Here is a 72,089-nt window from a genome sequence, read left to right on the forward strand (position 1 = left end):
TATGTCATTTTCGGTGGGTTTTAGGATGTCGATATCGATCTTACGATCCTGATTTTGTAAAACCGAAAACGATCCTACGTATGATCATGATCTTCACAACCTTGGTTTCGTCATTAGAGGGAGTACCAAAGTACATAGCTGACTCTTTCACAGCAAGTTGACTAGTAGCAACATATGGTTTGACGACAACAAGTAGTGGAACACTTAACAATGAACTGCATACATATTTTCATATGGAAAGTCTAGAATAAAAACCTATGTGATTCGCTATTTAAATGAAACTTATATATAGAAACCAAATAGTCAAAAAATAGTAATAGGGGGTCGGATCGTATAAGTAAACCAAAAAGATTTAAAGTTCTTACGGTTATATCCGACCGAATACTAATATCATGAAATATTTTTACCATTGTATTATTACTAATACTATCTAAAACATTTTTCTTCAAGATATAACATTAAACTATCACTTAAAAATTAATCACTCATTTTTTTTTGTATATGACACAAATATATCACTTAAAAATTATATAAGATTATTTCTTAATCTGTAATTAGGTATTTCGGCTATAGAGATATAAAAGGTGGGCTTTAAAACTCTTGTATTTAACTTTTTTGTCAAACAAATTAAGATAGGTCACAAATAAATTTTATATATTGCTTGTAAAAGAATTATGTTGGTCAAGTGACCACGTTGACACTATATGTACATGCCGTTGTATGTTCACAAACAACGTAGTCAAGTGGGATATGTGTATGTATATTGGCATCCATATTTACAAGATATAAACTTTCTCCAACATATTTTTATATCCCTCCCGTTATAAGGGGGTACATATGGGTAACGCACACAGACATACACACTAAATAATTCAACGTCAAAAGTAGGAGGTTGATTTAGTTATGTTGAAGTAGTTGAATAACTAATAGGATTAAGTAGAAAAAGGTTGTTCCATTATATGACGAGTTTTAAAACGAGACAGAAAAAAGTAAAACCAAAGATCATAAATTCTTGACTTTTAAAACGGCAAAAAAAAAAAAAGCTCATGTCCTTAAAGGTTTTTACGTTGATCGATTGTTGTAAGCTTCAAAAACATAAAACCCCATTATCTAATGCAGATTATCTTTCGTTCCACCAACTATGGAAGAACTGATAAATTCAAAATGAATACTTGGAAACCGGAAGAATACAGAGGGAGAGAAGAGAGTAGAGAGAATTCTCAGCCTCTGGTGTGTGGAATACAGCTCCAAGAAACCATAATCTTAGCCGCAAAAACCCTAGAAGACACCCAAAATAACCGCAAGAGCCAGAGTACACTCGTCACGGTATGAAGTCACACGTTAATTGGATTGGTCCAACCCGATCCAACCAAAACCAAAACTTTGCTAAAATTAAAAGTTCCTCAACTCTCGGCGCCCAAAAATGCAAAGTAAATCACATCATTCCAAGAACCTCTCGTCCATTCACATTTGTGGGCTTGACCCATACCTTATCCTCCACTAAAACAAGATAAACCTATTGTAGGTTTTTCCCCCAACTACATGGGACTAGAGAAAATTGCATTTTGCATCTTGTAATTCAACTTTCTAAACCAATCACTATACTATCCATGTAGACTTCTTTACTTTTGTTATATCTATCTTTTATGGTATATCTTTAACCTTCAGAGATTGCACGTGTAACCATTGAATATAAATATTGATGATTTTGTACCGAAAAAAATTAGTGTCACAACTTAAAACTATCTAATATATTTTGATTATTGTGATCATCATAACAATTATCCATGATACTATATTAAAACATTGCCTATAATTAAACATCTTACTAAAAGTTACATTATTAATCAGACTTATAAGTTCTACAAAAGGATATTGCGTCATCTAATATGGACATTTTCAATGAAGTATGCAGGTTCTCATGATAATTCCTCTGAGGTTAGTTCGTCCTTATTTTTCTTACTTATATGGGCATTTTCATTAGCATTTTACAAAAAATATGATAATGTGGTAACTGACAAAAGATTGCAGCCTTTTTCCTATCTACAATGCACATTAAACAAAGTTTAACCACATATTGGTTACAGGTGAGATCTCTTTTTTCACAGTTGACAATGAGAAGAATGTTGGTATTGAACAATGTAAAAGAATTCAACATGTGTCAAACATATGCCTATGTCTAAAGCTGTTTAAAACACATCAGTTGACTAGATTAATAACCGATCTTTGAAAACGCTTGGTTTTTTTGTCTTATGGTCCTTAGACAATATTTTTTTTCTGAATTTGAAAGCTAGCAAGGCAATGCAATGCATAGGGATCCAAGGCCCAAAAAGCTTCCTTAAAATCTCAGGTTATATAACAGATCTGTAACATTTTCTTTCAGATACATTAATCTTTCTATATTATTTTTCTCAAATATCAATGGCACCAATTTTCAACCTCATAAAATTTACATCAATATTAAAAAGTATAATAATAAATATCGTTATGTACCATAAAGTGGAATATTTTATTGGTTACTTCGTTTTAACATATAGTTTGATTATTTGTAAAATAACTAAGATAAACTAATTTTTGGATAAATCAATGGCATCAATATTCTATACCACATAGATTCATTGTTTTTATATTTTTTTATTTAGATGAAAATGGTTTAATGCAAGGATTAACAATTTACTTTACTTGGTTTGTTTTCTATAACGTCCAACTGTCATTTTATTTTTTTATTCGCAGTTATAAATGTGTGACTGTATCACCCTTTGAGTGTGTGTATGATGAAATGTAATTGATAAACAAGTTAAATGTATGCATAAACAGTTAAATATTAATTGGAGAGATAAAGTGTGATGCATATTTAAAAAAAAAAAAATAGAAGTTCAATGCTAAAGTTGGGTAGATTTTTCAAAGTAATAGATTCCTGGTTCTCTTTTTCTCCACATTCAAGGCCTAGCATACGATTCTATCAATTAAATTTAGAATTTAATTTTATAGGTTCTTGCCCTAAGATGGAAATGGATGTCATAATTGTTATTTTGTACATGAGAGGTTGTTTTGACGCTGATTTACCATGTTTTTTTTTGCCTAGGTTTTTATAGGAGTTTCTTTGTCTTTTTTATTAATAAAGAGCTCTTTGTAGTTATATTGATATGTGTTACTACTTTTAGTAAAACATGGGTAATAGATAGGTATGATGAGGTTTCTTATATAGTCAGAAATAACAAGAAATAACAACGCACTACATTTCTATTTGATTTTTTAGTTTTCATTAAATCATGCATTCAAAATTAGACAAATGAAATTATGTTGCTATTTCTTTAATTTTTATTTCTAAAATCTAGGTTATGTTAATTTATCACCTGTGTAGCACACGAGTTTTAACCTAGTTTTATGAATATGAATTCATTAAAAGAGCTCTTGAAAGAAAATGATATCAATCGTAACAAAAGTATATCGATAATAAAAACAACACGTGTCCCAAAACTAATAACAAACAACAATAGTTCGCGAGCTAAAATTGCATTATAAGCACCTTCGTATACTACACAAGAACTTAGCGATCCTATTTTTTAATTTTAAAAAGTAGACACCGGCAATATTTCATAAAACATAACTTAAAGTCTAACAAGAAGTTCAAGATTATATTTTATCCAAGGTTGTCAAGATCCCGATTCTGATTATAGGATTATAAGATTTTAAGATCCTACCTATAAAATTCACGTGGGATCATAATACGATCACTTTATATGTAAGATCGCATATGGATCGTAGGAACGGGATCCGATCCAATCCTATCACTCTATGAAAATTGACAAATTTTAATCTGAATTCTCATTTCTTTACCCATTTACTAATTAATCCAATCACCTTACCCACATGTCAATCAATAATAACCTTATTCAATACCTATTTTCTGAACCGTAAACCGATTGATATTGCTTCTTACCCTTATTGATTATGCTTCTTATCAAGAGCGGTATACTGTAAATTGGTTGATGAATGTGAATTTTGCGTGATTTAAACTTATAATTATGTCATTTTCGGTGGGTTTTAGGATCTCGATATCGATCTTACGATCCTGATTTTGTAAAACCGAAAAAGATCCTACGTATGATCATGATCTTCACAACCTTGGTTTCGTCATTAGAGGGAGTACCAAAGTACATAGCTGACTCTTTCACAGCAAGTTGACTAGTAGCAACATATGGTTTGACGGCAACAAGTAGTGGAACACTTAACAATGAACTGCATACATATTTTCATATGGAAAGTCTAGAATAAAAACCTATGTGATTCGCTATTTAAATGAAACTTATATATAGAAACCAAATAGTCAAAAAATAGTAATAGGGGGTCGGATTGTATAAGTAAACCAAAAAGATTTAAAGTTCTTACGGTTATATCCGACCGAATACTAATATCATGAAATATTTTTACTATTGTATTATTACTAATACTATCTAAAACATTTTTCTTCAAGATATAACATTAAACTATCACTTAAAAATTAATCACTCATTTTTTTTTATATATGACACAAATATATCACTTAAAAATTATATAAGATTATTTCTTAATCCGTAATTAGGTATTTCGGCTATAGAGATATAAAAGGTGGGCTTTAAAACTCTTGTATTTAACTTTTTTGTCAAACAAATTAAGATAGGTCACAAATAAATTTTATATATTGCTTGTAAAAGAATTATGTTGGTCAAGTGACCACGTTGACACTATATGTACACGCCGTTGTATGTTCACAAACAACGTAGTCAAGTGGGATATGTGTATGTATATTGGCATCCATATTTACAAGATATAAACTTTCTCCAACATATTTTTATATCCCTCCCGTTATAAGGGGGTACATATGGGTAACGCACACAGACATACACACTAAATAATTCAACGTCAAAAGTAGGAGGTTGATTTAGTTATGTTGAAGTAGTTGAATAACTAATAGGATTAAGTAGAAAAAGGTTGTTCCATTATATGACGAGTTTTAAAAGGAGACAGAAAAAAGTAAAACCAAAGATCATAAATTCTTGACTTTTAAAACGGCAAAAAAAAAAAAGCACATGTCCTTAAAGGTTTTTACGTTGATCGATTGTTGTAAGCTTCAAAAACATAAAACCCCATTATCTAATGCAGATTATCGTTCGTTCCACCAACTATGGAAGAACTGATAAATTCAAAATGAATACTTGGAAACCGGAAGAATACAGAGGGAGAGAAGAGAGTAGAGAGAATTCTCAGCCTCTGGTGTGTGGAATACAGCTCCAAGAAACCATAATCTTAGCCGCAAAAACCCTAGAAGACACCCAAAATAACCGCAAGAGCCAGAGTACGCTCGTCACAGTATGAAGTCACACGTTAATTGGATTGGTCCAACCCGATCCAACCAAAACCAAAACTTTGCTAAAATTAAAAGTTCCTCAACTCTCAGCGCCCAAAAATGCAAAGTAAATCACATCATTCCAAGAACCTCTCGTCCATTCACATTTGTGGGCTTGACCCATACCTTATCCTCCACTAAAACAAGATAAACCTAAGATAAACCTATCGTAGGTTTTTCCCCCAACTACATGGGACTAGAGAAAATTGCATTTTGCATCTTGTAATTCAACTTTCTAAACCAATCACTATACTATCCATGTAGACTTCTTTACTTTTGTTATATCTATCTTTTATGGTATATCTTTAACCTTCAGAGATTGCACGTGTAACCCTTGAATATAAATATTGATGATTTTGTACCGAAAAAAATTAGTGTCACAACTTAAAACTATCTAATATATTTTGATTATTGTGATCATCATAACAATTATCCATGATACTGTATTAAAACATTGCCTATAATTAAACATCTTACTAAAAGTTACATTATTAATCAGACTTATAAGTTCTACAAAAGGATATTGCGTCATCTAACTAGTAATCATCAGAGACAAACAATATACAAAAATACTGCATGCATGATGCCAACTTAATATTCAATCCAAGAAAATAAGAAAAGTTTATTTTGTAATTATAAATCCCAAGTTTAATAAAATGTTACACTTGTTATGCACAAATTCCTAGTATATCTGTAATTTGATTTCTAAATATATTAGGCTCAAACCAAACCACATAAACCGCACAAAAAGGAAAACCAAACATCATAACCTTTATAATATACAAACTTGTAAAAGAAACCTTTTGCTTTGCATACATTCCTAACCTAAAAACATTATGTAATGAACCTCACAGAATAGAATATACAAATCACCATCAATCCAAAAAGAAAAGCTCCAGTTTATGGTAAGTTTGATGATATGAGAGAATGAATTTTATTGATGAGAAAATTGAATCAAATTTTAAAATGATGAAGAAGATACGAGTCACCTCCAAACAGTCTCATTTGCATCAGTGAAAATGGCATTGTGATGTTCTATCAGACACTGTAAAACCTCTATGCCACTGAAGTCGATTCGCACCCCATCATCCAATGGAATTGCTGAGGAAACATCTGAATCTTCACTCTCATCTGGATGGAATTTTTTACACCAATAAAAAAAAAAGTTAAAATTAATTCCCAGATTCTAGGCTAAATGCAAGACATAATACTATATGTTATAGCATCATTACAAGTAAGATGTACAGTTTACAGCTTAAAAGTCGAATATGGTTTAATAAACAAATGAAGAAAAGCATATTGTTATTAAGGGCAATAGAGAACACAAACCTGCAAGCATATCCCATTCGTTATAGTTTTGCACAGAATCAAGATTTGCATTGGATTGAGTCTTTGAGGGCTGATTCCAGAACTGTTTATAAGTTTCTGGTGGTTGTCCCTTCTGCCACATAATGATAGGAGCCATCTCCATAGCAAGGCTTCCAGCATCCATCTAAAAAAAATTTATGATTACTACAACGCCTAATCATTTATTTATTTGTAAAAGAAAAAAAGATAGAGAGAGAGGACCTTGTTGAGAAGCGACTTCTTGCTAACACGTAGCAATAAAGCAGTAATGAGTTCAAGTGTCATGTAATTGACTGTGGGAAGCTTTTTCAATATGCTTCTCATTAGTGGGATGCTGGAACGGGCCCCACGCACTTCATTGTGGAGGTCTGGAGTGATTAATGGCTGAGGAAGGCTTGCAAGGTAGCACTTCACAAGGGCAGCAACGTCAATTGGGTTCACATTTTCAGGTAGTGGTGCATTCAAGTCTGTTGTAATTAGTTAATTACATTTACATTTCACAAATCACAAATCACAACGAATTATTACAAAAAGATAGATGAAATTTGGACTAGAGCTGGTACCCTTACCCTGGTTGTATAATGAAACCAACTGCTGAATGGCTTTCTTGTTTCCTTCAGACTTGAATAAATCAGGTGAGTTTAATCCTGATAATACAAGATAATCTGCAGATTTTATTAACAGAAAAGGAACAGGCTTGCTGGATTCTTGCCTCTGTACTGTAACCTCTATTGGAACACCAAACACTGAACAAAACAATTTCATGTCAATTTAAAAGACTTTTCTTTGACTATTTATGTAAAAAAAATAATAATAATAATAATAATAAAAGCTAACCATCAGTGCTTGCAACACCCTTTTGCCATCTTTCAATATCAGTCAACAGAGTTTTGCTCTTTTGGGCAGTCTTCTTTGCCACCTGGAGAAAAGTCAATGATAAAATTAAACCATAAATAATTAAAAGGTGGATTAGTATTTAGTAGTTAGTAGTTACCTCTTCTACTTTAGTTTTCCCTACAACAACTTTCTCTTTTGTCTCTGAAACACCTTTTCTTAGAAAGAAGCTTGTAGTGGCAGCAGCATTGACAAGTTTTTCCTGCATTGCTTGCCTTGTTGATGGCTGTTGAAAGAGAGACCATCTGTTTTTCACCACAGAGCCAAATTTTCCTGCAGCTTCTGAAACATTGCCTTTTGCATCTTTAGCAACTTCACCAACAAATGTTCCTGCAGACTGTCCAGCTTCTTTCAGTTTTGACCCTGCATCATTTGTTTATTTTATAAAGAAAAACTCAGAATTGTCAAGTGAAAGAGGACATTAGTTAAGTTAGGTTAAGTTACCTGAAGATGAGAAGAAACCACTGGCCTTCTCTTGCCATTGAGGCGAAACGACTGAAGGCATTAAGCTGATTTCTTTTACACCAATGTAAAAGAAAGATAATCAATCAGTGAATAGAATAAGTAATTAGAAAGGTTAATCTTTTGTGACTATATGTCGACAAGAGTTTTTATCACTAAGGATAGGATCAAAGTTCCAGACGATGTATATTTATTAACTTTCATATGTTTCAGGCAAAGCCATGTAATTTCTTGATCACTAGACAAACAATCTAGAAAGAAGAGCAGTTTTTTTACAATTTGAGGCTCTCTAACTTGAAAAAGAAAGTAACATGATCATTGGGTTGTTATGATTGCTTTCAGAATATCCACACAGCGTACGTAAGTACTCTTGGAACAAACTAACTAAATCAATTTCAATTTTTCAATATCAAACGGAAATAATCACATCAATGATCGCCGGAAAACTTCGAATTCCACAGGGAAAAAAAAGAGTCAAGAAACTGAAGAACCGATTAGTCACACCACTTGTATTCTTATTCAATGATGAAATATGTGTTTGTAAACAAACTGAAAGCAAGCGATCAATCTTCAAACGTATATATAGAAACGCATATATATGTATAACAACAGATATCATTAAACAGTAAGGATCAAAAACTTACGAAGAACGAAACCCTAGAGAGTTGCGAAAACAGAATAAATGAATTGAGGGTTTACCTTCCGATTTGCGGTTAATCGATACTAAGATTTCTCGCAGCGAATCTTGAGGAACAGCTAAAATCAAAAGCTTTTACGCCTTGTTCCCGAGTTTCACTTAAAGGAGAGAAATGGGAGGACACGGAGAGAAAGTGAAAAATCATGTTCCCGAGTTTCATTAATGGAAGGAAAGTGAGGGGAGGGGAAGGATTTTGGAGTCATATTTTCCTTCCAAATTTATTTGGGACGGATTTGGGAAGAAAGTAGGGGGAAGGAAAATTTAGTTTTATTTTCTTTTTCCTCCTAACTCGGAACACAAAAACTTAAAATTTTCCTTTCATTTCCTTCGAACTCGGGAACACGGAATAATGAATATTTTCCTTCACCTCCCTTTCTTTCCGTCAAAATTTTCCTTCACTTTCCCTTGATGAATTTACAAAAAAACTCGGGAACAAGGCGTTCGAGAGAGAAAGAGAGAAAGACGTGATCATTCGAGTTCTTTTGTGGGGGAAAGTGACAGTAGGCAAGAAAATAGACCATTGACTAAAGTAGGATGACGAGTCAGCAGAACCAACGCCAATAAGGCTGCTGGTGTAGGAGTTTTTGGTGGACTAGAGAATATGGTAACGTAGCTCTATTTCTGGATTTTTCCAACAGATTAACGGTAGAGAAATTATTAAATAATTTTTAATTTCTTGTTTAGTTTTTGTTTTGAAACTTGGTATCATAAAAGAAAATGTTTCGAAAGGGCTTTCCTACTCATAATGATACCACCATAATTTAATCAAAATTTACAAATCAATAGTATCAACTAAAGCAATTAAGCAAATATCTACTCTCTGGATTTAAGTTCATAAAATTCACACATGTATTAGGGTTTGAAATTCTCTTTATTCGTAAAAATGTGAATGCTTTTTATACTTGTACAACTCTTAGAGATTTGGTTGATATCCAAACATCATTAAACTAAGTAATTATCTAATTAAGATAATTGTCTTCATATAATTATCTTCGGAATTTAAAGCTTTTGGCTTATTACAAAATAAGTTCATCTCTATTGGTTTCTAATTAAACCATCAAGTATTGATAAATAATTAAACCCTAGTAGCAGTCAGACTAAAATTCGAATGGTTGTATTTGTTTTTAAGATATACAATTTTTCCCGCCAAATAACTGAAAAGTGTATATATATGTGCGGGGTTCGGTTTGCAAAGAACTTTTACATATACATTACATTTTTTTTGTTGCAACTTGTTTGTCTCGCCATAAAACAATGTATTTTTTGTGTTTGTATATCTAAGTGATGAAGTTGTTTGGAATTAGGATATAGTTTTCCAAGATTATCCTAAATTTGATTTCATGATACCCGATGCAATACGGTCAAAATACAGATTTTAAAATTTTTACAAACAATTCTTGAAATTATCCAAGTTACTTATTGATATTTCTTCCCCTGCTTCTCTAACAATGAGATCAAAGCAAAGCATCCAACTTTTTTAATCTTCAAATGTGCCAATGCTAACAACTATTCTTTCAACATTCAAAACATCATTACTTCAATACCTAACTTATATAAATTTAATCGTATTTCTAGTTACAGTTAGCTGATTTTAAGCTTTGTTAGCTCAATTCAATTTACAACAAATCCTCCAAATAACACAAGTCTTCTTTTTATCCATACCAAAGATTACAAAAATGTAAGTTTTTGTTAAATGGTTGTGTTTTCCCTTATATTTGCATCTACTCCATGGATGTAGGCATCGTGTTCCATTGATGCTCTCACAAGATTCTTCTGAGATATGACCATATAAATCATCTCTATCAAATCCCAACTATTTCAAGAAACCAATCCTCTTATGTATCATGGAACACCAATATGTTGAATATTCAAATTGTCAGGATCCTAGGATATTTCAAACATGATCATGATAGTCCCAATTGCTGTCAAATTTCTTCAAGTTTCTTACAGATTTGCTTTATATCAGGCCTGAGAGAAGGCGATGGAAAACAACAATCCATTGCCATCCTGAACAATCCAAGAACACGTTCTTCATTCATCAAACTTCCATCACCATTATCTTCATCAACCAGAATATCAGGATGATACAAATCTGATATCCGGTTATCCAAGATTGCAATCCTCAACGAGGTTGCCAAATAAGAATCTTGATTAGGGTTTCCTTTCTTGTTTACTGCTTCCTTTCCCGTAAGTAATTCTAGTAAAATCACTCCAAAATTGTAAATATCAGTCGCCTCATTCGTTTCTTCCATTTGCATCAATTCAGGTGCTTTATACCCTTCAATATCAGCTTCTTCGAGCATTTCTTGAGCTGCATCTGGTTTAAAGAAAGTGTGTAGACCAAAATCCGACACAAATGGTTGGTGATTTTGACCCAAGAGTATGTTCTTTGACTTGAGATTTCCATGGATTATCGGTTTTTGAAATCCCGTATGTAGATAATCTAATCCTCTAGCAATCCCCATCGATATCCTACAAATGACTGTCCATTTATGACATTCGTCTTCTTCATCTGCCAAAAATTTTGAAAAAAATTAGCATCTCAAAAAAGAAAAAACAGAAGGGTAGAAAATAAAAAAGATTACCTTTGATGAATTGAGCCAAATTTCCCATCTCATAAAAGGGATGAACAAGAAGCTTTTCACCTCTACGCCCATAATAGAACCCACAAAGAGGAACTAAATTAGGATGCTGAATTGAGCCAATAAGTTGTACCATAGGCATCAAATCTTGTACCTTTTCTGTACAAGTTGGTCTCAGGAACCTCAAACATACGATTGAATTATTCGTTGCCAAATTAGCTTTGTACAAAGTCCCGTATTTTGATTTCCCAATAACTTCACCAGGGGCATCGAGTATATCAGCACAAGTCAGATCTTCACCACCATTAAACCTTATTAAATTCCCATTTATTTCCATTTCTTTACTACTTTCAAAGCTTGATTCTGTGTCCCGAGATTCATCATTTCTGGACCCTTTTCTTCTACAGACACAAATCAAACCCAGGAAAATGAATACAACCAACGAAATTGATGAAGTCGCAATAAGAATAAGCTTGTGGCCCTTCTCCATGTGGGTATACGATCAAAAGCTCAAAGAATCAAGAACATTCAAACCCATAAAAAAGGGTAAAATGGCAAGCGGTATGGTGTCTAAGATGCTAGTTCGACATGGATATATAATCAAAAGCTCAAAGAATAAAAAACAATCATATACCCATGTTCAGAAAGATCGAAACTTTTCAAGAAAAATATTATCTTTTTAGGATTCTTGATGAAGGTGAGAAATGCAGGTGCAATGAACAAGAGACATTTAGGTTATTCAAACAAGAAACAAGGATTGAGTGTCAGTTTATGGATATTCTCTATGTGGTTATATGATCAAAAGCTCGAAAATATTCAAGAAAAGTTGGAACTTGTTTAGGTGTCGTTGGAAGAAGGTGAAATTCGTTCACGGGTTTAAGTATTCTCACCCACTTTGGCTGATTTGAACAGATAAGAAATGTGGATTTTTTGGTGTCATGACAGAAATAGAAAGTGCTAATAATTCTGTTTGGAAGATGGACTTTCAGAAAAGAGTTTTCTGAAGAAAGAGGAAAGAGACAAGAGGAGGGATTCTTGACTAAAGAAGGAGATTGGAATGTCTAGTTTGAGAATAAGGTTAAGGAATCGGATTCAGTTTCAAGTTTCAAGTTATCCAAAAGCCATAACATATAACTTAATTTGGTTTAGAGTCTCCATCTTTGAATTAATGATATCTTTAACTATATGTGCGATTTCAATCCACGTCTATTGACGTCGAAATTAAATGGTAAAAGTAAAACAAAGTACTTATTCATAATTCTATTGATTGAACTATTAATTGTTTTCTTTTCCATTAAGTTTTTCTTCTCTTTAAAATCGTTATTTTTATTATTATATAAATTTCACAATGTTCAAAACAATTTCAAAGACGTTATTGATTTTTGATGTTACAAAGTTTTTAAGCTATGACTACTTTTGTTTAACAGCATATTTTAGAAACGTATGTCGTTTTTATGGTAATAACTTTTTAAACACGAGTTTCATAACATAAAACTTATTCATATTTTATATTTATTCTCAAAAAAGTAGTCACCATCTTAGAAAGTTTTTTCATCTCAAAGCCCTTAGTTAATATATGATACGTGGCTTCACAAAAGTCAATCATTTATTATAGCTATAAAAATAGTTTGCATTGTTGGGAAAATATTTCGAAATTTGTATGTGATATATTATGGCCATAAATAACAATTAACCATTTTCTTCTATATCCGGTTTTTAAAATATAAAGATAATAAAAATAAAACGTGTGATTCATAAAACCAAATTAACATTACAGAAAAAAAAACAATAATAAAGAAACATTAGTTCGAAGGGGATTGGGGAAAACAAAATTAATGACAAACTAATAAATAAGGCAATAGTTTCATTGGGAAATGGTAGTAAAAAGGTATTATAACACATTAACTTTCACTAAATATTAATTTATCCTTAATTCAAAAACTTATATCTTTATTAAAAAACACCTACAATTTGGAATTGGAATAATTTATAAAATAAAAATCTTAGTCAATTTGTTTAGTGGAGATTTGGATAGTATGAGGGTAGTTGGAGGCATGTACTTTAGGATGTTGGTTGGACAATATTCCGTTCAATAATCAATATGATTGTTGAAATGATCCCAATATATATTTCTTTTTATCATTTTCAAGTTATATATATATATATATATATATATATATATATATATATATATATATATATATATATATATATGGACTTAGGGAATATGTGGCTGTCATGTACCTAAGCTTATATATAGAACCCTCTAAATAATATAGTTTTGATCAATTTATATCCAAACAAATTATGATATCTCTTTTACTATTCTTCTTTAATCATGTGACTTACTAAATCGATCAAATTTATGTTATTTTTCTTCATTGTGTCTAAGAACTTAAAACATTAAAATTTGTGACCATTTAATCAACCCTACTAAATTCTAAATGAAAACTAATAGAATAAAAGATAAAAGAACATGTCATAACTCAATCAAGCTTTTTACAAAATCATTGGATATAATTTTTCAATTGAAAGACAAAACGCTTGAGTTATATTCGTTAAAAAATATTGATTTTTTATTTTCTCTATAAACTTCAATAATTATTTGCAGTAAAAATATATATATAATTGATCTTTTTCATTCCATAATTGAACTTAATTCAATGATATTTTATTAAAACAAAGCTAGGAGAAAATAAAATTGGATTTATTTTGTTTAAAACTACATCATTTAAAAGGTTCTATACCTAAGTTTAGGTACATAACAGCCACATATTCACTTTTCCCTATATATATATATATATATATATATATATATAGAGAGAGAGAGAGAGAGAGAGAGACACGAGGGTTCAATTGAGAAAAAAAATGTTGAGAATTGGGAAATCATTCTCAGTCAATCATTTATTTTTGCCGCAAAAAGTTCCAACGTACCGGCGGAAATGGGAAAGGAATGCACATGTGTTTTCCAACAAAACATGTTTCCTTAAACTATGCTAAACATTACCTTAATATATACAAAAACATAGTTTTTTTTAAGAAACTATTTTTATCGAAAAATGATTTTAAATATACCGAAATTCATGATTTTTTATTCTCTATAAATAGACATCCATATTGATATAGTTTTAAGATAAAATAAAAAAATTATTTTTTTTATATTTTCAGCTATCGTTATTCATAAGTGAATAAAAATGAATCTGATTTTTTAATACAGTACATTCGTTATTCATTTATGAATAAAAACTATGATTAATTTTTTTTACAATTTAAATATCATTCATATATGAATATAGCATATACTAAAAATATTATATTTATATTTAAATATTAGACGATGCATTCAATTGTGAATATTACATAGTATATTCACTTGTGAATGTTAGATGATATATTTACTTATAAATATTATATGATATTTTCATATGTGAATATTATATAGTATTACATGGTAAATCACATGAGAATAATACATAGTATATTCACTTGTGAATATTAGATCGTATATTCACTTATAAATAATAGTTGGTATATTCATATATGAATATTACAATGTGTTTTCAGAAATATATATAATTTTTATATGTTATTCACATATGAATAACATACAGACTTACATATTTGTTTTGTGTTTTAATAATCACATATTGATTTAGGTGAGAAAACATATTCATATGTGAATATAACGTGGTAATTTAGTTTATGCATTTCATCAAACAGTTGGAGTGCATACAAGTTAACTTTTTTAAAAATGTGATAAATATGATACTTTGACTACTTAAATCTTACAAAATATTAGATTGGTAGAGAAATATATGAAAATTTCAAACAAAAAATGATTTGATCTTTTTCTAACCTTAATTTCGATGTTTTATTTGATGAACGATGTTGAATGAATAATACAAATTGAATTTTTTGTTGATTATCGATGATGTTGTTCTAATAATGGTGGGAGTATAATTAATCGTAGATGTTGAAGATATGTTTGTATTCAAACAGAATTGAAGGTTTGATTGAAAGAACAAAAAACGAATGAATTTCAACTGTTCGTATTTGTGATTGAATGCTATTATATCATATTTACAAGTTTGTCATCGTGTTCTTTATGTTTAGAGGCTAATTAAATGAGTGGCTGAGAATGATTCCCCCATTCTCAACCTTTTTATTTTCTCAATTGAACCCACCTCTCTCTCTCTCTCTCTCTCTCTCTCTCTAGTAGATTACCCGCGCGATGCGGAGGCGCCAGATAATTCCTTTCGACAGATTGTTTCTATGTAATAATAAGTTTCATTTTCGTGTCAGATAGTTCGCTTTCAGTCTTGTAGCAGATTGTTTTGTGTCAGATAGTTTCATTCGACAAATGACTTGTACCTAGGTACATGGATGTGGAGGCAAAATAGTTTCTTATCTATTACCATTTATTGGTCTGGTTTTTATTTTATGATTATTTGTTAAGGTTGTGCATAAAGTGAAAAGGAAAAAAAATTCGAAAATAGATATGTTTTGGAAAACGAACAATGATGGATTTCTTTTCAGGAATATTGTTTCGAGTCATGTATTTTTTTAACGGTGCCAAGTATTTTTACATCAAATGTTAAACATTATAATATACACGAGCAATTATCTTTTATTGAACCCATTACTCATTGTTTTGATGTGGAAAGGAAATAATAAATTATTAGGGTTAATATACATAAATATTTATTTATGTATAAAAACATTTAAATTTTCATATAAAATATGATTTTACTACCTATTAAAATATTTACATCTTTTATATTATTATAATTTATTTATTATATTTAATAAATCTTGTAGTATTTAACGGTTTAAATGTCGTGGTCTAACTTTCTTATATATTAACACATTTTAGTAGTATTTAAACGTTTAAATTTAATTCAACAATAGTTTTTTTATGACCTTTATTTTTTTAATATGATAATATTAGTTCAATTATCTATTAAAAACTCTTGTAATTCAACATTTTAAAATTTTAAATTACAAGTCAAATATATTTATACTGTACTATTTAATAAAATCCTAACAAACAAAAAATATAGTAATTATTAAATTCACATTTGGATATCTGGAATTTTATAAACCAAAAGTACAATAAATACATCAGAGACTAAATATTTTCGATCTTAAAGCTAACAAACAAAAATTAAACCAAATAACAAATATTATGTATTGCTATGTTTAAAATATTCTAACCACCTCTGTGATGTATATTACCATATCTGAAATACGAAAATCAAAAATTAAATGATACCATATTTATATATCTGAAATAAACTTAAAATCAAGATAAGCCTTCTACTTTACATTTCCAAATGTGCAAGCCACACAATGATATATACATAGCATTTAAACTAATAAAAAGTAACCAAAGTGGCTTATAAACCAAAACATTGCATTCTAATGTACCCCAAAGGAGAAAACAAAAGCCACAACTCTAATCTTCTCATTTTTGTTTATATACAAGTGTTAATTGAGATGTTAAATTCTTCAGTTTATGTCTCCTCTGTCAAATATATACACAGGTGATCTATTATGAGGGCCAACTATGCATCACTTGTTAGACCATATATCGCCTTCCTTTACTTTGAGCATTAACAATTGCCAACTGCATCAACAATATAAAAACCACTCAAATGAATAAGTATAGAGACACAAATATATATTTGGGTTATTTGTGAATACAACAGTTTAAAAAACAGCTAAATGTATAGATTCAAATTCAATCACTAAAGTTATAAGAGTAATATACATGATACAGATTTCAACAAAAACGGACAATTGACATTGACATCAGTATGCGTAACCTGCTAAAATTAAGATAAATGAAGTGGGGTATATGTATATCAATAAAGAGACATAATTTATGAAAATTGTAAATGAAGTATTTTTATAAAAATAGAGACGTCTAACCAAAAGATCCAAAAATACCAGGTCTAAAAATAAGATATTAACAAAAAGACCCATTTGAACTTATAACTAATATTAAAGAGAATGGTTTAACTCATCTGGTAGAAGAACCAATCCTTCTTTCTTGCAAAACTCCACAATTGTCGCCTTCCTGAGATATCCCTACAAGAATACCCATCATTAGTTCTCTTTCCCCTTATAGCTATATTTAAGTTTCAAATGACAAGGTCAAAGCTAGTAAAGCTATTAATTAAAGCAAGAAATTTTAATTAGTACCATATCTAAAATCATGCACGTTAAACCTCTCTTTCACTTGAAGTTCAGCAGCCTCCACGAAGAGCAACAAACATCCACATCCATTCACACACACATAAATAACCATTCGCACACACACCCATTCAGCCACATAGACACAATTACACACACATAAATTCAAATAAGCACATACACACAAATCCAAATAGATAAACACATACATATAAAGAAAAATATGATTTCAGATCATTAGACTTACAGATCATAAAAACCATTAGCTCATTCTTCCCATGTTTCAAGAAAAAAACCAATTAAAAAGCCTCAAAAACCACCTAAAAATTTCAAGAAAACAACCGGGCTTGCTTCCAATCGGGCATATATTAAAAAATGCTTATCTTGGACACCCCAACAGTAGCAACCATGGAACATTGCAACATAAGAACAAAATATAGAGGATGAACGGGCTAGAATTTGTTGATTCTTACGCATATTTGAGATGATAAAGAGAAAAGACTGATATCTCACCTGAAAATGATAATTAGAGAAAAAATATGAGAGCTCACACAAACACACCTACACTTTCAATAAACACATACACACAAATATACATGAATTTGTTAAACAAAATCATATAGCTTAAAACTCGTAATAAAAAAAATAGGAGAGTCTTACCTCCTTATGGACCTGTATTTGAAAACTTAAAAACCAAAAGAAAATAACCCAAAATGGGATGGTGTTAAAAACTCTTCTTATTTGGGGATGTGGGATAGAAGCCAAAATATGGGGAAAAACAACTAAAATGAGTAAAAACCCAAAGATTTGTATAATATAGTATAGATATAAAAGAAGGAGATGAGATTCCTATAGTTAGATTCACTCCCGTGAATCACATATAAGATCTGAGCTCGTCATTGCCCTGGGATGGTAGAAACCCTAGGACTGGTTACTAAGATAAAATACATTAAAAGACATCTTAAAATTTTCGATCTTTCAGTTTAAACAAAATAAAAGGAAGCATAAATCTCCACATAATCATGATAGAGATAAAGAAAAAAAAGAGAATGAGTTTCATGAAGATGATTTTTACCAACATCCCAAGAACGCTACATGGCCTATAGATAACATATATGCGATAGGAAGCAAGAGGAGAAACACTATGAGCATGGTAAATTAGGTCTGATTATAAGCAATAAAAGTCCCAGAACTGAAACATCATTACCTTTCTCAAATAAGCCCTAAATCAACGCTCATCACTGGGTTGAAGGAACAAAACATCGACATTTTTAGATGGCTTCATCTCCCTCGATCTGTTACCAAGAAATTGTGTGCGTATGACGGTTCTATACAGAAAGTGGTGAGGGGTCGAAGGGTTTCAAATAGAGAAGAAGCGTTGGTGCAACGGTGCTCCGGCGGTGGTGATTGGTATGACACCATGCCGGTGGTACTGGGTTTACCAGACGATCGGTAGAAGAAGGAGGTCGGTTTAGAAACAACGCAAGAGTGGTGGTTGGTGATGGCTGTCGAATTTGGAAGTTGGGGTTTCCAGGAAACAAATTTGGGTGGGAGACATGCGAATATTGTGATAGTGTAGGGTTTTTGTAGCGGCGACTGATGAATTCAAATGAGAAAGCCAGGTCAAAAAGCCGATATATTTTCCAGAAAAAGTGCACACGGTTGGGTATTAAACGGAGCTTTCTTGACTTTTTGACCGGATATGATCTATCTTATATGCAATGCATAAAGTCATTGTAAATATTGCATTAAAATTTGTACGACTTAATTTTAAGCGTTTGACCAAAGATTCTTTATAAGGTAATATATATATATATATATATATATATATATATATATATATATATATATATATATATATATATATAGTGTTAGGTTCAAGTGAGACGGCCTAATTTGGTGAGACCGTGAGACACAATCCTAGTCACTCATTTATTATATAAAACAAAAACATTTTTAAAATGCAAAAGAATTGAAAATTTTCGGAAAAAAAAAATATTTCCAATATTATTTTCGGAATATATATTTTCCAAAAAAATACCAAAAAAAATAAAAATACAAAATACAAAAAAAAAAATACATTTTTTACATATTTTAGTAGAATATTTAGAATATTCTACATATCTGACAAATCTAGTAGAATATTCTAAATATTCTAAAAATCATATTAGAATATGTACAGTGTAATATTTTATTAGAATATTTCATGTATATTTCAAAAAAACCGCAATTTTTTTTAGTTAAATTCCGAAAACAATAAGTAAATTTTTTTTTTTGGATTTTTCCTTTTATTTTGCATTTTAAAATTATTTTTAGATTTGGTCTCACGGTCTCACAAAATTAGCGTGATCTCAAATGAACCTGAACATATATATATATATATATATATATATATATATATATATATATATATATATATATATATATATATATAGGGAAGGGTTATTTGGAAAACCCTAAAAATCATAAAAATGCATAAAAAAATACCAAGACATCACAAAACTTTTTTTTTTGAATTTTTTTATCGAAAAATCGTAGCATTTTTTACAATTTCGCTGAAAAAAATCATTTTTTTTTGTAAAAAAAATATTCAAATTTTTTTTCATCGATTTACCTAAAAATTGCGCTTTTTTGATAAAAAAATTCAAAAAAAAAGTTTTATGATCTCTAAGTATTTTTTTTATGCATTTTAATGATTTTTAGGGTTTTTTTTATTTTCCATAGAACCTATATATATATATATATATATATATATATATATATATATATATATATATATATATATATATATATATATATATATATTAAAAAAAGTCTAAAGTTAGGAACAGTAAAATTGATGGTGTTTTGGCAGTAATGGTCCTCCATTTATAGCGGTCTCTCATATTTTGGCTTTATTGATGTATATTCTTTTTCTGGACAATTTTTGTCATTTTCTGCAAACATTATCGAGACGTGTTTCTCACTTATTTTTTTCACCGATTTCCTAGCCAATCACAATTCGATTGTTGTTCCAACTCCACCGCTTTGAATCATCAATGTACAGGCAATCTTTCACCGCCACCAGCTTTAATCCTTACTTCCACCGCATTAATCTACCGCTTACTATATCCTCTCTCAAAATCGCTCCTCTAAACCTCTCTCAAAGTGTGAATCTCGGTCACCCATCAATGCTTCCTCGACCGCTCACTTTAGAATTTGTCAAATCCACTCTCCTACCTCCACCGCCGATGGTCGATGTTGTTATTCACCATCGATGATGGCGATGCAGCAATATATCCACCGCCTTAGTTTAACCCCCCCCCCCCACCGCCTATATCTCTTCTATGTACCTTCTCAGATGAAAAAAATCCAATATGTACTGTCTCACTCCTCCGACTTCCAACTGCAGCGACCCTCAACACCTTCGTTGTTGTTGAATCCAGCCACGACACCATTCACATTGTTTGATTCCCTCCACCGTCTCCCTTTTTTTGCAAACATTTTTTTTCTATTTCTCCACAATTTCCTTTCTGTGTCGGTTATTCTGGTTCCAATTTTGGATGCGTAAATATTCTCCCAAAGCTCATTCCTAATTTCCATTGCAATAGAATAAGTTTTCTTTCATATATCTCAATTTCGACGTCCGTGTTAATGATGCAGATGAAGATATATTGAGCCCTATTTTCATTTCTGTTTATGATTTTGTAGTCTACAGATGATGCCCACCGTTTCTCTCTCTGATCGTCAAGCGTCTACCTTATTTCCTTCGATTCAACCTATTCGTCGTGATTATAAACATGTGTTCTCTCCAACTCCTACACCCAAAAAAAAAACCTCTTTGTTTCGGGGGTTTTTCAATTGTTGACCATTTGTTCTCTATGCAACATGTCCACCACTTCGCACAATCTTACAAGAACTTCAATTGCTGACCATCTGTTATGTATCTCTGTGCGTAGGTGTGTGGATCTATGTGTTCGTCTCTTATATGTAGGTATCCCAACGTTGGAGATGAAGCTGACGATCGCCCCACCCCCACGAGTGTAAGGAGCTAGATCCATAGTTTTACATACCATCTCCGGGTTCTGGTGCCGTGTTCTTCCTCAAAATACTATTGATACCCATTCCACCGTTTAGATTTCTTCTTTAGGTTTCGCCTGTTGTTGTGGGCGTGACCGCTAACAGAGAAAAGAATGGTGGGCAAAGAGAAAAGGCATCAGATGATGCAAAATTTGTTCGATGATCAATCTGAAGAACAAGAGGAAGAAGAGGTTGAATTGTATTTGTTATTCATCTATCTCTTCATGTAGTTGTTCCCCTCTAAAACAATTAACCATTATTTCATATTTGTATTTTGCGATATGGGTTTGTAGGTGTCATCGATTTCTACCACCTCCGCCACAACCTTCGAGGTTCAGTCTGCCTTTTTTTGTATACATATACTAAATTTCTGATTTATGTTCAAACCAATTTATTTATATTGTTGGTGTAAATAGGTTGAAATTGGTTTTAGGTAATGTGGAGCAATTGCTGTAAGATTGGATTGCAAGCTTTTTCAACAGATATCAATTTTTTCACATATCAAGATCGTTTTAACGCCCTTCTCCTTCAATAAGGTACTGTTCCGTTTTGTGTGTTTTTTATTACTTTCATCTATTCTTCTTCTTCCTTTTCCCTCTTTTCATCGCATTATGACAATTCTTCATGATGTTCTTCACATTTTCTAATTTGTGTAGAGATTTATGATGATAGTTGAAACCTAAATGGCAAATTATCTTCAAATTTGCATATGATCTGATAGTATTTACCTTTTAGATTCTTTAGCAACTGTTGTTACTTAAAAAATCTAGCAATTTACTTCATGGATCTATCTTTCAGTTTCTTCATAACTGCTCTTTCAAGCTCACGAACTTTTAATTAGAAAGTAAATATAATTTCATTTACACAAACCCTTCTCAAATCCAATCTTAGAGTATAGAAATTTCGATGCACAATATACAAGTGTTTAATCTGATTACTGTTACTATTACGGCTTCAATTTGCAGGATACTCTTACAATCAAACCTCCCAAAAAAGCTTCATTGGTGTTAAGATTAACGATGTCAGCATTTGCACTGTTGTGTAGTATTTATATATGTTTCATTTGTTTAAAACAAATGCACCCTAAAAAAAAGAACAAATTTTTATTCTTTGATCAATTTGAGAGGCTGTCTTCTGATACAATCGTTGATCATTCCCAAATCCCTTTCTTGCATTACCCCCAACTGAAAACTTTCAATAGGTAAATCTTTTCTTTTTTAATATTTTTTATAAAGATTTGTTGGATTCCGAGATAAAATATGGTGAAATTTCAGGTCAGAATGTGCCTGAAAAATTAGGCAAAAGGTGATGGTAAGGTGTCATCACAATGGAAGGTGGTGTAAAGTATGTTAATTGATCAATCAACACGTAATGAGTTAGCTCTGGAATATAGCAATCACCATTCACCAAACAACATAAAGAAATATTTATAAATTCTTGAATACATATGTGACATCCCCATTTTCACGGCGAGAAAAGACCGATTTTTTTTATGCTTTATAAAAACCAGAGTACCTCTTTTAATAAAAATCTTGCGGAATTTGTTCCCAGTAATACATGATAAATACGTTATCAAAGCATTTCCGAAGAAAAGTAGTTTTATTCATTTTAAAACATTTGGGATGTCATCGTTAATACAGAAACATAAGCATAAACAGAACTTACATTCTTTATCACTAGTGATTTGTATCTCCTTAATCTCTCAGTGTAATGTGACTTCATATCAACACCTGTGATATAAATAAACTGAGTGAGTCAGGCTGGGAAACCTAGTGAGTAAATAGGTTTTTCAACCCAAAATAATATAATTATTATGTTTAAACATCAAACAATCAACCCAATTACCCATCCCCATTATCTTCTTTACTCTTAAGGATCTACCCTAAGAATCAGCTATTCCTCGTTTATTCATTCCTAAGGAATTGGCACGAAGTCCATCGTCGTCAATGACACAGCTGTCAAGCACAGCTGCTAGTTCTATCACTTAGGCGCAACTGCCAGAATTGTGACATTTTCTATGAGGCGCAGTTGTCGGTATTGTCCTTCGGGCACAACTGCTAAGGTTATTTCATTTATTAACAGTATCGTTTTCGAGAGTCCACTTGCAATAAATGTCAATGGGTTTTTAGAGTACTCCGGTGAACACATCGTTCACAACGCCTACAGGTTGCGAGCCTGCTAGTGTTCCATTAGACTGTCTAGAATAGTCTGTGGTTGTCATCCATACTCTACTAGATGACGGGGCCAACATTTGGGAACAAGGCTTCTCACATCGTCCACCTCTCACCCTTATCTCATGGTCTATATCACCTCTCAACTCATCATCCAACTCATATTTCATCTACCCATGTTTTACCCGACATATTATGTAGATATAAATACATATACAGTTTAAATCATATGAATCTTGTATAAAATCGTTCATCCAGCACAGATAGATAACATACAAATAATATGCTCACATAGCACGTATTTTATATAAAATACTTCATATCTATGTGTAAGATGAAAGAGACCATGCACTCACTTGTTAAGGTGGTGATTCCGAACTCAGACAGCGCTTCGTTACTCTTAACACAATTTTTCTTTGACAAAACCTAGTATCATTACCACTAGAGTTTAGCCTATTATTTACCGAGACTAATTAATAGTCTAGCTATTATTACTATTATATAAGCGTTAAAAAAAATACTTATATAACTCATAATAATAGCCCAAGTATTTATTATAAGGTCCTAATAACATTACTATACTGGATCATAAGCTATACTAAAGATAGGTTAGGCGTAGCTCACTTACAACGGTTTTCTCAAAACTGGGCTCCATCGGAGCAGCGTTCCTGAGCTGAAAGGCTCTTCTTCTTGGAGCCGTCGGGCACTCCGGGGCTTCGGCCTCGTGCTAGAGAGGTTTCCTAGGCTTTTCGGGGGGGGGGGGGGTTTGGGGCTTGAGAGAAGTTCTAGAGAGAGAGAGGGAAGTGATGGGAGGTGTGAGGAATGAAGAGGGCTTCACCTATTATTTATAGGGGGCTGGAGGGTCACTCACGTCTTGAGTTTTATGATGCTCATGTCGTGAGACAGCTGAAGACACCCAGGCATAGCCTGGTGCTGACACGTGGCATCGCACACAGGGTGGAAATCAGCCGATTTTCAAAAATTCATAACTTTCGCATACGAGATCCGTTTTTGACGTTCTTTACATCCACGCGTAGGTAAAAACAAGATCTACAACTTTCATTTAGACTCCGTCGGCTAATTCTCAACCAATATTAAATTTAGCAATAGGAGGAGAATATACTGTTAAATGTCCGCGTAAAATTCATAACTTCTACATATGGACTCCGTTTCCGTCTTTCTTTTTATTGTAGAGTTCCTATTAATGAGATCTTAAACTCGCATTTAGGTCGCGTAGGCTAACAACCGCTCGATCTAAAATTCAAGTTTCAGGTCGTGCACTGCTATGTCAAATCTTAGAAAATTAATAACTTCCTCATACGAAGTCAGATTTGGCGTTCTTTTTTGTATGTTCTCGGTTTAACATATACTACAACTTTTGTTTAGATTTATAAGGCTAAAAAGTCATCCATCGTAAATTCACTATTTACATCTCCCGGTGCCGTGCCAGTTTTGCCAAAAAACTTCGATGGGCCATAACTTCTTCGTTATAACTCAGGGTTCGGCGTTCTTTATATGTACGGAACCCTTGAGACATATTCTACAACTTGTTTAAGCTTATTTATTCTAAATAATCTTTTTTTCGAAAATTCATTTTTGATCCCTATTATCTCTAAATTGACTAGCCCGGATCTACCGGCGTTACAATTATCTCTCTCTTAGGATTATTACATCCTAGAATCATCAACGAAATAGGGCTCACATGATGACTCCATACGTTATCTATTCATCCTAAGTAATCACCGTAACTTTGATGTTTCTTTGAATGAGTATCTAACTCTAAGACTTCCTGACTGCAGGCGGTGCTCGATCTTGCTCGTGCTCCATATCTAACGTTAGACTCCAAATTATGACCCTTCAAGTCACATCTCGATCCTCACTGGATACGAACTTAAGATAAGTTCTTTTATTACTACAATGGAACGATGTGTCATATTCTAATGACATATCATCGTATGTTGCAATGCTTAGACTCAGGTCTCTTAGAGTCTGTAGAACAGACTATACTTTCCTTTATGTTCTAATCTCATCTTAAAAGGTAGTATTTCTAGCTACAAGCAACCGTCGCATACTCGCCGTAGTCGGACTCAATTTGGTATGACCACTAGGGTCGGAATAACAATCATCTTCTTAGTCATTACCGAAATGATGGTAACGACATATTTGAATAAACGGTATCAATTACTAGCTTCTTGGTAACCTTGTGACTTTACCTGATCCAAGTGTGAGTCATGTGTTTCCGGTAGTATAGGCCTCTACTACCATTCACACATACTCATACTTGTCCCAAGTATTATCTCGCAGTTCTCCAAGTCATTATCACATAAACAATTTTAACACATACAAATGTGTCCAAACAATCATATAATTTTCCTTAGACTCTACAAGGACTTCTTCCATGCATATCTTCAATCATCAATTTTGCTTCACTCGGTTGGCGATGGAAACGTCAGACGATGGGCTAACTTCATGGATTATACCAAAAATCTTTCTTTCTGCTAATCGAACATGTACTTCTCTCGTACTAGACGTATTATTTATTAGACGCATTCTAAAGGTATGATATCACTCTTACGATATCTTCCGATAGGTACCATTTAGTATCATAAGCCTTCTCATTTCCTCCATTCACTCAATTCACTAAGAGTCTTCACCATGATGTTCTGCACACCAAAGCAGGCGTTCGGTGTATCGAGACGAGAATATAGATAGAGGAAGATTTAGATGCGTATTCCTACTTATTACTCCGAAAAGTTACATGTCATTTCTAATACCGTAATTAAACGTTTAGAAATCTGAACACATAAAGTTTCCAGATCCAGTCAGCAATAGACCATAGATCTGATCATACATTTCGCATCATAAAGCATCATAAATCATTTAGCACATAAAAGCGTGTTAGGCATTTTCCTTAAATAAGCTAGTGCTTGTGTCTATTCAGGTGTATTACCTAAGACACAATCCTCACAATCATCGCTTAACATTCTAAGTTTAAGTCTACAAATAAATCCATATTCCTAGTTCGCTTAAACTAATGCTCTGATACCAACTGTGACATCCCCATTTTCACAGCCAGAAAAGACCGATTTTGTTTATGCTTTATAAAAATCAGAGTACCTCTTTTAATAAAAAAGTTGCGGAATTTGTTCCCAGTAAAACAAGATAAATACGTTATCAAAGCATTTCTGAAGAAAAGTATTTTTATTCATTTTAAAACATTTTGGGATGTCATCGTCAATACAAAAACATAAGTATAAACATAACTTACATTCTTTATCACTAGTGATTTATATCTCATTAATCTCTCAGTGTAATGTGACTTCATATCAACACCTGTGATATAAATAAACTGAGTGGGTCAGGTTGGAAAACCTAGTGAGTACATAGGGTTTTCAACCCATAATAATATAATTATTATGTTTAAACATCAAACAATCAACCCAATTTCTCATCCTCATTATCTTCTTTACTCTTAAGGATCTACCCTAAGAATCAGCTATTCATCTTTCATTCATTCCTAAGGAATTGGTACGAAGTCCATCGTCGTCAATGACACAGCTGTCAAGCACAACTCCTAGAATTGTGACATTTCCTATGAGGCGTAGCTGCCGGTATTGTCCTTCGGGTACAACTGCTAAGGTTATTTCGTTTATTGAAAGTATCGTTTTCGAGAGTCCACTCGCAATACATGTGTCACACCCCGAAACTGATGGCGGAAACGTTCCGGGGCGGAGGACGTCATGTAAAGTATCACAACCAATGTACATAGTAAGCATAGTAAACACAAAACATTACATTACATAGAATAATTACATTTGTTTGAAAGTAAGGTAATACATGTTTTATAGATACATTAGTTTGAACAAAAGTAAAGATGTGACTTCCATATGCTCCATCTTCTGCAAAAGAATGTGGGATACCTGTAATGTTGACCCGAGAATACAAGCAGTTTTAAAAATATCAGCATAAAGCTGGTGAGTTCATAAACGGTTTGTTTCTGTAAAAGAACAAGTTTTCTTTGGTTTTCTGAAAACGTTGATATCTAAGAAAATCCCATATTTTCTTATAAGTAAAGTTTAGTTATCCATTTGTTACACAGTTTGGTTAAGAACAGTTTGTTATCCGGTTATTACACAATCTGCTTAAGAACAAGTTCAGTTATCCCAGGAAAAACCCTTATTTTCCTTAAAAGTTTGTGGTTGGTTATCGAATCTGAATGAAATGTACATGAATCTACCATACTTGTAGTGTTTGTGTGAAGTTTCCTGAAAGCCTGGTTATCCTTGAAAAGTACGTTAGTTTTAACATGTATATAAAACTATCAAAATAGTAAACTAATTTCTAAGGTTATTAATTTACTAAGTTCTTTATTACTTAAAGGTAAATCTCCGTTATCTAAGTTTGCGAGTTCTATAACCATACGATAAACTAGATATGGAAAAGGAAGGCCAGTATCATTTATAACTTTTGTCACCCGTAGACCTGTCGGTCCCACTGTAGCTAGCAGCAAGGTACGGGGTAGTCAGGCCCGTATAGATCTATACACTCAAGTCACGCTCTCCTACTAATAGATTCTGGTTACGGGGGCGGTCCTCCACTCGCGTATCTCTGTGGAGTGTTACAGAGGACGTGTCTCCAACCCTAAGAATAACGAATTTACAAGTAATAATGCGGAAAATCCTGTTTTAAGTTCTAGTTACAAAGGTGGTCCTCTACTCGCGTATCTCTGTGGAGTGTTACAGAGGACATATAAAGTTCTAAGATTAATGATTTTCAATAGTAATGAAGTGGAAAATCATTTTGTGAAATGTACAATATAACATTATATAATAATATTTGCAATTAGTTTGAAAACTAACTCTGCAAGTCAAATGGTTGGTTAATACGGTTTTGATTGTTAAAAGCATACGGAATATGAAACATTTCAAATGAAATAATAAGTTTGAGTACAAGATATCCTTGTACTTTTTCTTGTATTCCCCATGAAAACATTGAAAAACACGGAAAAAGGTGTAGGGGTATGAACTCACCAGTCGAGAAATGTGCCGGTTAGGATGCTAAGTGTCAGTTCGGGGCTTGAATACACGCGAGGTTCCTATGTAATATGAAGACATACATAATTGTATCTAATTAGACTTTGATCTACTAATTAAATAAGAATATACACTCCGAGGTGTGAAAACACTTCATTTCAAGTGTTATGAGTGATCCGGTTTGCATCTAAGGGGGTGTAAGGCCTAGATAAGGAGTTTACTCTTCAAGATTAAGCCCTTAGGGGTGTTTACGGTCCAAAGACCATATCCCCATGAGTTTACGGCCATAAACTCATGGGTGGTGTGTTTTTGGGTGTCTAATGGTCTTATTATGCACAAGGGAAGGTTCTAGGGTTGATTCAAGGGCTATGGAAGTGACCGGGACTTGAATTGACCTTGGAAAAGGGGTTTACGGTTCTTGAAGGACACTTGGGGAGTTTACTACCTTAAAAAATGAGTTTACGGCCTTAAACTCATGTTTGTCCATGAATCATGTGCTTTGGTGGTTGTAGGTTAAGCATACAAAGTTCTAGACCCAATTCTAAGCCATACAAGGTGTTAAGTGCACTTAAACACCCTTTGGAGGTGTTTACGATTTTAGGAGACCTTCCAAAACCGTAAACTCATGTTTAGCTCATTTGTGTATGGTTTGGTGCGTCATATGAAGGAGTACAAGGTTTTAGGCACTCATGGAAGCCTTTGGAGGTGTTTAAGGGGCAATTTAACACCTTAAAAGGTGTTTATGGTCCTTGAAGGTGTGTTTACGGTCCAAGAATGTTCCTGGGCCATAAACTCATGTTTACCACCCAAATTATATGATTTTGGTGTTCAAATCTCGTTCATGCAAGTCCATAAGTCATATCTAAGCACTAGAAGGGACTTGGAAGGGTTTTGGGGCTTCAAAAACCCCTTTAAGGGAGTTTACGGTTTTGGGAGGTGTTCCCAAACCGTAAACACAAGTTCTTGATGGTTTTAGATGGTTTAAACACAGATTTACATGCTTAACAAGTTAAACAACAAGGTAGGGTAGATTACTTACGATTTTGGGAGCTTGAAGAGGCGTTTTTGGACCAAACTCGAGTTTTAGAGAGAGAGTAGAGAGAGAAAGTTATGAGGGTGGGTAAAAAGCTTAAATGAATGTCACTCATCCTTTATATAAGGCTTGAGTTTGTGGTCCGGTGGAAATCTACCCGATACTGACGTTAAACGAGGCTTATGGCCGTACCCGATTTAATTGTCGTAACCCGACGTAGTTATAATTAAAAATTTTCCAAATAAATAACGAGGGTATTTCCACGCATTTCTAATGGGTTTGGACACTCATGAGGTCAAAACAAAAGTCTTAATTTAAATGACTTAATCCAAAATGTTAACGGAAAAATTGAAATACAAACGGTTTTACTGACGGAAATGGGTTACCGTGACGGAGAAATCTTTGGATTGTCATATTATGCCCCCGTTAGAGGAAATTCCGTCCCAAAATTTAGAATTAAGATACAAATCGTATAATTGGAAAGAGATGCGGATATTTTTATTTCATCGAGTCTTTGTGCTCCCAAGTGAACTCAGGTCCTCGCATGACATTCCAGCGAACCTTCACTATCGGGATACGGTTTTGTTTCGTACGTTTAATCTCTCGATCCATGATTTCGATTGGTTCTTCCATGAAGTTCAGACTTTCATTGATCTCGGTCTCATCAAAGGGATTACTAGGGTTTCATCAGCTAGGCACTTCTTAATATTTGAGACGTGGAATAGAGGATGGATGTTGCTAAGTTCTGAAGGTAGTCGGAGTTTGTAGGCTACGGGATCGATCCTAGCGAGGATCTCGAAAGGTCCTATGTACCTCGGGTTAAGTTTTCCGTGCTTTCCAAAGCGTATCATACCTTTCCAGGGCGAGACCTTCAACAGGACACAATCTCCAACCTGGAATTCTAAGGGTTTCCGTCATTTATCAACGTAACTCTTCTGTCCGTCTCGTGAAGTTTTCAATCGTTCTTGGATCTGGATGATCTTCTCGGTGGTTTCGCGGATGATTTCAGGACCAGTGAGAGCACTGTCGGGGATTCGACTCTTGGCTAGCTGCTTATCCCCTACCTAGGTCTAGCACAGAGGGGATCTGCACTTGCAACCGTAGAGGGATTCGAACGGGGCAGCCTTGTTACTAGTGTGGTAGCTGTTGTTATACGAGAACTCGATCAAAGGTAAATGGGTGTCCCACGACTTTCCGAAATCAAGGACACATGATTTAGGCATGTCTTCCAGGGTCTGGGTAGTTCTCTCACTCTGTCCGTGTGTTTGAGGATGATAAGTTGTACTCATATCTAGCTTAGTTCCAGGAGCTTTCTGAAGGGACTGTCAAAACCTTGAGGTAAACTTGCTATCTCGATCGGAGATAATAGACACAGGCACACCGTGCAGTCGGACTATCTCTTGGATGTAGATTCGCGTGAGTCTTTCCATCTTGAATGATTCTCTAATCGGAAGGAAGTGAACGAATTTTGTCAAACGATCGACAATTACCCAAATGGTATCGTACCCACTCGGAGATCTGGGTAACTTGGTGATGAAATACATGGTAATCATCTCCCATTTCCACTCAAGTATCTCGGGCTGCTGGATTAGACCCGAGGGCTTCTGATACTCGACCTTTACCTTGGCGCAAGTCAAACACTTGCTCACGATGGTAGCGATTTCGGCTTTCATGTTTGACCATCAGTATTGTTTCTTGAGATTTAGGTACATCTTATCTGAACCTGGGTGAACAGAGTATCTGGTCTTGTGAGCTTCGTTCATAACAACTTCTCTGAAACCTCCGAACTTTGGGGTCCAGATTTGATCCATGAAACAGTAGACTCCGTCACCTCTGATCTCAAGTTTCTTCTCCATTCCTCTCAAGGCTTTGTTCAACACATTCTATGGTTTTAGGGATTCCAACTGGGCTTCTCGAGTCTGTGCGGACAAATGGGAATGGATGGTCATCGTCAATGTCTTCGCCTTGTTGCTTAAGCTTTCCTTTCGGCTAAGGGCATCTGCTACCGCATTGGCCTTGCCGGGATGGTAGCGGATTTCGCACTCGTAGTCACTGAGCAGTTCTACCCATCGCCGTTGTCTCATGTTTAAGTCTTTCTGATTGAAGATGTGCTGCAGGCTTTTATGGTCAGTGAAGATTATACACTTGGTTCCATAGAGATAATGTCTCCAAATCTTCAGTGCGAAGACCACTGCTCCTAACTCCAGGTCGTGAATTGTGTAGTTAACTTCGTGTGCCCTCAGCTGTTTCGAGGCATAAGCGATAACTTTTCCTCTCTGCATAAGTACACAGCTTAAATCCTGAATGGACGCATCACAATAGACAATGAAATCCTATGTTCCTTCGGGCAGGGACAGGATAGGTGCGCTATACAAGGCTTGCTTCAACGTTTGGGATGCGGTTTCTTACTTTTCACTCCAACAAAAGGGTACACCTTTCTGTGTCAGAGTGGTTAGGGGTTTGGCGATTCTAGAAAATTTTTGAATGAATCTACGATAGTAGCCGGCGAGACCCAAGACTTGACGAATTTCTGTGGGTGACTTCGATGCCGACTAATTCTCTATCACCTTGATTTTGGAAGGGTCCACGTGTATGCCTTCCTTGCTTACCACGTGACCTAGGAAAGTGGTTAGACCGAAGAGCATCACTACGAACTCGTAGTGACCATATCGAGTCCTGAATGTTGTCTTGGAAAAATCATTCTCGTGAACTCGAAGCTGATGGTACCCTGATCTAAGGTCTATCTTCGAGAAGTAACTGGCTCCCTGAAGTTGATCGAAAAGGTCGTCTACTCGAGGAAGAGGATAACGTTTTTTTACGGTCAATTTGTTCAACTCGCGGTAGTCTATACACATCCGAAAGGATCCATCTTTCTTCTTCACAAATAATATCGGGGCTCCCCAGGGTGAGGAACTCGGTCTGATGAACCCTTTGTCGAGCAGCTCATTGAGCTGACTGGATAACTCCTGCATTTCTGCCGGAGCTAAGCGATATGGAGACTTGGCTACAGGATTTGCTCCAGGAATTAGGTCGATGCGAAACTCGATTAGACGCTCAGGAGGAATTCCCGGGAGCTCTTCGGGAAAGACATAAGGAAATTTGCAGACTTCGGGGATGCTCTCGAGGTCTTTAACCTCCTGTTTTTCGTTAATTACATGAGCTAGGAATGCATGAAACTCATTTTGCAGAAGCTTTTGAGCTTTGATGTATGAAATGATGCGAAGATTGGAACTGAGTTTATCGCCGTAGATCATGAGAGTCTGGTCAGGGGGAGGTTGAGACGGATGGCCTTTTCGTAACAAAGGATATCAGTATGATTGGGAGTCAACCAATCCATGCCAATGATGACATCAAAGCTCTTTATGGAAACTGGCATTAGGTCAATGGGAAAAGAATGATCGTTCAGGGTAAGGGTACAGCCTATGAATATATCGTCAGCGTTCTCTTTCTCACCGTTAGCCATCTCGTCGGTAAATGTTTCAGTTACTAGATGAGGACTATGTTTAAGAAGATGTTTGAATGAATGGCTAACAAAACTTCTTTAGTACTAGAATCAAAAAGGATGCGAGCATAAGAATTGTTGAGAAGAAACATACCCGCGACGACGGTGGGATCGGCGACTGCCTCCTCCTGATTTATAGCTAGAACTATCCCGATGTTGTCAGCTGTTGTTGCCTTGGGGCAGTTTCTCTTGAAATATCCGACTTCACCACAACCGTAATAGGCCTGATCGGCATTCGCTCCGGAAGCTTGATTGGTTGGTTGAGCTGGTGCTTGGCAGTTTCGCGCAAGGTGACCCTTCTTGCCACAGCTGATGCAGATCATCTCACGGCATGGGCCAGGGATACGATGGTGGTAATTGCACCTGTTGCACCAAGGGAGGTTACCAGCATACCTATTGGTAGGTGCTTGAGCTGTAGACGCAGCGACAGGAGTAGTAGCAACGTGGACTGCCACAATTTTGTGTTTTTTGGAGGGTTCTTGTGAACTCTGACCCTTTCGCTTTTTCCAGAAAATCTTCTTACTTTCACTACATTCATTCCGTTGCCCTTGATCACCTTCATGATTTTGGGAATGGGTGTTACTTCCTGGTCCATTGGACCTGCCGGGGTTCAAGTGCGCCATTGCAGCCGTCACTGCGGCAGTAACAGCTGTCTGAAATATAACAGGGTCGAATTGAGAAGGATGCGGTGGCGGAGGGTTGTTGTTCCTTGAGTTGGGTCCTTTCTTTGGAGGCATATTGATCTAAAATGGTCAGGAAAGAGAGGATCATAAGTCCTCTGAATTGAATCGAGAGATATGGAACAAGAGATATCTCATTATGACAGATATAGAGTTCTATTAAGCGACATTATATAGGAAAATTACTAAAACAAGGGAATTTATCGCTTAGGAAATAATGAGTAGCAACACTTGGAACAAATTTCTACAACGTATTCGGTTTTGTCTAAATACTCCTATAGTATTTTATGGTTTGTGGCAACGACGGCTCATTGTTTGGATATTTGGTAAGTTTTAGGCATGTTGCACACCACAGTCACTCCTAAGCACATGTCGGCCATGTCTCGAATGAATATAGTTGATCAGGCTATATTGACCCTAGACACGACTACATAACTGCCCAGGTTTAACCGCAGTGCATAACACCAAATTACTTATGTTTTGTTCTACTCGAGGTTACGGTTTCTGGCGTTTAGGTATTATTGTATACTTTTGAAAAATACTTGTATTTTAAGGTATATTTTTAGTTCGAGCACTTCGGCCCCTTTATGTTTATAGTTATATACCATGTAAGGTTCGGTATACTTAGTTCACTATAAACAAGGGCTCTGATACCAATCTGTCACACCCCGAAACCGATGGTGGAAACGTTTCGGGGCGGAGGACGTCATGTAAAGTATCACAACCAATGTACATAGTAAGCATAGTAAACACAAAACATTACATTACATAGAATAATTACATTTGTTTGAAAGTAAGGTAATACATGTTTTATAGATACATTGGTTTGAACAAAAGTAAAGACGTGACTTCCATATGCTTCGTCTTCTGCAAAAGAACGTGGGATACCTGTCTAATGTTGACCTGAGAATACAAGTAGTTTTAAAAATATCAGCATAAAGCTGGTGAGTTCATAAGCGGTTTGTTTCTGTAAAAGAACAAGTTTTATTTGGTTTTCTGAAAACGTTGATATCCAAGAAAATCCCATATTTTCTTATAAGTAAAGTTTAGTTATCCATTTATTACACAGTTTGGTTAAGAACAGTTTGTTATCCGGTTATTACACAATCTGGTTAAGAACAAGTTCAGTTATCCCAGGAAAAACCCTTATTTTCCTTAAAATTTTGTGGTTGGTTATCGAATCTGAATGAAATGTACATGAATCTACCATACTTGTAGTGTTTGTGTGAAGTTTCCTGAAAGCCTGGTTATCCTTGAAAAGTACGTTAGTTTTAACACGTATATAAAACTATCAAAATAGTAAACTAATTTCTAAGGTTATTAATTTACTAAGTTCTTTATTACTTAAAGGTAAATCTCCGTTATCTAAGTTTGCGAGTTCTATAACCATACGATAAACTAGATATGGCAAAGGAAGGCCAGTATCATTTATGACTTTTGTCACCCGTAGAACTGCTGGTCCCACTGTAGCTAGCAGCAAGGTGCGGGGTAGTCAGCCCCGTATAGATCTATACACTCAAGTCACACTCTTCTACTAAGAGATTCTGGTTACAGGGGCGGTCCTCCACTCGCGTATCTCTGTGGAGTGTTACAGAGGACGTGTCTCCAACCCTAAGAATAACGAATTTACAAGTAATAATGCGGAAAATCTTGTTTTAAGTTCTAGTTACAAAGGTGGTCCTCCACTCGCGTATCTTTGTGGAGTGTTACAGAGGACATCTAAAGTTCTAAGATTAATGATTTTTAACAGTAATGAAGTGGAAAATCATTTTGTGAAATGTACAATATAACACTATATAATAAGATTTGCAATCAGTTTGAAAACTAACTGTGCAAGTGAAACGGTTGGTTAATACGGTTTTGATTGTTAAAAGCATACAGAATATGAAACATTTCAAATGAAATAATAAGTTTGAGTACAAGATATCCTTGTACTTTTGCTTGTATTCCCCCTGAAAACATTGAAAAACACGGAAAAAAGGTGTAGGGGTATGAACTCACCAGTCAAGAAATGTGCCGGTTAGGATGCTAAGTGTCAGCTCGGGGCTTGAATACACGCGAGGTTCCTATGTAATATGAAGAGATACATAATTGTATCTAATTAGACTTTGATCTACTAATTAAATAAGAATATACACTCTGAGGCGCAAAAACACTTCATTTCAAGTGTTATGAGTGATCCGGATTGCATTTAAGGGGGTGTAAGGCCTAGATAAGGAGTTTACTCTTCAAGAGTAAGCCCTTAGGGGTGTTTACGGTCCAAGGACAATATCCCCATGAGTTTACGGCCGTAAACTCATGGGTGGTGTGTTTTTGGGTGTCTAATGGTCTTATTATGCACAAGGGAAGGTTCTAGGGTTGATTCAAGGGCTATGGAAGTGACCGGGACTTGAATTGACCTTGGAAAAGGGATTTACGGTTCTTGAAGGACACTTGGGGAGTTTACTACCTTAAACACATGAGTTTACGGCCTTAAAATCATGTTTGTCCATGAATCATGTGTTTTGGTGGTTGTAGGTTAAGCATACAAAGTTTTAGACCCAATTCTAAGCCATACAAGGTGTTAAGGGCACTTAAACACCCTTTGGAGGTGTTTACAGTTTTGGGAGACCTTCCCAAACTGTAAACTCATGTTTAGCTCATTTTTGTATGGTTTGGTGCATCATATGAAGGAGTACAAGGTTCTATGCACTCATGGAAGCCTTTGGAGGTGTTTAAGGGGCAATTTAACACCTTAAAAGGTGTTTATGGTCCTTGAAGGTGTGTTTACGGTCCAAGAATGTTCTTGGGCTGTAAACTCATGTTTACCACCCAAATGATATGATTTTGGTGTTCAAATCTCGTTCATGCAAGTCCATAAGTCATATCTAAGCACTAGAAGGGACTTGGAAGGGTTTTGGGGCTTCAAAAACCCCTTTAAGGGAGTTTACGGTTTTGGGAGGTGTTCCCAAACCGTAAACACAAGTTCTTGATGATTTTAGATGGGTTAAACACAGATTTACATGCTTAACAAGTTAAACAACAAGGTAGGGTAGATTACTTACGATTTTGGAAGCATGAATAGGCGTTTTTGGACCAAACTCGAGTTTTAGAGAGAGAGTAAAGAGAGAAAGTTATGAGGGTGGGTAAAAAGCTTAAATGAATGTCACTCATCCTTTATATAAGGCTTGAGTTAGTGGCCCGGTGGAAATCTACCCGATACTAACGTTAAACGAGGCTTATGGCCGTACCCGATTTAATTGTCGTAACCCGACGTAGTTATAATTAAAAAAATTTCAAATAAATAAAGAAGGTATTTTCACACATTTCTAATGGGTTTGGACACTCATGAGGTCAAAATAAAAGTCTTAATTTAAATGACTTAATCCAAAATGTTAACAAAAAAATTGAAATACAAACGGTTTTACTGACGGAAATGGGTTACCATGACGGAGAAAATTTTGGATTGTCACAACATGTCAATGGGTTTTTAGAGTACTCCGGTGAACACATTGTTCACATCACCTACAGGTTATGAGCCTGCTAGTGTTCCACTGGACTATCTAGAACAGTCTGTGGTTGTTATCCATACTCTGCTAGATGACGGGGCCAACATTTGGGAACAAGGCTTCTCACATCATCCACCTCTCACCCTTATCTCATGGTTTATATTGTAACGCCTGCGTTTCTAGGCTAGGCATTATCATTGATGTAATAGTCTAGGTTAACCCTTGTAACTCTTTTTGGAGTATTAATGATGAAATATTTGAGTATTATGTGAATTATGTGTTTACTCTCTTAATTATTATAATTTAATGAATTAAGAATAAAATAATCATCAAATTTAAAGTGTGAGATAAGCCCTTTATCTTTGCATAAAGATGTAGTGGTCGAAACAAGGATTCCGAAGATATAAAGAATGCCGAAATCCGAGTTATAACGAAGAAGTTATGACCTGTCGAAGTTTCGCGACAGAACCGGCAACGCTGAATGAAGTAAAAAGTGAAATTTACGTTACAACGACATTTAGCCTTAGTAATCTAAACGAAAACCGTAGAGTTCGTTAAACCGAGAGCGTGCATAAAAAGAACGCCCAAATCCGACTTCGTATGATGAAGTTATGATTTTTTCTAAGTTTCGACTTAACAGTATGCAGCCCGAATACTCGATTCGAGACCGAGCGGTTATTAGCCAAAACAATCTAAACAAGAATCGAATACCTCGTTAATTGTAGTGAAACGATAAAAAGATAGGTGAAAACAGACGTCGGATGAAGAAGTTATGAATTTATAACGGAGTTTTCATGTCCCGGCCTACTAAAAATAAATAATAAATATAAACACAAAATTAGCCGACGAAGTCTAAACGAAAGTTGTAGAGCGTAGTCTCACCTGCGCGAAGATATAAAGAACGTCGAAAACGGAGTTCGTATGAGGAAGATATGATTTTTTGAAGTTTATTAAATATTTTCGATATTTAATTTAAATATAAAATACCGATATTATCCGAAGGGGGGGGGGAGTCAACGATCCTATCCTCATTACGCCCAGCGTAATTTCATATTACGCCCAGCATAAATCGAAGTTCCAGCCCCCTATAGAAGGATGTCGAGGGCAGTCGAGTTCTTTGCTCATTTCTTCCCTTTCTCTCGCGTTTTTGCATCGTTTTTCGTGCAAGAATTATCCCGAAGCCTCGGTATCATTCCCGAGACCCGAAGCAAGTCCCGAAGCCCCGAAGATCCCGAGAAGTGCAATTCCCGAGCCGAAGCTCTGCCCGCAAGGAGCCCGGTTTTTGTGAAGATCTTCCAGATCTGCCGAAGAATACTACTTCTATAAGCCGTAGTGCTGTCCGATCATCTTCTGATCAAGTGAGTGTGTAGTCACTTTCTGCTAATGCATAATTATGAAGTATTTTATATAAAATATGTGTTACGTGTATATTTTGTTGTTATATGTGTGAATGTATATTCACTTTCTTCTATCTCATAGATCTGATTTATTGTCTATGAAATACGTGTTATGTGTGTGTGCCTCATCTGTTATGTGGAATATGTATTGATTGAACATGCTATACTGGTTTTAAACTATGTATAAAAATATATATTTTTATCTACTAATATGTTGGGTAGAACATGGGTAGATAGTTGACGTGTGATAAACAGATGAGAGGCCTCGATGTTGTTTTTGATTCCGTCATCTAGCGGAGTTTAGATGACGACCACAGACTTTTCTAGACAGTCTTGTGGAACGCTTGTAGGTTCGCCACCTGTAGGTGTTAATGAACTTGGGTGTTCATTCGCTGTACTCTATCCCCCTCATGGTTTCCTTATTTGACATATATTGCTGGGAAACCCCCGAATGCATGTATTGTCGCCCCGATGAAATATTCTAAGACTAGGTCCCTTGTGTTAGTTGTTTTAGCGACGTAAAGTGAGAATAACGGGAATGGGTAATTGGGTTATTGTTGATTGGAGGAATTAAATATAATTATTTGTTGTGGGTTGAAAACCATATATGCTCATCATGCTCCCAAGTCTGACCCACTCAGTTTATTTGTATTACAGGAAGTGGCGCAAGGGCATAAGATGGATGAATCATCAAGTTGTTTTGTTTACAAGTCTGTATATGTATATATTTGTTGAACGACTTGTAATGTTATCGTTTATGCTTTATGGTATGTATCGGAACATGACATCCCGAGTTTTGGTTATATAATGAAAATACATTTCTTTATGAAATGCTTTGGTAAATACTATTTTATCATACTTTGTTTTTTGGAACAAATTCCTCAACTCTTTCAAATCAAAAGGATTTACTTTGAAATTATTTTAAAAGCATAAATGAAAATCGGTCTTTTCTGGCCGAGATTTTGGGGATGTCACAGTTGGTATCAGAGCATTAGTTTAAGCGAACTAAGAATTTGTAGGATTTCTAGATTTAAACTTAAAATGCTAAGTGAAATTTTGAGATGTGTGCCTGTTATATTTTAGACATGGGCACTAGTTTATTTTAGGAAAATTGCCTAAAATGCTTTTATGTGCTAAATGTTATATGTTTGCCATATATGATATTATTTGTTTGGATCTATGGTCTGTTGCCGACCGGATCTGGAAACCTTATGTGTGTAGGATCCTAAGCGTACGTCTACGATATTAGAACTAGCATGTAAACGTTTCGGAGTGATAAGGATGATTTGAATATCTATCGTGAATAAGGATCTAATTTCACCTTCTTTGGTGTGTAGATCAAAATGGTGAGAACAAGAAGTGGAGTTGGAAATGCTGATGAAAACAGGAATCAACCACCAGTGATTGAGCAAATACCTGTTGTAGCAGCAGCACCTTAGCCGATAACAATGGCTGGTGTACAATTGATGATTCAGACGATGTTGGATCGTCAGATGGATGAAACGACACGTCTGCTTCAACAGAATCGTGAAGAACTGTTAATTCAAGTGGAAGAGCCCGAAGTGAATGAAGGGCACTCGGAAGGTGGAAACTTCAGTGGATCTGTTGGTCAAGCCAACCCACCGATAGTTAGGCAAAACAACCATGATGGAAGGAATGATGGAATGGGATGCAAGTACAAGGACTTTCTAACTTGCAAACCATCGACCTTCCCTGGAAAGGAGGACCCGATCGGAGTGATGGATTGGATCTCCGAAATGGAGTTAGCCTTCATGACTTGTGGTTGCAGAGGCAAGTTGCAGACTACCTATGCAGTGCGTCGGTTACAAGGTGGAGCCGTTCGTTGGTGGAACACTCTAGGGAAGACTTTAAGCCCTAATGAGCCACTGCTGTAGCACCGTAAAAATTTGAACAATTTTTCACTTTTGAACCCATAAAATATCATTTGAAAACATAAACAAATCATTATAACAACATTGTATCAATACAAAACCCAAGATCAAAATATATATATAAAAACTCCAGTGTGCGTGTGTACGGATCATGTCGGCGCCTTCCCGCGATCGTCGCTGGTACCTGAAACACATAACACATAACACTGTAAGCATAAATGCTTAGTGAGTTCCCCAAAATACCACTTTCACACACAATAGCCACTCGAGGCTGTAACTCTGTTGACCCTCAGGTCTGTGTGTCACAGTGGGGCCCTCCAGCCCCAACTCTCTATGGGCCCTCTGGCCCTAACTCTGTGGACCCGAAAGTCCTAACTCTGTGGACCCGTAGGTCCTAACTCTGTAACTCTGTATCATACATAGCACATATCACAATAAATCATAGCACATAAATAACATGCAATTACACTGGCATATAACTCTAAAATACTCTATCACATAACTCTTTTACCACACTAGGTAAAGTATAGTGAGAAGACTCACCTCAGGCATCTCGGTAAATCTCTGACTCGGTAGGAATATTGCCTAATCTTCGCCTATTCACATAAAATAAATACTCTTATAAATATAATTCTCAGACTAGACTCAACCTGCCTTTGGCACCTTCAGGAGGGAAAAAGGCTATTTTATCCCCCCTCTCAACACAAGTACTCCATTGACCAAACCCTAAAAGTCAACGGTCACACTTTGACCCTACTCGCCGAGTGCACTCTGGTGACTCCGCAAGTTCACACATGTCCTTTAACACTTTGTCCCGCTTAGCACGTCGAGTCCCTCCCTATGCTTGACAAGTCATACTAGGCATGAATCGCGGGGCCACCACAACTCAACTTGCCGAGTCTCAAGAACAAACTCGGCGAGTGTCGCCTTGAACTCCAGTCCTCAACTCCCTTCTGACTCACTGAGTCATCCCCCAACTCAGCAAGTCTATTTACTGAGCAATTTACGTGAAACCCTAACCCTACTCGCTGAGTCTCAAGAACAAATCGGCGAGTTCATACCATGCACAAACTCAACTGGCCTCCTGAAGTCAGATCTGTTTCCCAAAATCAAAGATCTGACCTTCCCAAGCATGAATGTCATGTAAAGCTCTAAACTTGATGCTTGTATAACAACAACAAGGCATCAAAAGGTGATTTAGTCCTAAAAATGGCAACCTAAGTCCAATAACTCCAAACTAATCCATAAAGCTCCAAGGGTTAAGGTCTCTGGACCTCTTTGAGTCTAGATCCAAGGCACAAACTCGAAGAGGGACCATTTGCTCCACATAATCACTCTCCAAAGGGGGGGAGGGGTTAGAAAACCCTAACTCAATAGATCAACACCAAAACAGAAGGAGGTTCGAACCATTACCTCAAAATGAAGTCTCTGAATCCCTGGAACTGCTAGAATCGCACCTCCCCTCTTGCTCTTGCACCTCCTTCTTGCTAAACCAAAGATACAAGGATCAAAAGTGTCTTCTTCTTCCTTTTAATGATTTGGCTCACTTAGGGTTCTCTCAAGGGACTGGTAGCCGCAATGAGAGGCTATAAGTGCCCTTAAATAGGCTCCAAACCCGGGGATTTAGGGTTTCATTAAACAGCGTGGAATCGCCGAGTCCACTCATGGACTCGCGGAGTCCAAAGCAAATCTGTATGAATAGTCGCGACCCTACTCGGCGAGTCTACACATCAACTCGCCGAGTTCCTTCCCATAATTCAAAATAATTAAATAAAATAATATATACCTGGAAACCCGGATGTTACAATTCTCCCCCACTAGAATCGGACTTCGCCCTCGAAGTCTCACTCTGGAAATAACTCCGGATGCTGCTCACGCATCTCACGCTTCGGCTCCCAAGTCAGCTCGGACCCCTTCCGATGCTGCCACTGAACCAAAACCAGAGGCACTTCCTTGTTCCTCAAAACCTTGATCTTCCGATCCCTAATCTCCACCGGTCTCTCAGCATAATTCAGGCTCGCATCCACCTGAATGTCCTCCAATGGCACCACTGCCGACTCATCCGCTATACACTTCCGCAACTACGATACGTGGAAAGTGTCATGAATCTGACCTAACTCTACAGGTAGCTCCAAGCGATCCGCTAACCTGCCCACCCTCGCGATCACTTTAAACGACCCAATATACCGGGGTCCCAGCTTGCCCCTCTTTCTGAATCGGATCACTCCTTTCCAAGGAGATACTTTCAGAAGCACCAAATCACCGACCCGAAATTCGAGCTCGGATCGTCACCTATCAGCATAACTCTTCTGGCGACTCTGAGCGGTCAACAACCTCTGCCTGACCTGCTGGATCTGCTCAGACGTCTGAAGCACTATCTCCGTGCTACCCATCACACGCTGCCCCACTTCTCCCCAACAAATGGGGGTCCGACACCTCCTCCCATACAATAGGTCAAAGGGTGGCATACCAATGCTCGAATGATGGCTGTTGTTGTAGGAAAATTCCGCCAAGGGTAAGTACGTGTCCCAACTCCCACCGAAATCCAACACACATGCCCAGAGCATATCCTCGAGCGTCTGAATCGTCCGCTCACTCTGTCCGTCAGTCTGGGGGTGGTACGCGGTACTGAAATGCAGTCTAGTACCCAATTCTTCATGGAATTTCTTCCAAAATCTAGAGGTGAAACTCACATCTCGGTCTGAGACAATCGAGATCGGCACTCCATGCCGTGCTACCACTTCCCTCACATACATCTCCGCCAACCTCTCCGCGGAAGAGCTCTCGCTAATAGCGAGGAAATGAGCGCTCTTCGACAATCGATCTACAATCATCCAAATTGCATCGACACCCCTCGCAGTCCTTGGCAATTTGGTGATAAAATCCATGGCGATATGTTCCCACTTCCACTCGGGAATCTCCAACGGCTGCAACTTGCCATGAGGTCTCTGATGCTCGGCCTTAACCCTGCGACATGTTAGACACCTCTCCACGAACCATGCAACGTCCCTCTTCATACAGGGCCACCAATACTCCCTTTTTAGGTCCAAATACATTTTAGTGGCCCCGGGGTGGATCGAGAACTTCGATCGATGAGCCTCTTCCATAAGAATGGTACGCGTTCCGCCCACATGCGGTACCCAGATCCGACCCTGAAACGTCATAAGCCCCCGACCATCGGTGACGAACTCTGATACTTGTCCGACAACCCGTTCTCTCTTCTGGTTTTCTGGCCTAACGGCCTCGGCCTGTGCTCCTCGAATGGTGTCCAATACCGGAGTCATCACCGTCAACCTCATACAAATGCCACGCATCGGAACACTCTCCGCCCTACGACTCAAGGCATCGACCACCACGTTGGCTTTTCCCGGGTGGTACAGGATCTCGCAATCATAATCCTTTACCACATCCAGCCATCTCCTCTGCCGCATATTCAGGTTGGGCTGATCCATTAGATACTTCAGGCTCTTGTGATCCGTGTATATGGTACACCGGACCCCATATAAATAGTGACGCCAGATCTTGAGGGCGAACACCACTGCCCCCAACTCTAAATCATGGGTAGGATACCTCGCCTCATGAGGCTTCAGCTGCCTCGATGCATATGCTATCACATGACCCCTCTGCATAAGTACTGCTTCCAATCCTGATATCGACGCGTCACAATATACCACAAAATCCTCCATTCCTTCTGGAAGGTCTAACACCGGGGCTTCGCATAATCTCTGGTGAAGTGTCTCGAAGGAGGCCTGCTGCTCTGGACCCCAAGCAAAAACTACACCCTTCCAGGTCAACTTGGTGAGTGGCACGGCGATCTTGGAGAAATCCCTGATGAATCTCCGATAATAGCCTGCCAGCCCTAGAAAACTCCTGATCTCCGCGGGTGACCTCGGCACCTCCCAACCCATCACCGCCTCAATTTTGGCGGGGTCGACCAATATTCCTTTCTGCTTAACGAGATGTCCCAAGAACTGGACCTCTCGTAACCAAAAATCACATTTGGAGAACTTGGCATAAAGCCTCTCCGATCTCAAAACCCCTAGGATCTCCCTCAGATGCTCCTCATGCTGCTCTCTAGATCTCGAATACACCAAAATGTCGTCGATGAATACGATTACCGAGCGATCCAACATCGGTCTGCACACCTTGTTCATGAGGTCCATGAACACCGCTGGTGTGTTGGTGAGCCCGAAAGGCATCACCACGAATTCGTAATGCCCGTAACGAGTCCTAAATGCTATCTTCTGAATATCCTCATCTCGCACCCTCACCTGATGATGTCCAGATCTCAAAACCAAGATGCTCCCTGCAACTGATCGAACAAATCGTCAATCCTCGGCAACGGGTAACGGTTCTTGACCGTTAATTTGTTTAACTCGCGGTAGTCAATGCACATCCGGTGTGAACCATCCTTTTTCTTGACAAAAAGGATAGGAGCTCCCCACGGTGAACTACTCGGCCGAATAAATCCCTTCCCTAGCAGCTCCTGCAGCTGCGAGGATAGCTCCTGCATCTCTGGAGGCGCAAGGCGATAGGGCGCCTTGGCGATAGGCGCGGACCCCGGAACCAAATCGATACTGAACTCCACCTGCCTCACAGGAGGTACGCCGGGCAACTCCTCTGGAAATACATCCGGAAACTCATGCACTATCGGTACCTCCCTCACAACCCTTGATCTCGACGACTCAACCCTTGCGTCCATAACATATGCTATGAATCCCTTACATCCCTGCTGAAGGCTCTGCCTCGCCCTGGCAGCTGAGCAAAATGTTGAACCGGAACGTGTACCCTCGCCGTACACCGTAAGGACTCCCCTACTAGGGTCTCGCATGGTCACCAACTGTCGCTCGCAGTCGATGATCGCTCCAAATCTGCTCAACCAGTCCATGCCCACGATGACACAGACATCCCCCATCGCAATAGGGACCAAATCTATCGGAAACTCAACCCCGAAAATCTCGAGTACACAACCACGTATCACTTCGGTGGCATACACCGCTCTCTCATCCGCTATGGAAACTCTCAGAGCTCGACTCATCGCCTCTCTACTAGTACTGATGTGTCGGCTAAAGGCCAACAATACAAAAGATCGACTCGCACCCGAGTCAAATAACACTAAAGCAGGTACAGAATTCACAAGGAAGGTACCTACGCATAACATAATATAAGCACAATCATCACAGAATGTAAACGAATACATGAAAGAGTACATACCGGCCACGACATCGGGCGCTGCGCGGACCTCCTCCGCAGTCAACTGGAAGGCTCTCCCACGTGCCTTCGGTGCTTCAACCTTCGCAGGCTGAACTTTCGCAGCTCTCACCGCAGCAGGGGCTGATCCCGGAGATGCTCCCTGCGCTAACCCCTGCAACTGTGGACACTCTGCCTTCCGGTGTCCAGTCTGGTTGCAATGAAAACAGATTGAAAAACCCTTAGGGCAATATTTGGCCATGTGCCCCTCCTTGCCACACTTGTAGCAAGACCCTGCTCTGCAAATCCCCTCGTGGCTCTTGCCGCACTTGCCACAAGTGCGGCCCTTCTGGTTCCCAGATCTCGAATCAGCGGATTTGACCCGCTTGGCTGCCGGCTGAGACTGAGCCAGTCGCCGATCCTTTCCCTGAGACTCAGCCTCCTCCCTGGCTTGGGTCTCCAACTCTATCTCCCTCTTCCGGGCATTTTCCTGAAGCTCGGCAAATGTCCGGTACGTCGATTTTGCCACGAACTCACATATATCCCTCCTCAGAATGCTCAAATATCGACTCATGCGTGCCTGCTCGGAGGACACGTGCTCTGGGCAGAGCATCGCCCGCTCATGAAACATCCTCGTAATCACCGTAACTGACTCAGTACCCTGCTTGAGGGTCAAAAACTCCTGTGCCAAACGCTCCCTCTCCACCTGGGGAACGTACTCATCTCGAAACATAGCGGTGAACCTCTCCCAGGTCACCGCAGCAAGCTCAGCAGGCGTAAAGTGCGCAGTCACAAACTTCCACCAGTCCTTCGCTCCCAAGCGAAGCTGGTTCAGCGCGAATCGGACTCTCAAATGCTATGGAGGTGAGCAAGTAAAGAAACACCCCTCTATGTCAAACTCCGGTGGTTTTGTGTTGCTGAACTCTCGGAACAACAATGCATCACCACCCTGCGGCCTAGTCGCAGCTATAGCTGCAGTGGCCGCAACAACAGCAGCCTCAGAAAGAGCAGCATATCTCTCATCAAATGTCTCCATCATAGTAGTCTTGATAGACCCGAACATCTCTGGTATCTCTGCCCTGATGGCCGCAGCCACCTCCTCCTGGATGATCCTACGGATCTCATCATCACTCGAACTGCCGATCACTGGTGTGTGGCGCGTCCCAACCATGGTCTCCTTCTGAAATACAACATAAGAATATTAGAGACCCTTTTTGAGTATAAATACACTCGATAACTCCACCCTATTCGTTCCTTGGTGCCCAAAGGATTCTGACTTGGGCTGCGTACCAACCCGGTACCTTCAGTAGTACGGGCCCAATACTACCGTCCATACCGCGTTGGCATTCATCCCAATTCCTCCTCCTTGAGCCTCAAATCCCAAGTACTCTACTCTTTCTATCATGAGCTACTCACTAACAAAACTCTCATAAGCACCTCGCTGCTATCTAAATCACTCTTAAGCATCTCTAGCAGCAAAAACCCTAGACTAAGGCATCATGTATCAGGCCACTCTAGTCCTAATAAGAATACCTAGTCTACTCTAGCATGCATATCGTAACTCATCATATAGCATACATAACATATCTGATAATCACTTATTAGGAGGGTATTTTGGGAAATCACCGTTCGGGCGCTGGCTGATCGTACACGCGGCTCTGCTCTGTTTGTCTCAAAACCCTTTTTACTCTTTTTCAAAAATAATATTTTTATTTTTATTTGTATTTTTACTTTTTGTTAAAAGTTTCCTCAAATCCCCAGTTTGAGTTCAGATATACCCGAAGATCTATCTGAATCCCTCAAACCAAGGCTCTGATACCAACTTGTAACACCGTAAAAATTTGAACAATTTTTCACTTTTGAACCCATAAAATATCATTTGAAAACATAAACAAATCGTTATAACAACATTGTATCAATACAAAACCCAAGATCAAAAAATATATAAAAACTCCAGTGTGCGTGTGTACGGATCATGCCGGCGCCTTCCCGCGATCGTCGCTGGTACCTGAAACACATAACACATAACACTGTAGGCATAAATGCTTAGTGAGTTCCCCAAAATACCACTTTAACACACAATAGCCACTCGAGGCTGTAACTCTGTTGACCCTCAGGTCTATGTGTCTCAGTGGGCCCCTCTAGCCCCAACTCTCTATGGGCCCTCTGGCCCTAATTCTGTGGACCCGAAAATCCTAACTCTGTGGACCCGTAGGTCCTAACTCTGTAACTCTGGATCATACATAGCACATATCACAATAAATCATAGCACATAAATAACATGCAATTACACTGGCATATAACTCTAAAATACTCTATCACATAACTCTGTTACCACACTAGGTAAAGTATAGTGAGAAGACTCACCTCAGGCGTCTCGGTAAATCTCTGACTCGGTAGGAATATTGCCTAATCTTCGCCTATTCACATAAAAAATACTCTTATAAATATAATTCTGGACTAGACTCAACCTGCCTTTGGCACCTTCAGGAGGGAAAAAGGCTATTTTATCCCCCCTCTCAACACAAGTACTCCATTGACCAAACCCTAAAAGTCAACGGTCACACTTTGACCCTACTTGCCGAGTGCACTCTGGTGACTCGGCGAGTTCACACATGTCCTTTAACACTTTGTCCCGCTTGGCACGCCGAGTCCCTCCCTATGCTTGACAATTCATACTAGGCATGAATCGCGGGGCCACCACAACTCAACTCGCCAAGTCTCAAGAACAACTCAGCGAGTGTCGCCTTGAACTCCAGTCCTCAACTCCCTTCTGACTCACTGAGTCATCCCCCAACTCAGCAAGTCTATTTACTGAGCAATTTACGTGAAACCCTAACCCTACTCGCCGAGTCTCAAGAACAACTCGGCGAGTTCATGCCATGCACAAACTCTACTGGCCTCCTGAGGTCAGATCTGTTTCCCAAAATCAAAGATCTGACCTTCCCAAGCATGAATGTCACGTAAAGCTCTAAACTTGATGCTTGTATAACAACAACAAGGCATCAAAAGGTGATTTAGTCCCAAAAATGGCAACCTAAGTCCAATAACTCCAAACTAATCCATAAAGCTCCAAGGGTTAAGGTCTCTGGACCTCTTTGAGTCCAGATCCAAGGCACAAACTCGAAGAGGGACCATTTGCTCCACATAATCACTCTCCAAAGGGGGGTTAGAAAACCCTAACTCTATAGATCAACACCAAAATAGAAGGAGGTTCGAACCATTACCTCAAAATGAAGTCTCTGAATCCCAGGAACTGCTAGAATCGCACCTCCCCTCTTGCTCTTGCACCTCCTTCTTGCTAAACCAAAGATACAAGGATCAAAAGTGTCTTCTTCTTCCTTTTAATGATTTGGCTCACTTAGGGTTCTCTCAAGGGACTGGTAGCCGCAATGAGAGGCTATAAGTGCCCTTAAATATGCTCCAAACCCGGGGATTTAGGGTTTCATTAAACAGCGTGGACTCGCCGAGTCCAAAGCAAATCTGGATGAATAGTCGCGACCCTACTCGGCAAGTCTACGCATCAACTCGCCGAGTTCCTTCCCATAATTCAAAATAATTAAATAAAGTAATATATAACTGGAAACCCGGCTGTTACAACTGCAATTGTCATGGGCAGAGTTCTTGGCGCAGTTCAAGCGCAAGTTCTGCTCGGCTCAAAATCTGTTGGAATTGGAGAATAAGTTTCTGACATTGACAACAGGCAGCATGTCAGTTGATGACTACACTAATAAATTTACAGACAAGATGGAGTTTGCTTTGCGCATCGTTCTAGATGAGCTGACAAAGGTTGACCGGTACGCAAAGGGACTCCCATGGGAGTACACAGTGCCAGTTCGTCAGGCGCCTACTCTGGAGGCAGCTATCTAGGCTGCCAAGTCTGTTGAGAACATGATCAAGGGAAGAACCGCCAACAAGGTTGAAGTTGGCGAAAAGAGAAAATTTGAAGGAACTTCAGGTTCCAGTAAGAAAAGTAAAATTTTGAAGTCTGATTCAAAAAAGTTTGGAGGAAAAGAAGGCGAAGCAAAATGGTGCGAGAAGTGCAAGAAAAAGCACTTTGGAAAATGTAGTGAGGAAGTAACCTGCTACAAGTGTGGAAAAATTGGGCATTTTGCTAATGAGTGTCCGTCCAACAAAAGGATGTGTTTTGGTTGTAATGAAGAGGGGCACATTTTGAAAGACTGTTCGAAGAAGAAGGAGGCAGCGAAACCCAACATTCCACCAAAGCCGAAGGCGAGAGCATTCCAGATGACACTTGAGGCTGCAAAAGATGAAGCTATTGTCGCTTCAGGTACCTTTCTTGTTAACGAACTACCTGCTCAAATTTTGTTTGATTCTGGAGCCAACTACTCCTTTATTTCGCATGAGTTTGGTAGAAAACTAGCTTTGCCTGTTGATAGACTAGATAATGCTTTATTAGTCGAAGTTGCTAGTGGCAAGTTTGTACCTGTTAGCCATCGTATGAAAAACATCTTAATCGACCTTAATGGGAATAAGTTTCACGAGGAATTATTGCCTATCGAACTTAATGGTTTCGACATCGTTTTGGGAATGGATTGGCTTAGCACTAATGACGCCGAAATATTGTGCAGGAAGAAGATAGTAAAAGTAAACCCGCCTGGGAAAGAGTCATTTATGGTGTACTGGGACAAACGCCGAGTAAATTCTGGAATCATTTCCCTAATGAAATCCAGAAAGTGTTTGACCAAGGGATGTACATCATATTTAGCATTCGTGATCGATGCTAAGAAGGAAAAGAAGGTGATGCAGAATATTCCCGTGGTGTGTGATTATCCGGAAGTATTTCCCGAAGATCTTCCTGGATTACCGCCTGATCGACAAGTGGAATTCCGTATTGACTTGTTACCAGGAACCACGCCAATTGCAAAAGCACCTTACCGATTAGCACCGACGGAGATGAAGGAGCTGATGATGCAACTTCAGGAGTTATTGGACAAAGGTTTCATTAGACCTAGTTCATCACCCTGGGGAGCTCCGGTGTTATTCGTGAAGAAGAAAGATGGAAGTATGAGAATGTGCATCGATTACAGAGAGCTGAACAAGGCAACAATAAAGAATAGATATCAGTTGCCGAGGATTGATGACCTATTCGATCAACTTCAAGGCTCAAGTTATTTTTCAAAGATCGACCTAAGATCAGGATATCATCAGCTAAAAGTAAGAGAGCAAGATATCAAGAAGACTGCATTCATAACTAGATATGGACACTACGAGTTCTTGGTTATGTCGTTTGGACTAACCAATGCTCCAACAGCGTTCATGGATTTGATGAATAGGGTTTGTAATCCGTTTCTAGATAAATATGTGATAGTGTTCATAGATGACATTCTGATTTACTCAAAAAGCCAAGAGGAACATGGCAGACACTTGCGAGAAGTGTTGGAAGTCTTGAAGAAGGAGAAGCTGTATGCGAAGTTCTCCAAATGTGATTTTTGGATTCGAGAAGTCCAATTCTTGGGTCACGTGGTCAACTAAGAAGAGATAATGGTTGATCCAGCAAAGATTGAAGCTGTAATTGTTGGATTAATGTCTAAGTCCATAACTATAATTGGTAAGACTTGACCCGACCCGGCATGGTCCATTTGGGTTGCATGGCATCATGCATTTGGATAAGACTATAATGAGAGAAATAAGACACTTATGGTTATTAATATATTATAAGTTCTAGTATATTAATAATAAGAATAATAAGATTATTTAATTAGTATTGATCAAGAATTAATCTAGGATTAATTAAGTGATCAAAAGAAGACTAATTAAATATATGGGTTGATTGTGTAAATCATCCATACTTGTATAGTGGGCTAATGCTCCATGGATTATCTAGTTGGGCCAAAACCCATATGATGCTCCATGGATGCTCCATGGTGTATTTGAACCCATGGATCCAAGGAAATGGAAAGTCATGACAATTAGGGTTTACCCTAATTGTAACACTATATAAAGATCTTATTCTTGACAAAATCGGCGACTGGTATCATTCTAGAGAGGGCTAGCCGATTTCATGAAGTGTAGAATTCTCTCAAGTTATTCCAAGTGTATTTGGTGTTGTATGAACCATTTGAGGTGTCACACTTGGGGCACTAGGCACTCAAGCTTCATGAAGACTTTCTACATCAAAGAGGTATGTAATCTATCTTGCTATAGTCATTGTTTTGTATGCCAGATTAGGATAATACCTTGGAAGTTCTTATTTGCATGTATAATAGAGAAAACATAGATCCAAGGTATTTAGGGTTGCATGTACACTTAGGATTGTTAGAATGCTCAAAACCAACAGTGGTATCAGAGCCTATGCTTGTTTTCTTGTTATAATTGCAAATGGAGCTGAAAAATCGAGTTTTGATGCTGTCTGCCCAGCAGACTCGCCGAGTCCAAGGCAAAAAGCATCCAACTCGCCGAGTTGGTTCGTGCACTTGACGAGTTGGACCCCCAGACAGCATAAATTCGACTTTTTTGGCTGGAATTGGACTAGGAACATTACCCTAAGATGTTTTTGAACTTATAAACTTGTTTTTGATGTGGTAATGTTCATGCTAATCCAATTTCAAATATAATTGTCAATAGATTCATGTTTTGTATTAGTTTAAGGTTTAGACTAATTACATGAAAAAGTTTGATTTGAATTATCTTGTTCTTATGAGTTGCTTAGATTAATAGAAAAGTTGAGTGAAATAGTTGTTTTCAATCCAAATTAATCTAAGAGTTGATTCTAAAATGTGTTTTTGTAACTTGTCCTCAAGTTATATGAAAAGTCACATTTAAGTTTCATAAAACTCATAAAAGTTGGCAAAGGTTACAAAATGAAGAGTCTAGTTCTAATTAATTGGTGTTATGACTCCATAATTTGTCCTCAAGTTATGGAGGACCAAGAGTCTCTTCATTAAATAATAATAAAAAAAAGTGTAACCTTAATTAATTCCATAAGTTATAAAATAAAGAAAAATTAATTCTTTTATTAGTTTAAAGTCTTCTATAACTTGTCCTCAAGTTATGGAACTTGAAGAGTTTTTGGATTAAAACTATTTTAAACACATAAGTTATGGAATTAATTAGTTTTGAATAGTTTCAAAACTTGCCATCAAGTTTTGGAATTTGTAAAGTTTTCTCTTATGAATACTTTAATTCCAAGTTAGCCCTTAGAATTTTAAAAGTTAAAATTCAACCCTTATACTTCATAATATTATAAGTTAATAATATATATATGTATAAGAGTAAAGTCAGTCTTACCGCTAGTACGCCTCATTCACGAAGCCGGTCTATAAGGTGGGTATAAGGTTGTTGCCTATAAAATGGCAACTTAATGGGTGTCCACTCTCACCCACCGCTTGCTTGACTGGTGGAGGGTCGTTAGCCGAACGGGTTTGACAGGACTAGAATTTTCCCTTCATTAAAAGTATTAATGATAAATACTAAGTAACTAAACTCTTATAAATACCCAATCTTAGTTACTTAGGAAAATGTGAATAAGGTGCTAATCCATGAAATTACACTTTGCACTTTGTTTAAGTCGGTTAGTGGAGCGTGTGTGGTTAACCGGCACACTAACTCGTATTTAACAAGGTAGGCAAAGGGTAACTTAATGTTTATTATAGTATCGATGGAGCGTGTGTGGTTAACCGGCACATCGATTGAGGGGTAAACACTTAAGGGTACCAAGTAATTTGCATGGTTACTTCACACCTTGTTTTGTGATCCTCGGCATCCCAGTCAGAAAACCTGAAGGGCACACTCGAGATTGAAACATGCCATTGAACAGTTCAATGAATCTCAAAGATCTAGGAGTTTCAAATCCAATTAAAACCTAATAATACATTTCGTTTATCTTGGTGGAAATTGGTGAATCGTCATTCACCTACCTTCAAATATTTTATAGCTTGGATTACGGCATCCCTCTTCTATGTTATAAAATAGTTTGTTGGGTCCTAGCCTTAATATTTCATATTGGGTGTCATATTAAGGACTTTAAATCAACTATCTTGAATATCTCCCAAAAGATGTCTAGTTTAGACATTTATGATCTTCCCAAATCTCTTGAAACAAGCTTTCCTAATGAAGATGATGTCCCTTGGAAATCATACTTCTTTCACCTCCTCCGATTATTCTCCCTAACCCACAAGCTCTTGAAAAGTTTAAGATCACTCAAGCCCTATTGGCAAGGCAAGGTCTAGGTGTGGTCACATCTTGGAGATGTAGTCACATATTGACAAGCCGGGAGAGTTGGGTGTCAAAGTCTTGAGAAAGTTGATGGTTCAATCACTTTCTAAGTCACATAGTGAGTTCCTTTGGGACACCTATGAAACAGACTATGACAAGACCCTTAATGATCTTATCTATTTGTTAATATCAACTTCCTTAAAACTTGATGGACATTGAAAATAGTGACACAGGAAATCCAGAAAAACACTCTCTTCCCAATGAAAAGGGATCGGCAATAGTCAACTCGGTTGACCAAATGGTAAAGAGAAAATCTAAGTCTGTGATAGTCTCGTGTACCATTATCAAAGGGTCCATATGTTTATATTGCCAACGGAAGGGGCATTGGTTGCGAAGCTGCCAAATTTACCTAAGGAGGTTAAAGTCAACAAGTTTGACTCTACTTCAGGTAAAGTCCACTATCTAACTCTGTTAAGTTTCTATTCTGAGATTCCTGATACATGATGTGACTGGGTCACATGGTAATGTTTTAAGAATCAAAGAAAAGTGAAGAAACTTAAAGAAAGAATATGCTGAATCTGATCGCATAGATGGATTTCTATCGCGTAGTTTGAAGATCGGATTCTTGAGCTACTTCTTAGGAGTTATGAGATATTGCTTAGGAATAGATAACAACAAGTTTTCATATGGATTGTATGGATAAGTTTTTCCGCAAAGTTTTAAAATAAAAGAAAATTTTTGATTTTTTTTATTTTAAAATATCCTTACAATGGCATTTGAGGAAAAATTGTTGCTTATATGATTCCATTAATAGCAAGAGTGGAAATATGAAATTGATTCTTTCATTTGTGGTAATGTCTAAATTTACCAAGTAAGGAAAGATTCTCATCACCCAGTCTCAATTGGACCGGAACTTGGAATCATGCAAGTTGTATAGCATGATGAATGAGAACTTTCAAGTATTGGAAAATTAAGACTAATTACTTGTTCACATGGATGTGTGAGTCAAGTAAAGGACTAAGGGATCGAGTACACATTCTTGTGCACTGGTCAAGTCCACCACAAAAGATCAATAAGATTATTCGTCATAATTTACTAAAGTTCAGTAAATATGGTTATACTTACAAGCTTAAGTGTAATTCTAAGACATTGGAAAAAGGTTCCAATGTAAGGCAGAGCGGATAAGAAGAATCAAATTAGGCAGAAGGATAGAAGTTTCTCAAATCTGAAAAGATGGGAGAGTACTTTCGTATCAGTTTTTATGATCATCTTAATGATTTAGAGACCTTATCACAATTCATCCTCTAAGTGCTTTCTTATAGCTAAGAAGAGGAACTATGAATTGTTGAAGTGGTTAAATCAAGAAGATGATTCATACTTCGTTCCAAAAACAATTCTTAGAGTCATACTCCAAGATTGTAACTTGAGTGACATGTCTCAAAGAAGGTTTAAAACACTTGTCAAATGTAAGAGTAAAAGTTTTCTACTCTTATACATTTGAAATTGGTAAGTTGTGATGTTTTGGATAAAACAAAGACCAATTTAGGCCAATTGTGTGAAGTGTTTGTCTTGGTTAGAATCCACACTATCTCTTGGATGTTTGACAAGGGAGTCTTATAGGTCAAGAGGACAGTGGGAGTCTTAAAGGTCTTGAAAGTCTCAAGAACTAATCAAGAATAGAACCTGAAGTTCTTCACTAGCACACGACTTGAGGTTTATAACCTATCGTGTTGACATATTCTGTGCCCATTCCAGTTAAAGTTGGCTTTGCATATGAGTTCTTAGAGTTCTCAATGTGTTGCACAACAACTTGGAAGCAATGGCAGGCCCTTGAGCTACCAGGTGGCAAGAAGTTAAGTTTGAGTTCAGTCCATATGAGTTTGGATTTGTCATTATCCTTATCTTGTGACTATGGTTTTGACAATTCACATGGATAAGAACACATACACCATTAAATCTAAGTGTCATAAGGTTTCTCTCCGATTCATGAAAATGATGGTGAGGAAACACTTTCACTAAGTAGATTTTAGCTAGATAGCAATTGTGATATTTGCATTCTCAAAGTCGTTAGTGGAGCGTGTGTGGTTTACCGGCACACTAACCTGGACTTGTGAGAAGTGGCAAAAAGGTCTAACCATTATGATTACGGCATCCCTCTTCATAATTGTTTAGACACACAAGTGTGCTATCTAAGGGAAGGTGTATGTTTTTTGATAAAGTTTTATCAAAACAATCTAGTATTAGAAATCTGAACTTTGGTAAGAAAGTCAGCTGATTTCTGAGTACATGTCAAAGCTAGTGGGAGCATAAGTGTTATGCTAATAATCATCATGTTAGTGGGAGCATGATAATTATGATAAGTATTGCAAGTTAGCAATGTTAATTATAGAATACAAAAGGTTTCAATTGGGAAAAGTTGTTTTGCTATAATTAAGGGAGAGGAAATTATACTTCATCTCAAATCTATAAGCTTAGATCGTGAGGTTTTAATCATTTAGTCAAGGAAATATATATGAATTTCATGTTGGAATGGCTCAACATAAGGAAATTATGTATATGGGTCCATTATTTGCATTCTTAAATTCGATTATGATTACGGCATCCCTTTTCATAATCTGAACTTGGCAAATAGAAATGGAAATGTTATAGCAAAAGACTGGTTTAGTCTTTATGTGAGACATCATGAATCGTGTCCCATATGCTTCGGATATAGGATCGATTACATGTGCTATATTCATCCTTTCTAAAATTTTCCAAATGCCTGGGGCATTAAGAAGGGAAAAGGTTTAGAACTGGATATGACTAAAAGGATTAAACAATTGTCGAGGACAATCTAAGGTTTACCAAAGATTGGTTGCTCAAGGACAATTGGAAGTATAGTGATAATTCTGGAAGGACCATATTGACATAATCTGTAAGGAGGCAACTCTTGTTCAGAAGTGATAGTCAAAATGAATCTGGAAATGTTTCAAAGTTAGAAATTTCAATCTGTGTAAGATTAAGGAAACTTAATGCAAGAAGGATGTTTCCAAGGAGTTGATCTCCTTTGGAATACTCTGTAATGATTGTTGTCAAGTCTTTGTGAATTTGTGCATAATCGTTACAAGAGGATCAATGCATATAAGTTTAGAATCTAACAAATTTCAGTAAATGGCATGAATTTGGAATTATTGCATTTGCAGTAAGGATTTGGGAGAGTGAAAAGAGAATCATTGAAGTTATGTTCAATTGATCTAGTTCATAAAGTAAAGATCATAGACAAACATAGTATGCATACTTGGTGTATGGCATGACTAGTGTTTAGAAAACATAGTGTACATGCTTGGAGCATGGGACAACTATTGTTTTAAATTCAAGAATAAAGTTGATAGCTGAAACAGTATACAATGAATAATGTGTAATCATATGGTGATAAATAAAAGGTGTTTTATTTATGTTCATAGGTTTTGATACCATATTGGATTCAATTATTATTGTGTTTCACTTTGCATGTTTTGACTTCCCGAATAAACTGGGTTATCCTTCTGGAATGACTAAGTTATTCAAACCATCCACAGTCGGTCATATGTTGGAAGTAGATATGAATTAAGACTGTCATGGGTTGGCTTGTAGAGGTCTAAGGTGTTGGACAAAGGGCTACAACACTCATGAGTGCTCATAAGTTCTGAGTATTGGATTCAACCCACGCTCATTGGAATCACTTCATGGATTTTATCACGAGTGATCATGAGACGATAATATCTTATATTCTTCAAACCTAGAGATATGAGTTGTTACTATGAGTTGATAGTACATTGATTGCACGAAAACGCATTTGGTAACTCGGTGCTATAAAACGTGTCTTTGTGTATGATTCAACAAGTAGTAGAACAAGCCATATGAGTCGAAGTTTATCCATTCCTTTTACCTTCGGGATAAAAGCGATATATGTGGGCCCCTCGATGATTTGATGATGACAAATGGAAGTGCTCGGCCGGGCCAGGGCTGATTTGATTTGTTTAATTAGTCAGTCGTCATAAATCAGAAATCGGGAAACAACAAATGGACAGAGAGAATGATTATAATCCATGTCTCAGTCCATATGATATCTAGAATGGAGGAATATATGATCCCTTATCTAATGGACAAGTCATTGACAAAGGTCAGAGTTCATCTACAAGGTCAAGAGTTCGACAGAAGCTTTTGAGAGCTACGATTGCCAGTCGGTTCCTGAAGTCATACGCAATATTAGTTTTAGACTTATCCAAGTGGGCGACTGTTGGATTAATGTCTAAGTCCATAACTATAATTGGTAAGACTTGACCCGACCCGACATGGTCCATTTGGGTTGCATGGCATCATGCATTTGGATAAGACTATAATGAGAGAAATAAGACACTTATGGTTATTAATATATTATAAGTTCTAGTATATTAATAATAAGAATAATAAGATTATTTAATTAGTATTGATCAAGAATTAATCTAGGATTAATTAAGTGATCAATAGAAGACTAATTAAATATATGGGTTGATTGTGTAAATCATCCATACTTGTATAGTGGGCTAATGCTCCATGGATTATCTAGTTGGGCCAAAACCCATATGATGCTCCATGGATGCTCCATGGTGTATTTGAACCCATGGATCCAAGGAAATGGAAAGTCATGACAATTAGGGTTTACCCTAATTGTAACACTATATAAAGATCTTATTCTTGACAAAATCGGCGACTAGTATCATTCTAAAGAAGGCTAGCCGATTTCAAGTTATTCCAAGTGTATTTGGTGTTGTGTGAACCATTTGAGGTGTCACACTTGGGGCACTAGGCACTCATGCTTCATGAAGACTTTCTACATCAAAGAGGTATGTAATCTATCTTGCTATAGTCATTGTTTTGTATGCTAGATTAGGATAATACCTTGGAAGTTCTTATTTGCATGTATAATAGAGAAAACATAGATCCAAGGTATTTAGGGTTGCATGTACACTTAGGAGTGTTAGAATGCTCAAAACCCAACAGTAATGAGGTGGGAACAACCGAAAAGTCCCACGGAGATCCGAAGCTTTTTAGGATTAGCTGGATATTACCGAAGGTTTATCTAAGGCTTTTATTCGATCGCTAGTCCATTAACAGCTGTGACCCACAAAGGAGCTACTTATGCTTGGAGTGATAAGCATAAAGAAGCATTCGAGAAGCTAAAGAAGAAGCTATGTGAGGCACCGATACTTTCTCTACCCGATGGAGTTAAAGACTTCGCTGTTTATAGCGATGCGTCTGGGGTTGGATTGGGTTGTGTTTTGACCCAAAGAGATAAGGTGATCGCATATGCATCTCGACAGATGAAAGAGCATGAAAAGAACTATCCGACTCATGATTTGGAGTTGGCAGCGGTAGTTTTCACTCTAAAAATATGGAGGCATTACCTCTATGGCACGAAGTGCAAACTTTTCACTGATCATAAGAGTCTCCAATATCTCTTTAGTCAGAAAGAATTGAATATGAGGCAACGACGCTGGCTAGAATTACTTAAGGACTACGACTGTGAGATACTTTACCACCTCGGTAAAGCTAATGTTGTTGCTGATGCTCTCAGTCGGAAAGTCAATCTTGAAGGAAAAAGGCCAAGAGCGTTGAGAATAGAAGTTGTCTCGACAATTGTGGAAAGTATAAAGAAAGCTCAATAGGAATCTTCTGAGAAGAATGACCGAAAGGAGGAACGTTTGGGCAAAACGTTGGTGTTTGATACAAATGGTCATGGACTAAAGGTGTTCCAAGGTCAGATTTGGGTACGTAAGTCTGGAGGGATAAGAGATCTTCTGATAGAAGAAGCTCACAAAACCACGTACTCGATTCATCCCGGCAACACTAAAATGTATAGGGACCTGAAACCTTATTACTGGTGGCCGACGATGAAGCTTGATGTTGCAAAGTATGTGGCCGAGTGTGTGACTTGTGCAGAGTCAAGACACAACATCAGAAACCATATGGGAGTTTAGAACCCTTACCTGTGCCTATGGGTAAATGGGAAGACATTGCGATGGATTTTGTCACTAAACTACCCAGAACAAAAAGTGGTCACAACATGATTTGGGTGGTCGTTGATCGATTCACTAAGAGTGCGCATTTCATAGCAGCCAATGAGAAAGGGTCTATGGAAAAGCTTGCGAATTCTTACGTGAAGGAAATTGTGAGACTTCACGGTGTTCCGTTAACGATTATATCGGATCGTGATAACCGTTTCACCTCAAGGTTTTGGAAAAGTCTACAAGAGGAAATGGGTACCAAGTTATGTTTAAGTACAGCTTACCATCCGCAGACTGATGGTCAGAGTGAAAGAACAATACAAACACTTGAAGATATGCTGAGAGCATGTACCCTGGAATTCCTAGGTAATTGGGATGAACATTTACCTTTGGTAGAATTTTCCTACAATAATAGTTTCCACTCAAGCATAAAGATAGCACATTGTCAAGCTTTGTACGGATAAAAGTGTCGTACACCGTCTTGTTGGCTTGAGGCTGGGGAAAAGCAGTTTATGGGGCCCGAGATGGTCCATCAAACCGCTGTAAAATTGAAAATAATTAGAGAAAGAATGTTAGCAGCTTAGGATCATCAAAAGAGCTATGCTGATAAGAAGCGAAGACCGATGACTTTTGAAGTTGGAGATTCGGTTTTACTTAAAGTCTCGCCGTGGAAGGGACTTATAAGGTTTGGTAAAAGGGGAAAGTTATGTCCAAGGTTTATTGGACTGTTTAAAGTTCTTCAGAGGATTGGGAACCAAGCTTACAAGCTAGAACTACCAGAAGAACTGAGTGGTATTCATAACACTTTCCATGTGTGTTATTTGAGGAAGTTCACGGGAGAAGTTCCTGATATAATTCCAATTTCTGAATTGAGAATTGATGAAAACAAGAGGTTAATTGAAGAACTAGAGGTAATTGTTGACCGAAAGACTAAGAAGCTGCGACGCAAGATGGTCGAATAAGTGCTTGTCCGTTGGAAACATTCGAATGGGCCAAATCTCACTTGGGAAACGGAGAGTGACATGTTGAGTCGCTATCCGCATTTGTTTGTTGATGTGTGATTCCGGAGACGGAATCATCCTAAGGGGGAGAGAATTGTAACGCCCGCGTTTCCAGGCTAGGCATTATCATTGATGTAATAGTCTAGGTTAACCCTTGTAACTCTTTTTGGAGTATTAATGATGAAATATTTGAGTATTATGTGAATTATGTGTTTATTCTCTTAATTATTATAATTTAATGAATTAAGAATAAAATAAGCATCAAATTTAAAGTGTGAGATAACCCTATATCTTTGCATAAAGATGTAGTGGTCGAAACAAGGATTCCAAAGATATAAAGAATGTCGAAATCCGAGTTATAACGAAGAAGTTATGACCTGTCGAAGTTTCGCGACAGAACCGGCAACGCTGAATGACGTAAAAAGTGAAATTTACGTTAGAGCGATATTTAGCCTTAGTAATCTAAACGAAAATCGTAGAGTTCGTTAAACCGAGAGCGTGCATAAAAAGAACGCCCAAATCCGACTTCGTATGATGAAGTTATGATTTTTCTAAGTTTCGACTTAACAGTATGCAGTCCGAATACTCGATTCGAGACCGAGCAGTTTATAGCCAAAACAATCTAAACAAGAATCGAATACCTCGTTAATTGTAGTGAAACGATAAAAAGATAGGTGAAAACGGACGTCGGATGAAGAAGTTATGAATTTATAACGGAGTTTTCCTGTCCCGGCCTACTAAAAATAAATAATAAATATAAATTCAAAATTAGCCGATGGAGTCTAAACGAAAGTTGTAGAGCGTAGTCTCACCTACGCGAAGATATAAAGAACGTCGAAAACGGAGTTCGTATGAGGAAGATATGAATTTTTGAAGTTTATTAAATATTTTCGATATTTAATTTAAATATAAAATACCGATATTATCCGAAGAGGAGGGGGGGGGGGGGGAGTCAGCGATCCTATCCTCATTACGCCCAGCGTAATTTCATATTACACCCAGCGTAAATCGAAGTTCCAGCCCCTTATAAAAGGATGTCGAGGGCAGCCGAGTTTTTTGCTCATTTCTTCCCTTTCTTTCGCGTTTTTGCATCGTTTTTCGTGCAAGAATTATCCCGAAGCCCCGGTATCATTCCCGAGACCCGAAGCAACTCCCAAACCCCGAAGATCCCGAGAAGTGCAATTCCCGAGCCGAAGCTCTGCCCGCGAGGAGCCCGGTTTTTGTGAAGATCTTCCAGATCTGCCGAAGAATACTACTTCTATAAGCCGTAGTGCTATCCGATCATCTTCTGATCAAGTGAGTGTGTAGTCACTTTCTTCTAACACATAATTGTGAAGTATTTTATATAAAATACGTGTTACGTGTATATTTTGTTGTTATATGTGTGAATGTATATTCACTTTCTTCTATCTCATAGATCTGATTTATTCTCTATGAAATACGTGTTATGTGTGTGTGCCTCATCTGTTATGTGGAATATGTATTGATTGAACATGCTATACTGGTTTTAAACTATGTATAAAAAATATATATTTTTATCTACTAATATGTTGGGTAGAACATGGGTAGATAGTTGACGTGTGATAAACAGATGAGAGGCCTCGATGTTGTTTTTGATTCAGTCATCTAGCGGAGTTTAAATGACGACCACAGACTTTTCTAGACAGTCCTGTGGAACGCTAGCAGGTTCGCCACCTGTAGGTGTTAATGAACTTGGGTGTTCATTCGCTGTACTCCATCCCCCTCATGGTTGCCTTATTTGACATATATTGCCGGGAAACCCCCGAATGCATGTGTTGTCGCCCCGATGAAATATTCTAAGACTAGGTCCCTTGTGTTAGTTGTTTTAGGGACATAAAGTGAGAATAACGGGAATGGGTAATTGGGTTATTGTTGATTGGAGGAATTAAATATAATTATTTATTGTGGGTTGAAAACCCTATATGCTCACCAGGCTCCCAAGCCTGACCCACTCAGTTTATTTGTATTACAAGAAGTGGCGCAAGGGCATAAGATGGATGAATCATCAAGTTGTTTTGCTTACAAGTCTGTATATGTATATATCTGTTGAACGACTTGTAATGTTATCGTTTATGCTTTATGGTCTGTATCGGAACATGACATCCCGAGTTTTGGTTATATAATGAAAATACATTTCTTTATGAAATGCTTTGGTAAATATTATTTTATCATACTTTGTTTTTGGGAACAAATTCCTCAACTCTTTCAAATCAAAAGGATTTACTCTGAAATTATTTTAAAATCATAAATGAAAATCGGTCTTTTCTGGCCGAGATTTTGGGGATGTCACATATATCACCTCTCAACTCATCATCCAACACATATTTCATCTACCCATGTTTTACCCAACATATTATGTAGATATAAATACATATACAGTTTAAATCATATAAAACTTGTATAAAATCGTTCATCCCGCATAGATAGCAAATATACAGATAATATGCACACATAGCACGCATTTTATATAAAATACTTCATATCTATGTGTAAGATGAAAGGGACCATAAACTCACTTGTTAAGGTGGTGATTCCGAACTCAGACAACGCTTCGTTACTCTTAACACAATTTTCCTTTGACAAAACCTAGTATCATTACCACTAGAGTTTAGTCTATTATTACACGAGACTAATTAATAATCTAGATACTATTATTATTATATAAGCGTTAAACAGTACTTATATAACCAATAATAATAGCCAAGTATTTATTATAAGGTCCTAATAACATTACTATATTGGATCATAAGTTATACTAAAGATAGGTTAGGCGTAGCTCACTTACAGCGGGTTTTTCTTAAAATCAGGCTCGGTTGGAGAAGCGTTCCCAAGCCGAAAGGCTCTTCTTCTCGGAGCCTTCTGGCACTCCGGAGCTTCCGCCTTGTGCTAGGGAGGTTCCCTAGGCTTTTCGGGGGGTTTCAGGGCTAGAGAGAAGTTCTAGAGAAAGAGGGAAGTGATGGGAGGTGTGAGGAATGAAGAGGGTTTCAACTCTTATTTATAGGGGTTGGAGGATCACTAACGTCATGAGTTTTATGATGCTCACATCGTGAGCCAGCTGGAGACACCCAGGCACAGCCTGGTGCTGACACGTGGCATCGCACATAGGGTGGAAATCAGCCGATTTTCAAAAATTCATAACTTTCGCATACGAGCTCCGTTTTCGACGTTCTTTATATCCACGCGTAGGTAGAAACAAGATCTACAACTATCATTTAGACTCTGTCGGCTAATTCTCAACCGATCTCAAATTTAGCAGTAGGAGGAGAATATATTGTTAAATGTCCGCGTAAAATTCATAACTTCTACACCGTTTTCGTCTGTCTTTTTATCGTTGAGTTCCTATTAATGAGATCTTCAACTCTAATTTAGGTCGCGTGGGCCAAAAACCGCTCGATCTAAAATTCGAATTTCAGGTCGTGCACTACTATGCCAAATCTTAGAAAATTCATACTAAGTCAGATTTGAGCATTCTTTTTTTGTATGTTCTCGGTTTAACGTATACTACAACTTTTGTTTAGATTTCTAAGGCTAAAGAGTCATCCATCGTAAATTCACTATTTACGTCTCCCGGTGCCGTACCGGTTTTGCAAAAAAACTTCGATATGTCATAACTTCTTCGTTATAACTCGGATTTCAGCGTTCTTTATATGTACGGAACCCTTAAGACATATTGTACAACTTGGTTAAGATTATTTATTATATAAATAATCTTTTTTTTCTAAAAGTTATTTTCGACCCTTATTATCTCTAAATTAACTAGCCCGGATCTACGGACGATACAACATAACTCACAAAACTAGAGGTTTTAAAAAAATTGCAGGTCCAAAGGCTAGGTAGGTGTGCTATCAATGGATTTAGATTTTGGTTAGTAACCCACTACAAATTTATGGAAGACCCAACTTGGTGTTGTAACTTTCAGTACCAATATCGATGCATAGCATTTATAAAAATGAAAACATGACCATTTGAATCCTCAGTCACAGCATTACTTCTTTTGTACAACGAGTTCATTCAGGCTTTTAAACAATCATTGTTTGCTTTCTTTCTTAATAATTATTATTTCGTGTTCATATGTAATATTTTCCTACAAAGTGCAGAAAAAAAAATTCTTCTTTAGAAATAGTGAATTTTTCTTTTTTTATTTGAAAAATGTATCATGTACTCATCCTTTTCCTTTGTTTTTTCGAAAATGATAGTTTTCTGGACCTACAATTAGGTGATTTGGGTTCTAAAATGTAAAACTATTGATGGCATGTTTATTGGAGGAATGGATGACAAAATTGATATCTGGGCTGATTCCTGAAAGTACAAGGCCATAATATGAGAAAATTAAAAGTACTTAGCTGTAATAAAAAGGTAGAATGATGTAACATCGTTTTTATGGGTAATTTCTCCAAATTTAAATGTATTTTTCAGGTGTATGTTTAAGTGGACGGTCATAAGAAGACAAAATGAAATTACAATGTGGTGTTCTATTTCTTCAAGTTGTTTCCAGGAACAGAAGTACGACATTTTTAATTCTTTACTTGAAATAAAAAGTGACTTCTTTTTTAACTGTTATCTAGACATTCCACTTTAATTATTGGAACATTTCCTATTAAATATGCTAATCTTACCCTATTAGTGATATAAATCAAAATATAAACAGAACAAAAACTAACTTCTTCTGGTCTTCATAACAGGTCTACGGTTTATCCTCAAAACTGTTGGTGACTTAGGTAACTTTTTCCCCTTTTTGGGTTTTTTTGGTTTTATTACGTATGTTTATAAATGAAGATGTTTTGCTATATGATCTGCACCCTGCTATAAATGTTATCACTAATATTAAATTGCTTTTGAAAAAAAAAATATTACATACCACCACATAATTGAATGATTTCTCTGAATTCGACATATTAGTTATCCACCATAACCAAGCTAATCACATTATATGTTTGTACCTTTGTTAGAAAAATCAGTTTTTCATTTGAAATTGGTTTTCCTTGAAGTTTTTGGAGTCCATTTTCAATTATTGTAACAATATTCTACCTATAAACACTAAAATTTCAGGGGAAAACTATTAAACATATTTTTTTAAAACAAACCAAGGGACAAACATCACCACAACAATTAAAAATAGGCATCGCTTATAATTTTATTTCAGTTGTAATGACCATCTATCAACTTTAACTTTTTGCATTTGTAAATAATAATTTCTAGATTAAATTAATTTTTTTTAGCAACATATCTTTGTTTCATTGTTTGTTTATAACGTCTTTCTTATATTTCATCCTATTACAATGTTTTTTTTGAATTTCGACGGAATCTATTAGCGTCTTTGTTGTGTTTTTTTTTTCCTTTTAAAAAAGGGTATGAAATTAATTAACGGTTGGGCTTTAGCGGTCTTGTGTAAAGAATCAAACATCTAAATGACCAAAAATCACATAGAATCCAAATTAACACAACAATAATAAAATTTGGAATCAAAGAAATCTTTGACTTTTGAAATAATTTGATAAATGGATTTAATTATTTAACCCTCAAAGGCTTCAAGGCAACACTATGATAAATAGACAGAACATAAAAAATAGCTTATTTATGAAATTTAACCATGTTTGGAGAAGGTAACTACTGTAATGTTATATAAAACTGAACAAAAAAGTAATTTGACTAATATTTTTTGTCTCATGACTCATGTTGTTTTTAGCACCTTTATCTTCTAGGTAGACAGCTCATCGGCAAATTTTAAGCAAATGACCATTTTGCCCTCACTTATACATTTTTTTAAAATTATCATTATCTTTACTAATCATTACACTATTTTTTATTATTAAAAATAAATCCTATTCACCACAAAAAAGACACTCAAGAGCAAAGTTTTTGAAGGGCAACGGTTCACAAAATGGTTAAACAAGAAGCAAATTACAGCTTTATTGAAAATTACCTGACAATGATTTTATGGTCCATCCGAATTCACTATATTGGTTTATTTTTTGCACTTTTACAAGAACATTGGTTTCTTTGCAACCGCTATTTTTAAAGAATGGAACGAGTTTTCCTTTTATATAGCATCTTACTTTCAGTTCGACTACTTTTAATTTCTTTAATTTGATTATAACCATATGTCTATTTAAAAGGGCTGATTTCATTTTGTTTGTAATGTAGGTGAGGATTGCAGTGATACAGACATAGCTACCATGTGGTTGTCTTCCTCTTAAACTTCAAAAACTCAAAATAATTTAATTTAAATGTTGATGAATTTTATCAGTTTATCTAGACAGAACACAAAACTGATCTCCAAAATGTCAAAAAAGGGTTTTTTTTTTTTTTTTTTTTTTTTTTTTTTTTTTTTTGTGGAAAAGGAATAGTGGAAATGAAATACATGGCAATTTGCATATCATTTTCTAATGTGCATTCAATCTATCTGTTTTGTAATCAGGCTCAATTCTCAAAGTTGATTGATAAACACATATGCACTTTCACTGACCCACTTGAAGACTCCAACCCATGCGTAACATGGGAAAACTTTCCTGGTTTTAATTATAGTTTTCTAATTATCATATTTTTACATTCATTATAACAATAATGAGTGTAAATAATCCTTATAGATCGAGGTTCAGGTGGGTTTATAAGGTTTACGGGGATGAAGGAGAATGATCTTGCTCTTCAAATCTTTTTCAACTAAGCATTTGCTCAAACACTTCACTAATAAACATGTGGGTTTAATTATGGGAGAAGGAAAATGATCTTGCTCTTCAAATCTTTTTCAATTAAGCATTTGCTCAAACACTTCACTAATAATCTTTTTCATCTTATAAATAATCATTTTTCTCCATTCCATACTTCTGAACCTATCGATTCAATATCCATATCTATTGCCACACTGTTCCGCACGTAGGATAGAAGAGTGATGCATGTGGAAGCATTGTTATAATGATTTGTTAGTGTTTTGCCGAGTTAGAATGCTTTGTTAGTGCGATCAAGCAACTACAAACACTACAAGGATTAAGCTCTATCCAGACGACATGTGCTGTCGGAAAAAGGCAAGCTATACCGACGACATGTTGTTGGTAAAACGTGTTCCAACTTTGACCATATTTCTTTGACTAGAAAGCCTATCCCGACGACATGTTGTCGGTAAAACGTGTTCCAACTTTGCAACTGCAAAAACGGTTTTCCCCTTTCCAGACAACATGTTGTCGGTATTGCTCATACTTTTCCCGACGACAAGTCGTCGGTATAGGATCCGAATAAATTTTTTTCTTATTTCCTCGAAAATCAATCCCGACGACTTGTCGTCTGGATTGGTTATTCTATACTGACGACTCCTGTCCCGAGGACATTTTCGACTTTTACCGACGGATCCATGTGACGACTTTTTATAGACGACATGTCGTCGGTATAAGCTTTACCAACGACAAGTCATCAGTACAGAGTCCCTAATTGTCGTCTGCATAGGGCTCGATCCTTGTAGTGAAAGTTTGTTAACTATGCAACGTTCTGGGAAGATAAGGGTTCTGAGAATCAAAGATTTAGGAGGAAGATTTGGGTTATGTTGATTTGTATGTGTGTGTGTGTTTTTTTTTTTTTTTGATATGCTGATTTCATATTTAAATCAATAACGCTAAACTCTGTCATGATTCTAGTGGATGTTATTCATAGTTGGAATTTGAAATGGAATCGATTTTCCTTCCACGTTGTTCCATCCGTAACTTTGATTTTGAAACAAAAACAATATTTATTTCCATGGGTTTTGATTTTCTAGTCAAGTGGAGGGAAGGTGAAGAAGACGTTAATGGAAGTAACCAATTAACCATGATGTTTTATTTACTGTTACGTCTAACTGGGAGAGATAATATTTATAGGTTTTATTCATATTAATAGTTAAATAAAACAAGGGCAAAAAGATAATTTCACATGGGTTTAACATAAAAGTTTCCACAAGGTTAATCAAAAGGACGATAGTGAAACGAGATCCATACCTAAGGAATCTCTGCAAGAAAAGTTTTATAAAGGCCATTTTGAGAGAAATTTTTTAAAGCATAAGGAACATTCATGAAAATTAGTATAATTTAAATGAAATTTTAATTTGGTTGGATTGGATTTTTGTTTTTTTTAGAATAAAAAAGTGCATACTCTTTAAACTACTCCTAATCAACATATTTTTTAATTTTTAATTATTAATACATGAACTTGAACTATCAACCTCATGTTTATATATGAGGGACCTTATTAATTAACAATTCACCTTGACACCATTAAATTTACGTTGGGTTGATAATTTATATATGATGAATGATATTTGTTGGGTCAAAATATGGTTTATACTTTACTTTTCTAGGCAGCTATATTTTTCAGTCTACGACCATAAACAGCCTTGTGTTTATGGCTGTATGGGTGTTCACGACCGTGAACGTGTTTCCGGCCACTATATATAGATGTAAGAGTGAGGAGTCAAAAAGGGGGGCTAAGTGTGTGTAATTAAAGATGTTCTAGAGAAAGAAAGTGAGAGAGAAGAGTGTATATGTATGTGTGTGAATCTTGTGTTGGAACATCATTCTAATCATATAAACATTGAAGATTCATCAAGTTCATCATCTTCTTCTTATCCTTCTTCTTCATTTTGATATTGCATCATTCAATTGATTGGGATTTCGCACCATCAATTGGATCTGATTGATACATTAAGCAAAATGTGGATTTTACAATTGATATCAGAGCTTGGATTGTATCAATCATTTTGGCAAGGTCTGAAGCGTTTTTGCACTTTTTCTTGATGGATTTTGCGTTTTTTGGATAGTTTTTTGACAAAATAATGAGAGTTTGTTCTTTGTGTTTTTCATAAAAATGAGTTTTTATCGAGTTTTGGGCTTAAAAGGGGTGAAAAAAGCTGTTTTTTTCGTAATCTACGAAGAAGGGTTTATTGCCGACGAAGCGTTTACTGCCCAAAATCGTGTTTGCAGCACCGTAATCTCGGATTAGGGTTCCTCAATGTTTTGGGCTTCTAAAGTCGGCCCAACTCGTTTACGGTTCTCAGATCTTCGGCCCAGCAGGTGTTCGGCCCATCAGCTGTTCGGCCCACGAGGTTTGCGGTCAACGGCGTGCACGTGTTGGGTTCAAGCGAGCTTTCGGTCGCGCACGTGTGCGGTCCTTGTGGGTGGTCGAGTTCACAACAACAGTGGATATTCAAAAATTCCAGGGAGTTGCAAGATTCGAACCTGGGTCTCTCACGCACACAACCCACGCCCTTACCACTTGATCTAGCAAGCCACTTGTTATACATTTCCCACTTTTTAAATCATATAGCTTTGCTAATTCGGTTTTATTTTCAATTTTAGCATAAAAATTTAATTTTTCAAATTTTAAAATTTCTTTTTCAACCCAAAACTTTGACTTTTAATTTTTGACTCTCAAAATTGACTTTTGACCTAAAAAATTGACTTTGACTTTCAAATTTGACCTTTAACTTTAAACTTTGACTTTCTCTTTAACTTTCAAGTTTTCACAATTAGCTTTTCGGTTTGACTTTTAAGTTTGACTTTTAAGGTTGACTTTTGAGGTTTATAGTCAAAGGGTATTTTTGGTAAATAATGAGTTCTGCAAACATCCTGGTCAATGAAGTTTCATGTTCTAAATCTTGTGAAGCTACGATAAAATTTCTTCGTGAAAAAAATGATTTACTAAAAAGAGAAAATGAGGACCTGAAATATGAAGGATATACACTTAGGAATGCCCAAAAACCTTTAAAAACACAACTAGAGGCCAAAACTAAGGATTTCCGAAAACTTCAAGAGGAATATAGCAACAAATGTGAAAACTTTGACTATGTTAAGGGACAACTTGCCGAATTAACTACCGAACTTGATGCATTGAAAGCTAAATATAATGATGTTGAATTCACATTTAAGAAATTTGATGTTTCAAGTGAGGTAGTTGCATCCATGATTGAAAACAACTAAAGTTCAAAGATAATCAAAGTAAGGGTCTAGGGTATAATAGCGTTCCACCTCCCTTTAATGACAACTATAACCCACCCCTTGAGACCAATGAGGAAGAAATTCCTGCTTAGTATGGCCAAACCCCTATCCCAACTTCAGTTAACACTGAACCATCTGGGCCTACTGAGGTTATTCATATCAACGTTTCCGATGCTTCTACTTCATGTGCACGTAAAGTAGTAGAGGATGAGGACAAGGAGAACAGAACTAATTCTAGTTCTGCAAATTCTGATGATTGTCAAACCAATGACTCCTTGAACGTTGAATCTATTGCTTACAACTCGGTTACTTCTAAACCTGCTATTGGTAAATACAGGACACCAAAACAAGCAATTCAGAGTGCCTGCTACAAGTATGCTTGTGGGAACAATCAAAGACAAGGCAAGGGGATGCCACCAAGGGCAGGAAGAAACAATTCATACGTGAAGAAAAAGACATGTTTTGTAACATTCGGATTTCCAGGTACATTATTTATTTATTATTTTGGATATTTTGAGAGAGACTCGGCGAGTTGATGCTTAGACTCGTCGACTAGAGTCGCAAATTACCATCCGGGTTAATGACCGGACTCGACGAGTCGACTAGTGGACTCGGCGAGTCCGCACTGTTTAATGAAACCCTAATTTCCGGGGTTTGAGACCTATTTAAAGGCCCTTGTGGCCTTTATTTGCGGCTACCAGTTGATAGAGAGAGACCCCGGAGTGTGTGAGCTTTTTGAGAGAGAAAGGAAGCCATTTTTGATCCTTGTGTGGGTGATTTTGCAAGAAGAAGGTGACCAAGGCAAGAGGAAGCTGAAGAGGGAGCTAATTTGTGGATTTCAAAGCTTAAGGACTTCATCTTGAGGTACATATTCGATCCTTCTTTAGTTTTGGGTGTTAATCCTTGAGAGTTAGGGT

General features: G+C 36.8%; 2 protein-coding genes and 1 long non-coding RNA gene across 6 annotated transcripts; all 3 read right to left on the reverse strand.

The window, feature by feature from the left end:
- Positions 1-6,140: 6,140 nt before the first annotated feature.
- Positions 6,141-8,931, reverse strand: LOC145134364 (putative Rho GTPase-activating protein At5g61530). Of its 3 annotated transcripts, none has more exons than XM_079069219.1 (8): positions 8,792-8,931; positions 8,075-8,146; positions 7,731-7,993; positions 7,574-7,655; positions 7,306-7,482; positions 6,959-7,203; positions 6,719-6,881; positions 6,141-6,520 (listed from the first exon to the last, which is right to left on the reverse strand). In XM_079069219.1, exons 2-8 carry the CDS (start codon positions 8,133-8,135, stop codon positions 6,375-6,377), a joined length of 1,137 nt encoding a protein of 378 aa, XP_078925345.1. In that variant the 5' UTR covers positions 8,136-8,146; positions 8,792-8,931; the 3' UTR covers positions 6,141-6,374. The 3 variants fall into 3 exon arrangements, with proteins under 3 accessions (XP_078925345.1, XP_078925347.1, XP_078925346.1); XM_079069221.1 differs by having other exon boundaries at positions 8,075-8,139; positions 8,792-8,925; XM_079069220.1 differs by lacking the exon at positions 8,792-8,931 and adding an exon at positions 8,737-8,764.
- A 1,428-nt stretch (positions 8,932-10,359) lies between these two features.
- Positions 10,360-12,386, reverse strand: LOC145133863 (putative kinase-like protein TMKL1). The gene is made up of 2 exons (XM_079068821.1): positions 11,375-12,386; positions 10,360-11,301 (listed from the first exon to the last, which is right to left on the reverse strand). Exons 1-2 carry the CDS (start codon positions 11,859-11,861, stop codon positions 10,715-10,717), a joined length of 1,074 nt encoding a protein of 357 aa, XP_078924947.1. The 5' UTR covers positions 11,862-12,386; the 3' UTR covers positions 10,360-10,714.
- Positions 12,387-16,630: 4,244 nt separating this feature from the next.
- LOC145128528 (uncharacterized) lies at positions 16,631-19,183 on the reverse strand. Of its 2 annotated transcripts, none has more exons than XR_013716969.1 (5): positions 18,774-19,183; positions 17,814-18,079; positions 17,576-17,627; positions 17,394-17,461; positions 16,631-16,997 (listed from the first exon to the last, which is right to left on the reverse strand). It is a non-coding gene; the product is annotated as an uncharacterized LOC145128528 (long non-coding RNA). The 2 variants fall into 2 exon arrangements; XR_013716968.1 differs by having other exon boundaries at positions 17,142-17,461.
- Positions 19,184-72,089: the final 52,906 nt, after the last annotated feature.

This window comes from Lactuca virosa, chromosome 8, assembly GCF_052849685.1.
Source record: "Lactuca virosa cultivar CGN04683 chromosome 8, Lactuca_virosa_CGN04683_v6, whole genome shotgun sequence".
Classification (NCBI taxonomy): Eukaryota; Viridiplantae; Streptophyta; class Magnoliopsida; order Asterales; family Asteraceae; genus Lactuca; species Lactuca virosa.

Coding starts and splice junctions, on each gene's coding strand:
- LOC145133863 (XM_079068821.1), bottom strand. CDS start 11,861: ATGGAGAAGGGCCACAAGCTTATTCTTATTGCGACTTCATCAATTTCG. Junction 11,302..11,374: donor TTTGGCTCAATTCATCAAAG/GTAATCTTTTTT, acceptor AATTTTTGGCAG/ATGAAGAAGACGAATGTCAT.
- LOC145134364 (XM_079069219.1), bottom strand. CDS start 8,135: ATGCCTTCAGTCGTTTCGCCTCAATGGCAAGAGAAGGCCAGTGGTTTC. Junction 7,483..7,573: donor GGGTGTTGCAAGCACTGATG/GTTAGCTTTTAT, acceptor TGTTTTGTTCAG/TGTTTGGTGTTCCAATAGAG. Junction 6,521..6,718: donor CGAATGGGATATGCTTGCAG/GTTTGTGTTCTC, acceptor AATTCCATCCAG/ATGAGAGTGAAGATTCAGAT.